The following is a 72089-nucleotide window of genomic DNA, read 5'->3' as shown; positions in this document are numbered from 1 at the left end:
AATTATGATTTCTCGTATTGCTTAAAGTGTATTATTGCATTTAGAAAAAAACATAGACCATTTGGTTATTATTTTAAAATTTTAAAATTAGAAATTAAATAGAACATGTTGGCCAAGTGACTTTACACAAAAAACTTAAATTTTTAAAACTAGACGCAACATATTTGACCCTTAACCTAACCTGCCATGAATTGTAAAGGATAATGCTGACTCAAATACATCCTCTGAAATATGTTTAACTTCATACAATCAAGCAGCGACAGTGAAATTCTTCAATTGAAACAAATAAGACGCTCGATTATATCGAACATACATAATCTGAAACGTAAGGTTATATTTTCTCATCTCAGAAAACAAATAGTTTCGAAAAAACTGCAAAAACTTTCTATTTGATATTGATGCCACCAAAGCAATCTTCCTGGATTAAACTAGATGTAGCGATATATTTAGTCTTTAGACATATCTTATTGAAGCTATTTACGAGTATTAAAAATATTGAATAATCGTTCGTGTCCGTTAACCATTGCTAGGGTTAATACCTTTTTTAATATTAAATTCTTATCAAGATCAAGAGAAACGAAAAATGGATTTAAGGGAGCACAATCATATAAAACTTATTAAAGTAGAAATTACACCAAAGAGTATTTAAAATAACACTAGGAAAATCTCATTATTATTTTCATTTTGAAAAAGAGGTTTCCATGCTTTCAGAGCTTTAAACTTTCTGTTTGCATGTTGGGGTTAATACGCGTTTGTTATTAGAAAATTTTACCTTGAACATTAGTAAGGTTTTGAGATACAAAATAAAAATTTTGTTTTAAAGAAAAAGACACTGAAACGTTTAAATTGATTTAATAAACATTCACCTTAACTTAAAGAGATATTTAACACTTCTAGTTCATCGTTTTATTAAAATCTTAAAACATTTTTATTGAATATCCGTTGTACCTACAAAACCTTGACTAAACAATGTGAAAGCAAATTTTTGTATTCTGTTTTACTTGATCTGTTTCATAAGCTTCACACAAAATCATTCAGTTTTTTTTTTTGTCTACCTTATCACTTGCCAGCATTTGTTTTTCTTGAATACAAAAATTCAACTATACTCAAAATTAAAATAAATTATAATAAAACATACAGTACTAAAAAAAAACCATATTATCACACTTTTCCAAATTACGAGCAAACCAAACGAGAAACTATGATTTTTATTATACATAAATTTAAGTTATTTCCGCCTTATAGAACTTTTGAAATCATTTTTTTACATAAGTTAATGTTTTTTTTTTTTAAATATTTTATTTAATTTTCTTTTTACTTATACCTAATTAACTGTGTATTTCTTTTTATACACATTAATTTACATGTATGTATTTTAAAAGCAATCAAACAGGAACAACAAAATAAAAAACAAAAACATTTATATATGTATGTCATAAGAGTATGTATGTAAATCAAAATCTAATGAATTAATGACAAAATATATAAGAAAAACATATATTTAAGGATCAAATCCTATACTTAAAAAAAAATATGTCAATAAAACACAATATTAAAAAACAAAAAATACATAAAATAGAGTAGACATTTATAAAAAAAAATAAAACAATTCTATATGTATCTATTTAAAACAGACAAAAAAAAAACATTGCTAATATTACACACAGTATCTACAACAAGAAAAAAAATATGTATATTTCTCTTTAAATTGTACAAGTTTTTTTATTAACACTGTAATAATATTAAAACAAAAAAAAAAAAAACAAATGAATTGCTTTACCTGTGGTGTATAAGTTCCTCAAATTCTTAAATATGTATATCTTTTTTTATTTACCTTTTTTTTATTTCTTGTAGTTTGTCATTTTTTTAAAATGTTATATACGACTATATAACCCATATATATATATACATATATTGAAAATGAAAATAAAACAATAAATTATTTTTTATTTCAAACTTTTACACAAACAATGGATATTTTTTTTTTGTGAATATTATTTTCTTAGTTTTGTGGCAGAGGTTTTTATTTTATTTTATTCTATTCTTTTTTTTACACAACAAAAAAACTATACAAGTCTACATTTTTTTATTGAGTGCTTTTTATGCCAAAAATAAGAAGAACAAACAAAATAATGAAAATCAAAGAAATGTATTAATTTTTAAATGAAATAATACATCGTCTTTCATTATATGTTTTAAAATTTTGATTTTGTAATTGCTCACGAATCTAAAGTAAGAAAAAAACATGAATGCAGGTGGATGATCAAATAAGCAACAAATTTGTCTATCCATTTTCTTTGTCTATGCTCTTTCGTCTAATTTCTTTTCTAACAACTCTCGAAAGCCATTTTTTGGTTATTATGTTATGTACATAAATACAAAACGGGCTTTATTTCTTCAGTTAAGTAGGAATTAAAAGACTTAACTATTATTGAAGCTCGTTTGTGGGAATTAATTTAACGGCTATATTCTTGATTAAAACTTGATTTTTGAATCAAAACTATCAGAAAAACAATGTCAGTATAAAAATAAGCTTATTTCACAGATCATACAACACATACAAGAAAAGTTTTTAAAATCTCCAGTTGAATTTTGTTTCCCTCGAAATTTGTTGGGCAATCGTGAATCTCCCTCGGAATTAATTTTCAGGGAACAAAAAATCGTATGAAATGACAGCTAAATTTCCCTGGAAAATTTTTTGCCGATATCAATTAATTCCGAGGGGAACTTTTCATGATCATTTTCGTTCCCATATTTAAAACATGGGAAACATTTCCAGGGACATTTTTATTCAGGACTGCCCCCATTATATATGTTCTTTTTGGTTCGTAGGTCATAGGGAAATTATCTTTAGTGAAATATTTTCAATAAAAATTATGTTTCAAAAATAAATTTCATACTAGAGTACCACGAGATAATGGTCGTAATTACGAGTGTCGTTTAACATTCGATGCTGAATCGGTTGTTTATCTCTTTCGACAATGATATTTGCTATTGTGAATAATTGATAATTATTATGATGATTTAAGTCAATAGCAAAATTGTAACGAAAAAGATCGAAGGTAAAACAAAAAATATCGTTCACAATAGAGATTCAAAATACCAAAGTTCATTTTCGAATGTCATAATGATGACACTCATAATATAGTATGAAACATTTTTTTGAACTTTGCATACAGGACAGTCTAAAACAAAAAATAAAAATTGTGTGAATCTACCTTGGAATTTTGTTTCCCTCGGAATTTTTGTGCGATTGTTAATCCCCCTCTGAATTTATTTCCAGAAGACAAAAAATCCTATGCAATGAAAGTCTTATTTCCCTGGAAAATTTAATGTCGATACCAATAAATTCCTATGGAAACTTTTGATGATCGTTTTCGTTCCCATGTTTAATACATGAGAAATATTCCGAGGAAAATTTTCATTCACATGTGTGATCTGTGAAATAGACCCCAGTTTGGGGAAAAAATGAATTTCATTCGCGTGAAACTCACATTTTTGAGCAAAAAAAAATCATGGGAAAAGTTTTTTGAGTGAGGTCTCATTGTGTTGAAATTTGAATGTAACAAGTAAAACACTTTGTTAAATTATTTGTATAATAGTTTTGTGTTTGTTATCAATTATTTTCAATAATAAATATTATTCCTATTTTCTGTTTATAACCGATAAGACGTGTTTTCGTTACAAAGGTCTTTCCTAAAACATAACTTTCAACAGGTTATGGGCCCAGAAGGACGCTAAAGGCCATAACGAAGTTATAATTAAAACACGTTTTTCTAAGAAAAAATTCGAGAAAAAATTATTTTAATTTGATTCCTCTATCAGCAATTTTTCAAGATGGCTAACAGCGGACTACCAGGAATTGAAAAATTAAAGGGTCGTGACAATTATGATTCATGGAAATTTTCTGTCCAAGCATATTTGGAGCTGGAAGATTTGTGGTCATGCGTTAAAGCTGACGGAGAGGATGCGAAAAGAATAGCTAAAGCTAGAGCTAAAATTATTTTGTTGGTTGATCCTGTGAACTACGTTCATATTCAAGCATCCAAAACAGCAAAGGAAGCATGGGATAATCTTGAGAAGGCTTTCCAGGACAATGGACTGACGCGAAGAGTTGGACTGCTCAAGAAATTGATCACGACGAGACTGGAGAATTGTTCATCCGTAGAGGATTATGTTAATACTGTAATCACTACGGCTCATAAGCTGAATGGCGTTGGATTAACGGTCAGTGAAGAATGGGTTGGAACAATTTTACTCGCAGGTTTATCCGAAGAATATAAACCTATGATCATGGGTATTGAAAGTTCCGGCGTATCCATTACTGGTGATGTTATCAAGATGAAGATCCTTCAAGACGTAAAAACAGAAGATGTTGAAGCGGTTGCTTTTTATGGACGCAGTGGTCAACAGAAACAAACGAGGTCAACAAAGAAAAACTTTAACAATAAAAGCGGAACTAAAAACAACAACAATAGTTCAGGACCTAGATGTTTCCAATGCAACAAGAATGGTCATTTCGCCAGAGACTGTCCATCTAAGATGGGGAACAACAAGACAGGTCAAGCAAGTTCGAACGTTTTGTACACATCTTTTGCTGTGTCCTCAGTACAGCCTGGTGAATGGTACATTGACTCCGGAGCATCTGCTCATATGTGTACAGATCCGAACATAATGTCAGATATTAGCGAAGCTGCTAAGAGTGAAGTTGTGGTAGCTAACAACATGCGTTTGCCTGTACAAAGCCTGGGGAATGTGTATTTGCCAGTTGCTGTACAAAAAGAAAAGGTGAAAGTTGAGAATGTGTTGTGTATTCCTAATCTGAGTGCAAATCTTCTGTCAGTAAGTCAAATTGTGAGCAAAAACAACGAAGTGATTTTCGATTCCAAGGGCTGCCGAATTTACAATTCCGAAAAACAACTGATTGCAACAGCTTCTCTGCACGGCGAGTTGTTTAAATTGGACAAGTCAAGAAAAGAAAGATGTTTTGTTGCAAACAATTTGGACTCAGATTGCAAACTATGGCACAGAAGAATGGGGCATCTCAACATGACAAGTTTACGGATGCTGAGCGATTATTTTGGAACAAGTCAAAAATTTCCAACGATCGATAAATGGAACTGTGAAATTTGCCTCAAAGGAAAGCAGTGTCGATTTCCATTCAATCACACAGGACCTAGAGGAAGTGAAGTACTCGAGGTAATTCATTCCGATTTGTGTGGTCCATTGCATATCAAAAGTATGGGAGGTGCTCGATACATTTTGGTGTTTGTTGATGATTTCACAAGAAAAACGTTTGTTTATTTTCTACAATCAAAACACGAAACCATCACCCGTTTTGCAGAATTTAAAGCACTTGTAGAAAATCAATGTAACAAACGAATAAAGACCTTACACACCGATAATGGAACAGAGTACTGCAATAAAACGTTTCAAGCTTTATTGCGAAAGAATGGGATTTATCATCGTACATCAGCACCGTATACACCTGAACACAATGGGCTTGTTGAGCGAATGAACCGAACTATAATCGAGAAGGCAAGGTGTATGTTATTAGATGCGAATTTACCGAAGAACTTCTGGGCTGAAGCAGTTTCTACAGCCATCCATATAATAAATCGATCACCTTGTTCATCCCTTGAATTGGTTCCAGAAGAAGCATGGTCAGGAAAGAGACCGGATTTGACTCATTTGCGTACGTTTGGTTGCAAGGCAATGGTTCATATTCCTAAAGCGTGCCGCAAAAAGTTAGACCCGAAATCCGAAGCATGTATCTTTCTTGGGTATTGTGAAGATTTCAAGACTTTCCGATTGTATAACCCAGACAAGAGAAGAATCATCATGAGCAGAGATGTTGTATTTTTCGAAGATGAACGCGTGTCTTTGCAGACGGAGAAGGTAATTGAAGATTATACTTTAATTAATTTTTCTCAAATACTCTCAGGCAATGATGATTCAGTGGGGGAAAATAACAGTGAAGATAGCAGTGTATCGATTCCGGATGTTTTGCCAAGAGAATTGGAACAGTCCGTTGAAACAGAAACCCAAGATGCGGATCAGAATTGTTTAAATGAAGTTGAAGATGAAATAATATGTATCTCCGAAACATCAAGTGAATCTAGTGAAAATGTCAACATTCCAAATACGACAGCAAATTCAAATGAAACTATACCAAGGAGAAGTAAGCGTACTCCGAAGCCTGTGGTAAGGGATGGTTACATTTCGTATTCCGTAACAACAGATGAAGTACATGATCCATTGACGTTGAAGGAAGCACTTGAAAGATCTGATTCTGAATTGTGGCGGCAAGCAATGAATGAAGAAATTGATGCTTTACGAGAAAATGACACTTGGAATCTTGTAGATTTGCCTGTCAGCAAAAGAGCTATCAATTGTAAATGGGTGTTTAAAACAAAGCGTGATAGTGAAGGCAAGATTTCACGGTACAAGGCCCGGTTGGTTGTCAAGGGTTGCGCTCAACGAAAAGGGATTGATTACGAAGAAACTTTCTCCCCAGTAGTGAGATATAGCACCATACGCCTTTTGTTTTCTCTGGCCGCACAATTAGATTTGGACATTGACCAAATGGATGCAGTCACTGCATTTCTCCAAGGAGATTTGAATGACACGATATATATGATGCAACCCGAAGGTTTCACCGATAACACTGGTAAAGTATGTCATTTAAAGAAATCACTTTACGGCTTGAAGCAGGCCAGTCGTTTATGGAACCAAAAGCTCAACAAAGCTTTAACTAAATATGGTTTGAAACAATCAAAAATAGATCCTTGTGTTTATTTTACTGGAAAAGATTCAAACATCATAATAATTGCAGTATATGTTGATGACCTCTTAATATTTACGAAGAATATTGATGTGAAAATTAAACTCAAGAAATATCTTAACAGCGAGTTCAAAATGAAAGATATGGGCGAAGCAAGATTTGTGCTTGGAATGCACATTCAACGAGATCGTTCCAAAGGCATTATCCAAATTGACCAGGAACGCTATATCAACGACATACTGACTCGATTCAAAATGAATGATTGTAATCCTGTTAGCTCACCCATGGATAATAACCAAAAGCTTACCAAACAAATGTGCCCACAAACGGAAGAAGAGAAAAACGAAATGATGCAGATTCCATATCAAGAAGCAGTTGGCAGTATTATGTTCGCTGCACAAGTTTCCAGACCTGATGTTAGTTTTGCTGTGAGCAGTGTTTCCCGATTTAATAACTGCTTTGGTAAAGCTCATTGGATAGCAGTCAAACGAATCTTTCGATATTTGAAGGGGACGTCCGATGCCAAATTAGAATTCTCAAAGAAGAAAAATAATGAACTAATCGGTTATTGTGACGCAGATTGGGCCAATGATAGTCTTGATAGAAGATCCGTAACAGGTTACGTCTATAAATCCTGTGGAGGAGCTGTATCATGGAATACTAAAAAACAGCCCACAGTTGCTCTCTCATCAACCGAAGCAGAGTACATGGCCGTTTCCGCAGCCACTCAAGAAGCTTTATGGCTTAAAGGACTGGAAGCCGAGCTGATTCCAAGTTCTACCAAGTCAACAACCATTCTATGCGACAACAAAGGTGCTATAAGTCTTGCGCTAACAACTGCATATCATCCTCGAACAAAGCATATCGATGTCAAACACCATTTCGTTCGTGACAAGATAGATGAAGGCTTGATTAACTTAAAATATATAAGCACAGCAGAAATGAATGCAGACTTTCTAACTAAAGCTTTAGATTCCAAAAAACATAAAATTTGTTCTGAAGCAGTAGGTCTCAAATTTAATTAAATGTTACATTCAGTGGGAGTGTTGAAATTTGAATGTAACAAGTAAAACACTTTGTTAAATTATTTGTATAATAGTTTTGTGTTTGTTATCAATTATTTTCAATAATAAATATTATTCCTATTTTCTGTTTATAACCGATAAGACGTGTTTTCGTTACAAAGGTCTTTCCTAAAACATAACTTTCAACACATTGTGACAACACTTATCACTGCAATGGTCTCATTTGTTTTAGTTAAAGTTCCTGATGGCATCCAATTGCAGAGTCAGAGTTTATAATGTAAATTAAATCCTTTCAAACAAAATGAAGAAAGATATTGCCGAATGGTTTCGTTTATATTTTGAATTGCGTGTAAAGAAGTTATTTGTTATAAAAGTTGTCAAGAATCAAAGTACGAATGTTTCAACGAGTTCCGAATTTAACAAATTATCACAGATGTGAGATGCTGTAGTGAATTTCGAAAGTCAAATAACATTTTGAGATTACCAGAATATAAAAATAAATATTGGCGTAAAATTTTAAACGATTTATAAAATTCTAAAGCCATTTTAGTGATTTACTAAGTTTAAAACTTACTAAAATGACCTAAACATTTTACTCAATCGTTCAAAATTTTGCACCATTGTCTCTTGGAAACGAAAACAAAAAGTGCGTTCCAATACGCATATTTTTACAAAAATTTCTAAATGCATGCATAAAAATCCGTGCCAAGCAGACTTTCTTTGAATTTGAAATTGTTTGAACTTAATTTTAATAATAGAAAACTACGATTGTCGGTAACCTAATCGATTACAACGAAAAGAAAAAAAAATTATGGCGTGGTTTTAGGAATTGCATGATCAATTTGGTTCATTTGAGTGATCGATCATTTTAGTTCAAATCATGCTACTGAACTAGTTCGTTCATTTTAGTTCAAACAAAAGTCCATTCTACAAAAAGTAGAAAAAACCTAAATTTAAAAGTTCAAAATTGAGAGCTCCTAGGAATATCTGTTTTTGAACTGCTTTGAAGTACTTTTTCAATATAGCAAAAGTAGTTAAAAGTAGTTTTAAGTTCAAAGCAGTAGATAAATATTCCCAAAGGAACGCAGCTGATATTGACATTATTCGTTTGATAGTCTAACTGATAATTGAAAAATCAGGGCTTAATGAAATAGAAATAACTAACTGAATTTCCATTGATAAAACTAAAAATATTTCAAGCATCAAACCTCTTTAATAACATGAATGTTTAATGTTTATCTACTTTCAAGTAAATTCCCAACAATCACTAACAATTAGAGAGATAAAAGAGCTTGAAAAAACAGGTTTGTGAACTGAAATGACTCTGGCTTCTTGTCTGATTCTGAAATTAATAATACATTTTATTTACAGGATGACATTTCAAAATATTTTCTTTTAAAAATGAACTATCGTCATACTTTACACATTTTTTTCAAAACATCAACATATCAAAACAAAAACAAAAAAATAAAAGAAAGTCAATTTTATTTGCCAAATAGATGCCCATCTCTCGCCTTTAGAAATTGCCATTTTATGTGCAAATTTTATAATAAAAAAATATGTATTCTCATTACTATTTTTATTTTGTTTCTTTTAAGTTCCAATTTATTTAAATAAAAATATAAACTGACAAAAAAACACACACTAATTTAACCCAAAGGTATAAACAAAAAAAAAAAAAACATAGAAAATATTTATTATCAAATAATTGAATAGTGCCATGAATTTTAATAATTAAAAAAAAACTATAATTAAATTAAAATCAAACATATAAACATTTATAACTAATAAGTAACATTTAATAAATAAAACAAAAAAAAAACTAATACATACATGAAGCAATTAGAATGTTTATTTTTCTAGCAATTTAATGCAACATAAACATAAAAAAAGAATATCTCTTAAGTAATCATTAATTAAAACAAAATGTCAATATACATGAATATATACATATAAATATTATATATATATTTCATGAATATATATATGTATACTAATATATATTATACAATTTAACGAACGAATTATTATTTATATTAAAACAAAAAAAAAAAAACAAAAAAAAAAGTGAATATTGAAATCATCCTCTTCCTATATTTTCTCAGTGTAAAACATTTGCAAACAAACATACTTACAACTTATATTATACATAATAATATAATCTACATAAATGTATTAATATTTTATTTTTATCATTACAAACAAAAAATATACAAAATAAAAAAAAACATTTTTATTATAATATGAACATTTTCTCTGGGTTGTTATATTATATTACATTATAGATAAAATATTTCTCTTAGTGAACTAGGATAATAAATTATACACATTAAAATGTAAAAACAAAAAAATCGTACATTGGTAGACTCAACAAATAATAAAAAAAGAAAAAAACATAAAAAAGAAAGGTAAAACACACAATAAAAAAAAATAATAATAATAAAAACAAAATCATTAAATAAAATGAAGAAATAGATAAGATCTGACCAATATTATTTTAAAGTGAATAAAATATCCAAACAAAAAATATTGTGTAAAATGAAATTTAACACACATTTATGTATATGTATGCGTGCATACACTAAACCAAACATATATACATTCATACATATATGTGTACATATATGTATGAATGGATGACGAGTAAATAATATTATTAACTATTCTAATAAGCAATATTGAACATCTTTTATGTTTTTTTTTTTTTAACAAAATTAGAACTGTAATTATATATTCATGAATTTCAAAACAAACAAAAATAATATTTTTTAAATGCATATTATACATCATATAAAAATATATTAATGGCAAAATAAATATATACATTGAAATATATACTATTATATATATAGATATATTTTCTGTATATATTTATTATACGAAATAAATTAAATAAAAAAAAAAAAAAACAAACAAAACTACTTTGAATACAAAGTAGGTTTCATCTAACCGTTCTATTAACCTTTTTTCCTTTACAAAATATGTATGTACTTTGTTAGATAAACTTTAACCGGGTCATATACTATAAAAGAGAATGAAGTGGCAATCTTTAATCGTCATCATTAAAAAAAAAAAAAAAAAAAATATTGAAATAAGACCACACACTTGAAACACACAAAACAATTTTTTTTCTAAATGTAATTTACAAAAGGTTTTGTGTATAAAAAAATTGTAAATTTAAATACTTATGTATTTTTACAAAACAAAAAATTATATATATACAATACATATATATATATATATAGATAATTAGGAACTATTCAATATTTGGCAGTAGTTACTTAAGTGTTATCAGTGATGTTTACCGTTTTTGTGATTAAAAAGTGTTTTTAATGTAAAAAATATTAAAAAAAATATAAAAAAAAAATTAATGTAGCAACAAAAAAAAATTATATATATCTTTGGAAAGTATTCTTCCCCCCTGCTTTATTGTAATTCAAAAAAAATTAAAAATACAAAAAAAAAACAATTTTATTAAATTTAACATTTACAATTAAATTGGTACTGCACAGAATGCGAATTTGTATTAAATTGTTAAACTAAACTGTAAAACGGTTCAGAAAATTTGTTTCTACTATGTATGTATGTAAATATTCATTTATGCGATTTGAGTTATCAATATACATTTGCAATGACTTGAGTCTTTTCTAGTAATGTAATGTCGTTCTCATGTAAAAAAAAAAAACTCGTAGGAACGAGATTTTAAGGGAGCATTCAGGCCTTCTCTATTTTCCTTCACATTGCTGAAGATATTTTAATGTTCTGAAATACAGATAACTGTGTGTATGCTATGAATCTGAAGCATACCACCGGGCACAAGAAAAGAGATGAAAAAACAAATACTTTTTAAACCAATTAATTAAAAATGATAGTAAAATAGCTGCCACAATATTAAGTCATTAATATGTGCTAGTAACCTTAAGAACACCAGATTTGTTTTTTTAACTTTCAGTTATCAAAAAAAAAATATTAGTCGCTAACCACCCCAGATTATTGCAAGATGTTAATTGTATTTTTTTTTCCTTATTTGCTCCGAACCTTTCGAAATCAGAATTTTCCCGCAGCAATAAAACGGTTACAATCGATTGTTTTCACTCGAAGATCATTCGACTTTCGAAATTCTGGATGCCTACCTCGGGTTAGTTTAGCAAATGATTGTTAAGATTTTTTTTGACCAAATTTTGATATTTTTTTTTTGATTAGGCTCGATAAAAAGGTCGTAACATTTCTCCTTTATAGAGACTTCAGATTCATAAGCTTTTACACATTCATCAATAAAATCTCAATTTTTTTAAAGACTGCTTATTGTGTTTCAAACTCCTTGCATATTGAAAATAAGCAAATTTCTAATAGGTTTAAATTAAAAGGAAAAAAAAAAAACAATTGCGGAGGAAAAAGCCTAAAATTGTAAATGACATTTGTAAATCGATAAAAAATTGAATAACTCAAAAAATGCACATAAATAAATTATTAAATTACCCATCTTGAAAACAATCCAATAATATAGTTTGTTATTTTTCTAGAACTTAAACATTTTTTGTTCAAACAATTACAAAGTTTTACTTTTTTATGAAATTGAAAAATAAAAAAAAAAAATAACCTAGTTCAAAATAACGTTATGTTGGCTATGTTGGTGCAATGTACAAATAAATCTGAACTGTTTTTTTTTTTTATTATTTATAATTAACAATTTAGCACAGAAATAATTAAACAAAAAATCATAAACTTAGGTTATTTATTAGTCTTTTGACTATTTACAAAAAAAAACAAAAATAACAAAAAAAAAAAAACAAACTATAATACCTATCCCAGTTTATAGATACATTATGTATTTGCAAATAATTCTATCTCATTATATAAAACAAATTAAGAAAACAAAAACAATTATTGAGATATATAATTACATATTTTGTATCATTAAGTATGGACACGAACATACTTCCAATATTCTTACAAAATATAGTGCTTTTCTAGCCTAACTGGCAGGCATGTCCTACCCATAGCACTAAAGCGGTTTTTTTTTAATAAAAAAAAAGAATTAAATCGCCAATCTCCACCCACTTAACGAAAAACTAAAAAAATATATACATACTTATTATAAAAAAAAATATATTACGTATTTCACAAAAAAATCTACTAATTATAAAAAATGCTGCCTCATATGAACAAATAAAACAAGTAAAAAATATGTCTAGACGAAGTTTGTCATTTGGAATATTTTTTAATTTTAAATTTAATAAAAATATAAAAAAAAAAGTTATTATAAACAACAACAAAAAAAAATTAAATTTAATTAAAAAGACAAAACCAATTTTAAACACCAAATTTTTACAAAAACAAAAATGAAAACTAAAAAAATACGCTATTTACAACTATAATTATTACACATCAATATTTTTTTCGTATATACGTATATCTACATGATTCCTTTCAAATATATTATTATCTATGTATACATCATACTATTTTTATACAATTAAATTTTTAACTTTTATTTAAAAGTTGTTCATTCTTTGTTTGGCTTTTAATATTTTATTTCTTTATTTTTTTTTTTTTAATTAAATATTTTTTATTTTTTAATTGGTCCCGCCTGTGATAAATAACTACTCATTTCCTCCTTTCTTCAATTTATTTAGTGAATTGTTTGTTTTAGTTGGTCAGGCTACAATTTTTTTTTATTTTTCAATTTTTTTTTATGAACAATTGAGGCTCAAAATATAAGATTTTTGTTTTCAAATTTTTAATACGTTTATTAAACACATATTTATTGAATGTGTGTACGTACCTTTATAAAAAATTTGTAAAAGAAAAAATGAAACCTATTAATAAAATAAAAAGATGAGAAAAAATACAACCAATAAATGAGTAGGAATGAGCAAAAAAATTAAATTAACATTTCTATTTTTTTGTATTCGTTTGAAATTAGTCTTTTGTTATATTAAATTTATTATTATGATAAAATTTATTAGAGTTTCAATCAAAAACAATGAAAAAGCCGAAATAAAAAAGAAAAACCAAATTTGTTTCAGATTGAATCCACCATAATTATAATAATTAACAATAAAATAATAAAAAAACAGTATAGTTTTTCTGCTGGTTAAACAAATTAAGAAAAAAAAATTATCAAACTCAAGTTTGAAATAAAAAATAAAAAAAAAAAAACAAACAAACGCTTAATTAAGTCTGCACCTAATAATCTTCATTATTGCTCATTTAGCTTGTGATCAGAGCGTTTCATTTATTCTATTTTTAATGTATTCAAATATGATTTTATATATACATATTATATATATACATAAACATATATATTTACATTTTTTTTTTTTTAATATATATACACATTATGTACATACATATTATTAATATTCTGGTATTTGTTTACATACTTGTATTTTGCATATTTTTTGTATGGTTTTAATTTTTTTAAATGCCCTCGAAGAGTTATATTTTTAACATGTTGTGTCGTTGTGAGTCATTTCAAAAATAAAATTAAACAAACAAAAAAAAAAAAGATTATTTTACTTTTAACTATTACCTTAATAATTAAATGATAATAATTTCAACTATTTTAATAAATATTTTTGTTTTAATGCTCATTATAAAGCAGCACACTTTTATTTAGTGATATACAATTTATTGATTTTTTTGCGTCATTTTTATTTAAACAAAACAAATAAAATAAACTTTCGAAGTTATACACATATACAATATTATTATACATATAAAAATTAATATACATTAATATTTTGTATTTTAGAAGTACACAAATTATATTGATAATTTATTTGATTGAAATATATATTTTTGTATTAAAAAAAAATAAGTATTTTGTTTTATTTATTTTTATTTAAATGGTTTATTTTGTTTTTTTTTTTTCTTACAGTTTTTTTTAATCGTAGTTAGTACATATACATAGTTTGGTTCTTTTTAGTTGGGCAGAATTTTAGTTCGAAATTGTTTGACTGGTACTTCTTATCGTCGCATCACTTTTACGAAGTATCAAGTTTGGTGTTCCATTCAGGTCGATTGTTTGATTCAGAAATTCGAAACGAATCTTTATTTTTGTTTGCGTCCGTAGAGCATGCGCTTACAATTTAATAAATTATAGTTCGTATAGAATATGCTGTCTAAGATGCCTAAGCATCAGACACGTTTGTGAACACGAACCAGATGGCCTTCACACTTCCCATCAGGCATGGAATTACAACAAAACAAAGCTATCGGAAAAGCTTAAGATACTTAAGTGATTGCACCTAATGAAAGGCAATCGTAATAAACACTTGGGGCATATTCATACTATTCATAGTCGTTTTTAGACGCCAGTTTATCTTAGGCTGTGGTTTACCCAATGTTATTTGAATAGGATAAACTCCAGTCTTTCTTGGATGCAGCTAAGACAGTGTCTATGAATATGGACGTTTTTGTATGTTTATTCCAAATCGCAGTTATCTATTCCTTAAGAAAATATGGTAAGACATTTTCTGCGACATTTGGCTGCAATTAATTCCGAGCGAAAGAACATTTTCTAGGAAACATTACTCTTGACTGAGATTCCAGGTAAGGAGCATTAAATCAAAACTCACATTAAATACAAAGTCTGGTTCAAAACCATGAAACTAGAATTGAATCAGTGCTGCAATTAGTAAAAATTCCGCAATTAACATGAGAATCAATTCACTAGGTGGTGACATTTTAAAAATATTAATGATGGAATTCATAGTAAGTCGTGAATCAAGTCGAGATTTTTCTCAAGTGAGTTTCTGACCTTTTCAGTCTGTTTAGAAGGTGGCCGTTATCTGTGGATTTTTTGGTCGTCCCAAAAGACAAAAAAAAAAAGGATTAAAATTTGTTATTTGTATATTTTGTTTCCCTAATTTCCCGTTATTTTTGATATTTATCCTTAGACTTTTGTTTTGTTTTCTTATTATTATTCTAGTTAAGCTTTCAATGCTAGTTACTATTAAAAAAATAAACTTTTATTGGTTGGTATCTCGTCTGCAAATTGTTTTACAATTATTTTGAATTAAAACAAAAATAAATAGGTGCTTTCATTGTTTTAAATACAAAAAAAAGAATTATTCCATCCACTTAAAAAATAAAATCCTAATATTTTACGAAAACCTTTAGTGAACAATAATAATAATAATAATAATAATAAAAATAATATAAAATTTATTAAAACAAAATTAAAAATAATAAAAAATAATATAAAACAAATATTAAGGAAATGTAGTTGATGTAAAAAACAAAACCAAAAAAATGTTTTTTTTTTTAAGTAGAATTATAAAATTAAAAAAAAAAAATCATAAATTTTAAAATTTTCAAAATGTAACAATTTCTTCTTGTATGATAGAAACTAAGAAATTATGGTGTTATAAATAAAACAATTCAATGAAATAACTTTTTCTTATGTGCTTTTGCACAAAAGTTATTTTAAGGTTTTATTACAAAACCAAAACAACAACAAATTACAATTGACATACATACATATAACCAAATTAAATTATGAATATAACTAAAATTAATCATATATATACAACTGCACATTTATTTGCAAATGTATTTATATTTAATTATTTATTGAAAATTTAAGTAATATAAAAAAAAACAAAAGTTAAACTATAGGTTTGTGAAAAAAAAAACAAAATAATTATAGAATTGTAAAAAGGGGAAAATACTGTAGAAAAACAAGTACATAGGTATAAAAAAAACCAAATTATAAGCTCACTGTTTTATGTCTTCCTAGTATTCATTCTTAATGTCTCATTGGAACAACCATACTACATTGCATCTACCCAAATGCATTAAAAGTTTCCATTTTCCTCCCAAAAAATTAATGTTAAAAAGTTTAAGTTAAAAATAACCAATTTACTTGAAATTTATTGTTTCTTATATGTGGGCAACACTAAGCATCAAGAAACCTAAAACTTCCTATTAATAAAACTATAGTCGCTTACAAAAAAAAAAAAAAAAAAAACATAAATTCATAAAAATAATAAATCATCTTTGCATTTTTAATATGTATCACACTGTTAATATTGTATTACAACAGAAGTAATGTTCTTTTAATACGTTTTTTGCGATTATCCAGAAATCTGTGTGTATATCTTAACACATCAAACCTAAGGAAAAATATGAAAACAAAAACCAAAGAAATTTAACCGCTATAAACTTAAATGAAACAATATTTTAAATGAAATGAAAACAAAAAAAAATTTAAGAAAAAAAAAAATAGAAAATAATCTCATTTACACCATAATTTTAAAGTGCGTGACTTATTTTATTAGTTAATTTTGAACCTTTTACAAAATCCCTATTTACATACAAAAAAGAAAATATATATATACATATACATATATTTATCGTGTAAGTCCATTTTACTAAATTAAATTTTGACAACAAAATTAAAAAATAAACCAAAAATTGCATATATATATACTTATATATATAAAAATTTAAAGAAAAAAAAACATTTATATTATAAACAAATAAATGTGTGTATATATACAAATTTATGTGTTATACAAAATCTGTTCAACTTTGGATGATTGTTTAGAATTATTAATAACAAAATTAAATCACAAGCTAAGGGGAGACAATACAAATGCTAAAAAATTACACCACAAAAAAAAATCATTTACGTAAAATTTAAAATTTTGAATTGAAAAAAAAATATGATAAATAAAAGTAATGTTCTAGAAGTTTGAACTGCATTTTAACAACTTAACAAATGGAAGTTAAAACAAGCGTAAATCTTTGCAGTTCTAAGTAAGTTCGAAAAATTAATTGTTTTAAAATTAATTCTAATATAAAAAAAATTACTTTTTTTTAGATGTTTTAAACACTATGTTGAGACTTAACACACACATTGTAGAAAGAATGAGTTTCAGAACAAATATAATGGAATAAGATACTTATAAAAATGAGGTGAGTTTGTTTTACTTTCTTACTAAAAATATATCTAACGAAAATATTATTATTATTATTAATCTTTATTTTTTTGTTATAAAAGATACATACTTATAATTAACTAGCCGACCTGCCCGTTGCATAGCGCTTCGCTGCTATGGTTATGAGTGCAATCAAATAGTGTTTTATGTATATAGTGTTTTATGTATATAGTTGAATGTTGGTTAGATTGTTTGTATGTTTGTTTATTTGTTTGATTGTTTGATTGTTTGTTTGATTGTTTGTTTGATTATTTGTTTGATTGTGTTTGATTGTATGTTTGATTGTTTAGTTTGTTTGATTGATTGTTTGTTTGATTGTTTGTTTGATTGTTTGTTTGATTGTTTGTTTGATTGTTTGTTTGATTGTTTGTTTGATTGTTTGTTTGATTGTTTGTTTGATTGTTTGTTTGATTGTTTGTTTGATTGTTTGTTTGATTGTTCGTTTGTTGTAAGTGTTTTGTTGTTTAGTTGTATAATGATTTAATTGTTTGGCTGCCTCTTGTTTTTTGTCTTTCGATTGTTAATTGTTGTTTATTCTCTGATGTTCATTGTTTCATGTTTATTGTTATAATCCAGTCAAATAAGGGTTTAACCTCGGAATGAATGTTAGTAGAAATTTTTTTTGCTCAATATCTTCCTTTTGCCATTCTATAACATATCTCAAAAGTCTAGAAAAATCTCATGTTCGCTTGTCGCGATTTCAAGGTCAAATCGCGAAAAGGAGATTTTCAAAATTAGCAAAAATAGGCTATGGTATTATATACACATATGATACATGATTTCAAGGTATTTTTTAATGTTGATTCCAAAAAATCTAAAATCAAGACAATCTGACGTCTCTGGAAAAAGTTATACCTGTTTTTCATCTGTCAACTCATATTATTATAACAGTTGCAAACTTACTGCCGAAAAACCCTTAAACGTTATGGTAGATGAACCAAATTTTGCATGAAGATTTTAGAATCCATCATTATTAAAAATCAAAACAATCCATTACAAAAAATATATATACCTACGAAATAATGGTATTTTTTGATAGAGGGGCAAATTTAAGGATATGCACTAAAGAAGATTCTTGTTCATCTTAGGAATAAGTGCTAATAGGCTAATTTTTTCATTTTAATCTTTGTTTGAATATTCTTTAACTACCCTCAAAAATCTAAAAAAATCTCATGTCCGCAAGTCCTAATTTTCTTGGTTTGAAAATAAGGTGCAGATTTTAAAAAATTGAAAAACTTCACTTCAGATATTTGTGTCAGATCAACATGAATAAGGTGCATTACTTTTCAGGGATGGTCAGGTTGACTTGTTTGTGAGTTTTGTTGGAATAAGTGTTAAAAAATACCTTTAAATCATGTCGCTTATGTTGGTATACATATACAAATTTAAACTTTTCTTATTAATTTTTTAAAATATGCACCTTATCTTCAAACCAAGAAAATTAGGACTTGCGGACATGAGATTTTTTTTAGATTTTTGAGGGTAGTTAAAGAATATCCAAACAAAGATTAAAATGAAAAAATTAGCCTATTAGCACTTATTCCTAAGATGAACAAGAATCTTCTTTAGTGCATATCCTTAAATTTGCCCTTCTATCAAAAAATACCATTATTTCGTAGGTATATATATTTTTTGTAATGGATTGTTTTGATTTTTAATAATGATGGATTTTAAAATCTTCATGCAAAATTTGGTTCATCTACCATAACTTTTAAGGGTTTTTCGGCAGTAAGTTTGCAACTGTTATAATAATATGAGTTGACAGATGAAAAACAGGTATAACTTTTTCCAGAGACGTCAGATTGTCTTGATTTTAGATTTTTTGGAATCAGCATTAAAAAATACCTTGAAATCATGTATCATATGTGTATATAATACCATAGCCTATTTTTGCTAATTTTGAAAATCTCCATTTCGCGATTTGACCTTGAAATCGCGACAAGCGAACATGAGATTTTTCTAGACTTTTGAGATATGTTATAGAATGGCAAAAGGAAGATATTGAGCAAAAAAAAATTCTACTAACATTCATTCCGAGATTTACCCATTTTTTCTCCTTATTTTACTGTATTATTAGGTGTTTGTTTTTTTGTTATTAAGTTGTTTGGTTGGTTATTGGGGTGTTTGGTTGTTGTTGGTCCTTGTTTGCTGTTTGGTGCTTGTTGCTTCTTTTTGTTTTTGTTGTACACATGAATACATTTAATCATTTAAAAAACTACTTCTTGGACACGTTATAGGAATAAGGGTGGGGTTAAAGTTTTAGTGGGGTTAACAGTAAAGTGGGTTTGAGTTTGTTTATATGCAAAGTTTATTATAACTTAAACAATATTATGTATTTTGATGATCAAGTATCAACTTTTGAATCTAAAAAATTTTATTATAGGTACATCTCCTGTTTCAATTATCTCTCATGCTTTCTATTGACGGAACATAATATTGATTTCTGATTGTATGATAATTATCTCAGGATATTGAATATGAAATTAATAGAAAATTAAAAGAAATTGAATGAAAATGAAATTGCACAGTCATAGTTTATTTAATTACCTATCTACAGTATAAATTTAATTTATCTATCTATTAAAACAAAAAAGTTATAATCAAATTATTTTTCGTGTCGCTTTTTCGTTTCATCTTGTTTCAAATCACTACGATACTAAAGAAGTTTTCACTTCAAAAACAAAACTGTCATAAGTACTCAAAAGTATTAAAAAACAATATAATTTTTAAAAATCTGCGTATTTTACAAAAAAAAAAAAAAAATTTAATAAAAGAAAAGAAAATATTTGCTAAATACGCTTGAAAATATTCATATTTTCATATAAGCCTACAAAAACAATTGCAATTTCTAATATTCTTTTTTATTAAAAATTCATCTAGGGTTAAGTGCGTTGCACTTTGTTGCATGAAAAAAAGTAATATTGGCAACACTTGTAACATAAAATAAGTGCCTTCTGGTATGGTCGACCATTGTATATATATTTCCATAGTACTATCAAGGAGACAAACGATCTTAGAAACTCTAGTGGGAGCTTAAAAAAGCAGAATTTGTATGAAATAAATGCACTGATCGCTACCTCAAAATAGTTGTGACTTAAAGTAATACTAAATTCGACTTCATGATAGTAGTATAGAAATATATATACAATGTGGTCAACTACGTTTGTAAGTTTGAGCAAGTTCCATTGAGACAGTAAATTTTGTGACTTTTCATCAAATGTTATCGTTCATGTTAATCGGTAGTATTTTTAGCATTTCTTTTTCTATGTAGATAGTAAATATTCAAAAAATATTTTCTGCGAAAGAAGTAAAGTCGTAAAGATAAAATTAAAAGACATATTAAAATCAGATAGGTAGCTCAAAAAAGTGAAAAAAGATGGTACTCGTTAAAGTTACCAGAAAGATAAATGACTGGAGGAAGCACTAATGAAAATATTATCATACGTGTGTTATTATTGCAAATAGATTGAATTTAAAACAAAAGAAACAATTTGTCTACCAACAAAATTTGATAGGGCGGTCTTACCCTCATGTGGGGCCAAGAAAGTTTTTTTTTATGTTTTTTCAAAACGTATTATCTTCTTTTCAGTGTTTTTTATTAATTTTGAGAGTTTCTAAAAAAATAATAAACTTAATGAAAAAAGACTATGGGCCATATTCATTGACGCTGTCTAAGTTATTACTAAAAAAGACTGGAGTTTATCCTTTTTAAATAACATTTTATAAACCCCAGTCTAAGATAAACCGGGGTCTTAAGACGACTATTAATGCCCCTTTATTTTAATTAGAAGAAGTTTTTTATTGGTTTTAAGACAGTTAAACACTGAAAGGCCAGACGGCCTTTCCCCTACTTTCCCTAATAACACTGGTCTGCAAAATTTAACTTTTTTTTTCTCCTTCAAATAATTGTTTGATATTATGACAGATTAGACTTTCTTGAATCTAAACCTGGTTTCAGAAAAATTCTATCAGGTACCATTTTTGTAAAAATGATTTTTGAAAAATGTGGGTAGTTTCTAAAAAATCAACCTTTTAGATTTATTTGAACTCGTGCAAAATTAAAACTATTTGTAGCATTGAGCTCAAATTTGGAGGACTTATTCCTCGTAATATGGCCTATCGATTCACACCAAATATGTCCTTTTACATTAATGTTTACTCATGTTTTAAAATACTGATTTATAAAAAAAGCAGAAATATCGAAACCCTTTACTTTTTAGTAAATCCAACATGAACAAAAACACCTTAATTAAGGAAAATGTAAAATATCAACGCCCATTATATTTAAAAAGTCAAATATGTAAAGAAAACCATAATAAAATACATTAAAAAATTTTTTTACGTGTTTTGTAATTTTATATACTATTTATCTATGTATTTATAAATATCTTATTTGTAATAAACCATTCGATAAACTGACTTATAAAGCTTCAAATTTGTTTCTCCTAGAAACAAAAGTATACTTTTCTTAAAATTTTTGATGTGCTGAGTTAGAATCCGAAGTCAAAAAAATTCTATCACGTGAGGATTTATTCGCATTAAAGTATCACAAAATCAAGTTTTTTCTTAGAAAATCTCAATTAAAACTACTATATCTCACAAACCAGAGCTGACCGAAATTTTGAGTTCGGATTCAAAATCAGCACACTAAAGTCCATTAGAAAAGTATATTTTTTTTTTCTAGGGAGAAAGATATAATAATTTTTAAAGATAAGTTTTTTTTTATGATAAGATATGCCAAACCTACTAAACTTACTTAAGATATCTCGGAGAAGAAAAGAGATATTGAGAAGATTGAAACTTAATTTGAAAGAAAAAAATAAGTTCTTTTAAAAACCGTAAGAATTTTAATTGAAAAATATTACATTATGCCAAAATATTTCTTCGAAAACAGCAAAAAAATGGGTTTTTGAGATTGTCTAACGGGAATATCTGAAAAACGTGACGTACTACATCAATTCTGACTTCGGATTCGGAATCAGCATACAAAAATCCTTTAGAAAAGTATACAATATACATAGTTTTATTTAAAGGAGGATTTCCTTGCAGACCAGTGTAAGCTTTGAATGTTATCTTTCATTTAAAATCGCATTTATAATGATCAAAAATTAATTTCCGAATTTATAATTAATTGTTTTTTAAGATTAATCCAGAGTTCAAAAATTAATTCATTTTATGACTAAAAGCGTTGAATTTTGCTTTACATATAAGGATAATTCAATTATTTTTCATTAAGCTTGTAATTGACGCAGAATAATGTTTGATATGGATACATTTTTAATTTATCAAGTTTGCGAAAAAAAAGTAATCATAACAGTTAAAAGTGTAATATTTAGTCAGTTTTTGGAATTGAAGACTTTCTTGCTTTAGTTTTTCAAAAATTTTCAAGGTTTTTTTTTTTTTATTTAAATTTATACATCATATTGCATTTCTATTGATATACAAATCCAGCAATTATTAAGGAAACTGTGAGCAATAATGTGCTGGTGTTTTACAATATTTCAACTTTTCATAGATTTACCTATAAAATTTTAAATTTTATGATATTTGAAAAATTAATTTGAAGCTCGTAGACATTATAAAGCAATAATTTTTATTAGTGTAGTAACTAAAGCAAATTATTAGAAAACCCGGCCGAACAGATCTGATTTTGATGATCTTTTTTTTTTTAAACGATGAAATTAAATTTTTTTTAACAAAACCATTTTTTTGCTTAAATTTCATAAGATAAATGATACTAAAGATTCTCTACGTAATTTAAGGAAAACAAATATATGGTAGTAAAAGACTACCTTTAATTTTCTCACGAACTGACTTCAAATGCAAACAAAATATTTTAAACCCAACGGCAGCACCTACAATATTTGCATACCTACACTTTTAAAAAAAAACCAGAATCTCATTTCTATGTATATAAATTTAAATTCACTATATAATCAAGACTTTTCGAAAAATTGGTCCTCAACTGAGAGTTTTGTAAAAAAAAACCTTACTAAAAATTTTTAAATGGCTTTTTTTTCAAACTTTTTCCTAGTAATATTTGAATTTATTTTATTTATCAGATGAATTCCGAAGAGGAAAAGGTAATATTTATTACAGATTTGAAAAAAAAAAAAAAATAAAAATTACTTCATTTTCATTGGATTTTTTGATAAAAACAGAATTTTTGCATTAAAATAATTGATTTTCTCAAAGACTTTGGCAAATAAGAACTTTAAACTTTTGCTATTTTACTTTCAACAATAAGGGCTATTGAATGGTGAAAAAATAACTTTATATTTAAATGTTGAACTTAAAAAAAATTAGCTAATTTACAAAAAAAAAAATAGTTAATTTTTTTTTTCAAAACTTCTATTAAAAAAGTTCTTCGAAAATGAAATACTTTTAAATTTTTTTCATAAACTGTAATACATATTGACATTTCCTTTTATAATTTCAAATTTTAAAAAATGTGGCTAAAAAAATTTGAAAAATAAATGCAATTTATATTACGAAAAAGTTTTTAAAAGGACATGTTAAAATTTTTAAATAATTTCTTATTTCAAATACTGCCACTTTTGGAGCTTTAGTTACTCTACTATATTGGACAATATTAATGAACATTCTAAGTACTATTTGAAATGAAAATAAAAACTTTTAATGCAGCTGGTCAGAATAAGTGAGAGAAAAACATTTTATTTTTCAAATAAAACCTTCAAAAATTATATTAATTTTCAGTATTATTAATTGATCAAAATACATACAGTGACCCTAAATATCATGATTTATTTGAGAACCCATTTATTGTAATTTAAAAATAAAAATACCGAAGTAATAAGTGGATTTCTGAAATCAAATCAGAGTTTTTAGAATATGAATTTTTTCCGACCAAATACCTTGAATTTTGCTTAGAATTGCGTATAAGCATATTTCAATTATTTTTCAAGACGCTTGTAATTGACATACAGTAAAGTTGATAAGTCAAATTAAGCATACGTTTGTGTAGAAAAATAGTAAATTAGATATATAACACTGGTTAACAAAATTAAACTTTTTTTTTGTTGCCGAAACAAAATTATACTTTTCTGAAGGTTTTCAGTGTGCTGAACTCGAATCCGAAGTCAAAAAAAATTAATCAGCTCCCGTTTTTGAAATATTACCGTTAGAGTATGCAGTACTTCGGACCTTATTTTTTTATATAAGGAAAATTGTTTGAGCATATTTAGTAACGGTTTTTATAAGCACTATTTATCACCTTTTTAAATCTGTTTAAATCTTTCCGATATCTTTTTTATTGCCCGAGATATCCTCAGTTGTTTGGTATTTTTATAAATTTTATGACGTCATTATCTCCTTTATGATATATGAAGAAAAACCCACTTACTTAACCCTTTCGAACCCAAGCTATGAAAATCAATATTAAAAAATGTTTTTTCAGTATTATCGTATCAAAAACATCACAACTAAGAAATATGAATAGCAAAAAGTTATTTTCCAAAATAATAAATAGCAAAACTAATGTGTTACTCTCATGTTGCATGTAAGTAACATGCACTGCCTATGACCACCAAAAAAGGTCGGACAACTGAGAAAATATTTTTTTATGGAACAATAATATATGCTACTTCTTCTAAGCCAAAACGCAAAACACTTTCTGGATTAACTTTTTTTATATCTTTTTTTCAAAATTATGACCATATATAAAAAAAAAAAATTTTGCAAAAAAAAAGAAAAAATGTGAAATTCAGTTCCTTTTTCGATAAAAAATAAATTAAAGGTATGATATTTGACTAATTTTTTTAATAATCCAGTAACTAGGCATCATTATCTTTCAATTGAGCCATCGAAACCTAAAAAAATATTTAATGTAATATTTTTTACGAATTTTTAAAAATATGTTACATGAGAGTAACGCTGGGTCCGAAAGGGTTAATTTTAAGATATCTCGGGCAATACAAAAGATATTGAAAAGATTTATACAGTTATCGAAAGATGGAAAACAGTTTTTATAGAAACCGTTACTAAATATTCTCAAACAATTTTCCTTATACAAAAGAATAAGGTCCGAAGAAATCAAAAAAACGTTTTTTTTGCATTTTCTAACGGTAATATCTCAAAAACGGGAGCTGATTAGTTGTTTATGACTTCGGATTCGAGTTCAACACACTGAAAACCTTCAGAAAAGTATATTTTTGTTTCGGCAACAAAACCTTTGTAAACCAGTGTAATTAATGCATAAGAAAAGTAATCAAAGCGGTAAAAAATGTAGTACTTAGGGCCAATTTATTGACTCTCCATTAAACTTTAAATCTCCATTAAAAAAGGGAATTTTAAATTAAAAAACAAAATTCATTTATTCAGTCTCTTTTAAGAGTTTTTTAAGTTTGACTACATTAACTAATAGAGCATTAAATTTAAAAGTCGTTTTAGTTAAAACACCAAAATCGAAACAGAAAACAAAATAGTCCACCGAAGGAATAAACATCGAAAAATTAGATAACATTTCTTTAAAGGATTGTTGAAATAAATTATTAGTCCTAATATGTTTGTGTAAATTTTGTGATGTGATTTCAATGAAGTTATATAAATGTATTGTATCGGTCTACTTCTGAATAAATATTGCTTTTATGCACCTTTATCAACTGGAAATTCTATTGTAGATTTTTTAGGTGTATTAAGGAGTCACGCGGACGATTGCTAAGAATCGAATAAGATTCATATCTACATATTTATGACAAAAATTCCCTAATACGTTGTCCTAAAACGACCCAAAAAAAAGAATCTCTCTGGACGCCAAAATTCTGGTTCTAGTAAAGCAATTATCGTGCTTTAAGGAAAAGGGGCGAAGAGCGGACAGAATTACGAAGTTATAAAGTTCAAAATTAATTCAAATTGGCGCTCCTAGAGCAAGTCGTTTTCTTGTCGTTTTAGTACAAACGACTTATAGCCTGTTTTCATTTTATTGCAACATTGCACTAAAGATAAAGATTTTGAAAGGACATAAATTCAAAAAAATTAATGGATCTACTCCACAGAACAGCACAATATACAAAATCATCTTCTCCACTTCAAAGAAACACAAGCGTTGATGGATAATATTTTCATCTCATAAAATTGCAATTGCATCAGTTTTTGGTACACACTGACATTTTGATACCCTCGCTTATGGACCAGTTTTTATATTTGTTTTATTATTCTTCATTTAAATCTTTTAATTCAAATCTATGTATCTATTTATTATACATATTTAATTTGACAAATATTAAATTTAGACAAATTAATTTTTCAAAAAAATAAAAAAATCCCTAGGATATTTTTAACAGAGTTTTAAATTTAAAGTTTCCATTAAAAGTAAGCACTTTAACTAAAGAAGGGTGAATTAAATGAATTTTTAATGATGTATACTTAAAGGCGTCAATAGTTTAACAACGCTTTTAACTAAAACGATAAATTTCAAAATTTAATGGGGGCTCAATAAACTGTTTTTTCTATATAACCCTTTATTGCTTTATTTTTTTAAGAATTTTGAAAGATTTTATTTTTTTAATTTTATATGTGATATTACCTTTCCATTGATACCTCAATCAGATAAATCAAGCAAGTATCAAAGAAACTGTGACAAATCATGTGTAGGTAGATTGTAATATTTTAAATTTTCTTATTTCTTGAAAAAAAAAAAAAACAAAAAAATATTATTATTTAATTTTTTTTACAACTTTTTTGTTTAAAAATTAATAAAATAATAGCACCATATTATAGCTTGTTACTTAAGCTAGAAATTGAGACTTAATTTATATCTGTAAGTTTTGTAGAAAAAAAGTAATAATTTTTTAAAGTCAATCAAATTTTACAAAAAAGCCAAAAAAAAACACTTTTTTTCTTTTCTTTTATCAATATATCGATTTTTTAATATGAAAAGCTTAGAAAAAAATTATACCATTAAAAAGCTTATAAAATTTCCTAAAGAATAAAGCCATACTAAAATTTTAAGAATGATCAAAAAGTATAAAAATAATTTATTGAAAACAATCATTTTCATCAAAAAAAGCAAAAAAAACCTATAAATTTATCTTCACACGTCATTTATTCAATTTTTTTTAATGACAACCTATAAAAAATTTTATACCATATAAAAGCTTATTGTCTTAGCTTAAAATATATATATATATCAGGTCTATGAGACATCTACAAAAAGAGCTAGAATTTTTTGAACTCAATGTATTTTCATCAAAAAAAGCAAAAAAAACATTTATTTTTTTCTTCTCATGCTATTAAATCAATTTTTTTCAATGACAACCTAAATAAATTTTTATACCATGTGAAAGCTTATTGTTTCACCTTTCACATGACGGTTCAATCTTATTTATAAGTTGCCTACAAGAAAAGTTAGAATTTTTTAAAGTCAACCATGTGGAATTTCCAGACTGAGATTACGGTACTTCCTACACTGGTGACTGTTCATGATCAACAGATCTCCACTGGTGTTTTGAGTGTTTTCGCAAGTTTCTTGATTTAACATTGTGTAGCTTGTAGTTAGTCTACCGTTATGTGTGATATACCAAATGAAAGGTAATTGTATCAGGATGCTCATAAAAGTTTAATAAAATTTCTATCTGCTCTAGATCAATAGTTATAACCTGTTGAATTCTCACACTTTAATTTACCGTTATCTCAAAATTGTGTATACAAAATTGATTGAAATTTTGTACACATATAGTCCTAACAACAATCTATCAACCCTGTAAATTTCATATATTTATGAGTTAAACAAAAAAAGATAAAAATAAAAAACGGTTAAAAACGGGAAAAAATGACCAAAAAACTTGGCTCCAAAAAACTTCTTCATCTCGATTTTGATGGAAAATTTCATTCAACGGTTCCAATTTTTTGCACATACACTCATACATACTTCACCTATACACCCTATAAGTTTCAGATTTTTTGAGCACTCGGAAATATGTATTTCTAAAAATAAAAACCCACCCAATTTTAACACGCAAAAAATAGGTGTTTTTCAAAACTCTCTATCTCAAAAACCAGTTACTTAAAAAAAAAATCCCAACACACGTCTCGACTATTTTTTCACCACCTATCCATTGGTATATTCAAAATTTCCCATAAAAATTCCCCTCTCTCGTAATCACCCCTTTCTCAACTTGCCCCAATTTGATAAGCTTTTCAAAACCTAACGATTTCTTACCGATTTAGATTTTTAAAAATTTTTTACCAAAAGTCCATTGACATAAAAAATGATTATCTATCTATTGCAAAAAAAATCAACTCTCTACAACATCGCATTTAGATTTTAGATAATTTTTTCATTTTGCCATTTTGCCCCGTTTTACCCTATTAAATGTGCGATTTGAGTAAAAACCTTTCTTAGTGCAAACCGCTTCACCAATACCTATCATATACCATTGAGTTTGGAGTTTTTTATTTTTTTCCCATATAGAGCCAGTGATTATGTGAATGGTGGAAAAAAAAAAATCAACGCATTTATAATATAGTAATAAATAATAATAAATATTTGTTTATAAAATAAAAATAAATAACTTTTTTTATATTTTGTATTTTCAGATTAATCACCTTTTATCCTGCTTTTTGCACTGATTGCAAATAGATTAATTTTTGTTCTTATACATAATGTATTTAGATTTTGCTTCCATAGTTTCATAATAATGGTTTGCTTATGGTTGGAAAAAAAACATAAAAATACAACAACTATACAAAAATATATAATATTGTTATGAACACATTTATGAGTGTAGGTATATAGTTCTGTTTAAAAAAAATTAATTAAAACAAAAAAAAACTTATAAAAAATCAGGTAAAATGTTAAAACGCCTGAGTTAATTATTTTTATTTACAACAGTTAATTAAATAGATTTGTTTTAATGCAATATTTGTTTTAGTCCATGAACCAAATATACTAAAAATAAAAAAAAAAGAAAACAAAATACTTATAAAATTAGTGTACCTATTCAATGAAAATTACTTCACTTTAAAAATTCGTAGTTTGTGTACACAACACACATGTGTATAAAAAAATATAATAATAATAATTACTCAAAATGTTAAAATAGTGTACATAAAGAAAAAAGTATTTTGGAGATGAACTTACAATTTTATAAAAAAAAAAAAAAACAAACAGTTATTGAATTTCTTATTCATGTATGAAACATCAAAAAAACGTATGAAACTCTTCTTGAAAATTAACAAATTTAGATGCAAAATATATTATAAACATTTGTCGTGAATGCATGTAATGTATACATGTGAAACTGTATCTTTATACCATAAGCTAACAAACAAAAAAATTTATAACTTAAATATTACGAATTTCATAAGTAAATTTTTAGTGTTTAGATAACAAAAATAAAAATAAATTAAAAAAAAAAACAAAAATAAAACAAACAACTAATTGAAAGCAATGGTCCTCTACCTAAGTATATTGAATTAAATTTAATAGTTTATAGTGAATAAACAAAAAAAAAAAAAAAACAAAACAAAAATTTAAAAAAAACTTCTATATATATGTATTTAATATAACTTATAAATGAATTATTATACAACTATGACCTAGACTTCAATTAACTTTTTTTTAGTATAACTGTATTAACTAACTTTATAAATATATACAAAGCATATATACATCTGTATATGTTTTTTGACATATATACATATTATGTTTAATTACAATGTACTATCATATTATTTTTTTTTTAAATAACAAACAAAATTAATTAATACAAATCCCTGTTTCAACGAAAGCGCAATGAAAACTACAAACAACATATATACCTACTAATTAAATTATATACTGTATACATATATTTATATATAGCCATCAAATAAGTTAAAAAATGTTCAAGAAATAAAAAAAAAACAATGCAAAACAAAAAAAAAAAATAATAAATTACTATCTAGATTAAATCAGAAATACACTTTTCAAAATTGGTAATAAAGTTTGGTAAGCTTAAAAAGAAGCAAACTTAATTAACACATATTTATCTACATATAAAAATTATTATATTATACACACTTATATTAAAAATTTAATAAAACAAACAACAAATGATAAAGCTTTGAATTTTAGAACAGAGGTCACTTATTTTTTATAAAAAAAAGTTTTTAAATTCAAAATATTTTGTTTTTGTTTATTAAATTTTCTTTTTATGAAAATAAGACGACAATTTTTACTTTTTGCATTAATTATTTATAAAAACAAAATAGATATTAACACGAAATTCATAAACAGTTAATTTTATAATACAAATAACTTTGAATGAACACAACTGTTTCAATTATTACAAAAATAAAATTAAAAAAATACAATGTTGGTGAAAGGAATACAAAAACAAAAAACAAATGAAATGGGTATAATGAATGTGTTGATGACAAAAGCAATAATATATACACATTTTTTTCTATTAATTCAAATAAATATTAGTTATTTATTATATGATTTTTTGATAATATAAAATTTACCAAAAATTGTTGTAAACATTGAAAAAAAAAATAATTAAAAAAAAGATCAAGATAAATAATGAAATAAAACAATCATTGTAGATGAAATTATTTTTAATTATGTAAATGGTTGTGAAATATTTTTTAATTTTTTTATTTTATCTATAAATGAGTTAAACTTGGTTAAAACTTAAAAAAAAAAAATACTTGTCATTTGAATAAGAATAAAAAAGAAAAGAATGTTTTTTATTTCTATTGTTTGTATTTGGGTAATATGTGAAACATGTTAAACAAATAATAGTATAGATGTTGTTTTTTTTTTTTTTAATTTCATTAATTATTTGCATGTGTGTGATTTTATGAAAAGTATAAATGTCGCGTTATTTTTATGTACCTACTACAAAATGTTTGTAGGTTTTTTAAAAGTTTTTAGTTAGATTGTAACTTTTGTCGTTAAAACTTAAGAAATGAGATTATGAATAGAAAGGATTCTTTATAACTAATCCCACTCAATAAAGGAGTGATTCCTATTTTACTTTTGAGTGAGGTTAAGTAAATTTAACAAATCGTGTTGGTACTTATTTTTTATAAACACAATTATGTATATATAATTTGTGTGTATAAGAACTTAGTTTACGTTACTGAGATTTATTTTAAATAAAATCAAATATTGATATGTAAATTAAAAAAAAAGAATTAACTCAAAATTAGTTCTTAAAATTTACAAATTCAAAAGAGGTCCGATATTTGATTTCTTCATCCAAAAATAAGACCCTGTTGCACAAATATTTAACCGAACTTTAAAAAATTGTATCTGGTTCAGCCGATTTTAAGCTAATAAAAATGTTAAAATAGCCAACTATGCCTTTCGGTCAAATATTTTAATACTAATATTTTAATGGCTATTTTTCACTAAGGGCTTTCATCAAAAAGGCTGGACGGCCGGACTTTTCACGGTCATGTACTCCCCACGGTCCTTTTATAGGCTGATGACAACGACGTTTTAAACGACTTAAATCAGAAATTTTTTAAATAAATTTTTTTACACGAAACATTTTAAAAATTTTTCAAAAAAATTCATCATCGATAACTACTTAATAAAGTCGAAGAGACTTTTAAAAAATCAGTTTTCCGAATTTTTTATACGAGCGGTGCCATTGGTATTTACAACTGTAATTATTCAATGGCGGTACCTAACTACCTAGTATTAATATGTTTAAAAAAATCCTTTGGAGAGAAAATGGCTAGGTTCAAGTTTGAAGTGAAAGCCACTTACATGGAGACAGAAAAAAGAATTGTCCTTCGGCAAAAGTGTATAATGCATTCTAACGTCACGTACAGACAAAATTACCGTCACGTATAGACAAATCTTATTATATTCATAATGTTTCGTATTTCTAATTTTTTGAAGACATCATTCAACTTCAACAAAGACGTCATGCAAATCCAAATACTGTTACTTCAGTATTTTGAAAGAAAAATTGCACTTGATAAAGGTTAGGGTCTTAAGGTTTAATTCTGTAGAGGTATAGATATCTTTAATTTATCAGAAATTTAAAGCTTTCTCTTAATCTTTGATATCTTAAACTTTGTTCTGTTAAATAATTTATTTATTTTATCCAGAAACAGTTAAAAATAAATTTCACAAGCTTTGAAATTAGACAAAAAAAATTGTATCAACACGTTTTGTAATGCATAACTTAACACACATTAAAGCTTTTTTAAAAAAAATATTTTTGAAAAAACGTAACACATCTTTATAAATATATATATTATATTATAATTATGCATATGTAGGTACCTATGATTTTTGTAGGTATAAAACAAAATAAAACAAGAAAAAATTATAAAAAAAAATTTATATATTTAATATTTGCATTTATTGAATATTGAATATTTATGTATATTCATGCGTGTGCCCTCCTATATATTTTGCTCATATATTTGTATACCTTTAATAAATAAATATATATATATTTATATATATATATATATAAAAAATAAAACATTTCTAAACGTTGCCTATATATATTTAATCGTAGAACAAAAAAAAAAAACAAAATTGTAAGTTATTTTTTTTTCTTTTGATTTTTGATTAATGAATTGAAAAGGGAATGAAATTAAACCAAACAAAAATAATATTTATATATACAATCAGGTATAATTAAATCAAAATTTTCATATTGTTTTATCAAAAAAAAAAAAAAAAGAAAATTTAATTAAATAAAATGTTTACAATATCGTGTATACATGTGTTTTCATTTTTAACAACATAGCTTTGAAATAAATTTGTTTCATGCATCATTTCGTAAGTTTTAAACTTAAAATTATATATGTGTATATCGCTTCTGACAATAAGCTTTGCCACTTATTTTATTATTTTTTAATATATTTGTAATTTATGTTTGAAATTTATAAAAATTATTTCAGGCGAAATAATTATTTATATATATATTTTTTTCAGAACATTTTAGGCTGTATACAAAATGAACCAATAATATAAAAAAAATAACAACACAAGCAACTATCTTACCGCCACATATAGCGAATATTTGTTTATATACATATATATATTTTTTAATTGTGTGAACAAAAATTACTTAAAGTATTAGATACTTTTTCCAATGCTGCAACCAAACTTGTTTCATTTTATATAAATTAAAAATTAAAAAAAAAAAAAAATAAACAAAATATTATATATATACAAATTATGTGAAGCATTTTTTGGTGAGCAACAATGTACGATAAACTGCGTTGAATATAAAAAACAAAAAAAAATTAAATAAAAATATTTATTATGTCTTTAGTTTACAAATAACAGGATTAACGCGTTTTTAACATATCAATACTAATAGTAGTATTCTGAGTATTTTTAGCCCCTGATCAAAACTAAAAATATATATAAAAAAAAAAAATTCAAAAAAAAATTAGGTATTTTATTCTATATTTTTAAGAAAATTTTAATGCTTGACGTTTTCGAGGCATTAACAAAAGTTTTAACTGAACAAGAAAACCAACTGATAAATAAAAAAAAAAATGTATTGATTATATATAATATACAATAAAAAATTGCATATATATATATACTTACATTAAGAAAGACATATGTATATTTACATGTACATGTATATTTAAGTATTGATCAATATTATATACATATAAAACTATACAAAAGACGTTCTTGAGCTGTTACATATAAATGTAGTTGTTTATTATATTGTATGTAAAAAAATACACAACACTTAAAAATTAACAACATCCAAACTATATATTAAAACAAAAAAACACTTGCTAGAATTAATAAATAACAACAAGTAAAATTTATAATTGTCTTAATGAATAAAAAAATTAAAAAAAAAAAACAAAAAAAAAAATCGAAATAAAAATTTTACTGTGTCTTAGTCCATGTTGTAACGAATTTAATAAGCAGAAAATTAAAAAAAATTATTTAAGTAAAAATTTATTAACCAACCATTTTTAATGCTTTTTTATTTCAAAATTACATAGAAAAAATGACAAATATTTTACAAAAGAAACAACATCCTATGGTTTCCAGTCAAATAAATGAATTTACAGAAGCAAAAAGTAAAAAAAAAACATAAAGCAATTCAAAATAATTTATTTAATTTTTTTTTATTTAAAAAACTTCTATATTATAAATATCCAAAACATCATAAAACAAAAGAAAGCAAAATTTATTCAAGATAATGAATGTACCAAAATGTTCTTTCTGTTTTAAAGTTATTTATTTTATATGTTTATTGAGATTTATTCTTTTGTTAGCTTAGAATTAATGTTGGTATAAAATAAAACCGATGTAAAAGTAATGTATATTGTTCCATATGATGATAATAAAAAGGCATTAATCAAATAAAAATATATTGCGTTGTTGTTTTATTTGTGATCTTATGATTATGATCGATTATTTTTTTAGTTCCAACACTGCAGCTCTATAACATACCTAATATGAGCTCTTAATATTAATTGGAACGTCCTCCTCATCAAGTACGTTTTACGTTCTAAATTCCAATGTATTATTTTTTTTTTTAATTTGGCACAAAACGAAAAGAATAAACTAGTGGGAAAAAATAAGTAATACAAAATATACAAGTTTTTTGAGGTTTTTCAAGTGACTGGACTTCCCTTAAAAATGGTCGTAGTGAAATTTCCGCTCGATCCTATTGAATATCGAATTTTTTTTCCCAAAATTTTTCCGGCTCTTTTTTATACTAAAAACTTGGAAACAAAATTTCCAACTTACCACTAAGTGGAACGGATAACTTGTTTATTCAGTTTAAATTTTCTTTTTTACTTGCGATATAGGTACTATATTATCAAGTTATGTATTCGTTCAAAAAAACAGTTGAGATAACATTTTTCCATGACATAACGATGGTAGAGAATGCCAAAAAAGTAGGTCCCGGAAGTCCGTCTGTCAGTCTGTCTGTATAAGGAGCTACAGCCTAAACGGATCGACTGATTAATGTTAAACATGGTATGTAGCGTTATTTGGCGACTGTCCAGAGTGGTTTTTGGAATTAATTTTTTTTTGACAAAAAATAACGGTACTTGTCATGTAAACTTAGTAAACTTTTTTGAAAGTCCTTATAAACGGTACCTGCCATAGAACCGTTTTTTTAATCCGCTTACCTCTGAAACTGCTTATTCGATTTCAACGAAACTTTTTGTGACGAAGCATTTCTATAATTTAAATATAAAACAAAATTTCCAAAAAAATTATTTTTGGATTAAAAAAAAAAATTTTAATTTAATTTTAATTTTATTTTTAATTTTATAATTAATTTTATAATTAATTTTAATTTTTTTTTTAAATCAAATTTTCGAAAACGGGACATTGATTTTTTTGAAATTTTGTTTTTAGATGTTGATTAGTGATTTCTACAAAATGGCATAGGTACCAATTTTATTTTAAAACTTTTTTTTTCCAAAAAATTATTTATAAAAAATAGTTTTTTTTTTTTTAAAAACGGCTCTAACGATATTGAATTTTTTTTTCTTAAAATGCATCTTAATGTATCAATCAAAACTGCAAACTTGTTTTGGAGGGCAATTTGATTTCAGATTTTATTTTATCCTATGTAGTAGGTACCTACATTTTCCAAATTTCTATATAAAAAGTCTTAAAAATTTAAGCAACTTGAACTCTAAGAGCAAGTTCGTGCGACCCAGTCGTGCATTTTATTTTTTGATTCAGTCGCTGATTGAAAATTTGAAAATTAAGGATTGTTTTTGTAATAAAATATTTTTTTTTAAATTTTTTGCATTAATTTGAAAAATCAAGAAATAAAACGCTAAATTGTAAATATCGAGAAAAGCAGTAAGTTGATTGTGCCGTTTACAGTTGAACATGTCCACAAAAAACCTACCTACGAATTTTGGATTCAATCCATCGAGTCGTTTTTGTCTTATCGAATTTTTACAAAGTAAAGGATCACAATTTTGACATTAAATGGTGATTGATAATCTTCAACAAAAAATAAATGTTTTTTTTTCAAATATTTGTGTGTTTAAATTTTTTTTCTATTGATAAAAATGTCATCAATTCAAACATTTTATCTGATATATTCATATATTTCATGGTTTGGATCAGATTTTAAATTGCAACGGTAAGGTACCCCAAAAGTAATCACTAAAACTGAAATTGGTCAAAGACCATGTTAAGGTTTTTGATTAAATGCCAGTTCTTGTGAAATTTCTAAAAAAAATTTACTTTCAACTAGTATCTACATATTATGTATGTAGGGGAACCTATCTCAAATACAAATGCTAAAAAACTGAATGTGTTTAATTCTTACTTACAATAGAAATAATGTGAATTTTTTTAACAGTTTCTTTGGTATAAGAGTTATAGGTTTGAAGAAAATTTCCTGAGTTACAGAAACTGAAGTTGCGCCATTTTAAAATTCAAAGAAACAATTTGTTATAAAAATATATATTTCAAATGCAATTAAAGATGATATAAAACATAAATTGATTAAATTCTTTGGATTTTTACAAACTAAACTTTGTAAACACATTCTCCATCTATCCATGTAGAGAGAACCCGTAACTCGTCATCCAACATAATAAAATCAGCATCAGATTCAAAGTCGAGTGTACCTTTTGACTTTTCAATATCTAGGCACTTGGCTGGATGTAGAGTTGCTGATTCCAAGGCATAAACAGTTGAGCATTCTAAAAAAATATGCTTTTTAGTATTATAATTATTTAAAAAAAAATGTATTTAAATACCTGTAGATCTTTTAAATATTCGTACACACTCGTCCAGCGGTGCTATGCTCCCACAAAGAGTATTTGTTCCGGCAATAAATGCTTTTCCGTCGCTAACTTGCAAATCCAACTGACCAATATGATGTAGTCCTTCTTCTAAACCCAAAGCCGAGATAGCATCAGTTACTAATATCAAACCTTCTGGATGAGTTCTGTGCGCAATACGTAATGCTGCCGGATGTGTGTGTACTCCGTCAGCTATGATACCAAAGTACATTGTTCGATTAGGTGGTAAGTTCTTAGATGCTAGTAGACCTACAAGACCAGGATCTCTATGATGGAACTAGAAAAAATTAACCATACATTGAAGTAACTGAAATATAATTGGTCCTTTCAATACTCACTGGCAGCATTGCATTGAAAAGATGCGTTATGAGAGTGGCTCCATTTTGGGCAGCTTTTTCTCCTTCCGACAGACTTGCCATAGAATGACCAAGAGCTACCGTAATACCCATCAAAGTTAATTTTTTCGTGACTTCTCCTGTTATATCCAATTCGGGAGCCAAAGTTAATATTTTGACATTGTCTAGAGTTCCATAAGTGGCAAGTAGAGTTTCAAAGTTCTGTAGGAGGACAAAAAATAAATAAATTTTAATTAAGAGGCAAGGCAATAATTGCTGTGATTAGAGATAAGATTAGATTAATTCTTTATTTTTTCGATTCAAAATCGGTACAGTATTAAACTTAAGAATACGGACTTGGCAATCTGGCGTTTCACTATGGAGTAAATGCTTCCAATAACTAGTTAAAAGTTAATTTTTCATATTGTAAAATTAAGAATTAGGTAGGTACCAAACGGTAGTAATATTCTCAGATCAATAAGTTTTCAAATTAAATGAAAAATTACTAGACTAAGCACCACACACAAATACAATTAAGGAGTCTGATGATCGGATTGGCATCCGTGAAACAGTACTGTAACTCTAGCCATAAACACTTGGTGGTAGCACCTTCAAGATGTTGTTGTTGTTCAAAGGTTATAATGAAATTGACGGTATAAAATAGCAGCCAAACTGCAAGTATGGAAACATACGAAACTTAAACAATAAGCTATGTATTTTTATTTTTTACTCCAACTATTTTCGCTAAAGCACAAGTTCAAAGTCAGTGGAAAAATAGTAGGTATTCATTTTTGTTCATCATCAAAAATAAATTTGTGTTGATAATTATTAAGACTATATTTTGCATTATTGTTTAATTTTTTTTTAAATGAATACTTCAGTTGCAGGTGTGTTTTTTTAAATTTATAATATTTTTTGGAATTCAATTAAAAGAATACGTTTTAAAGTCTTTTTTTCTGTTTTTTCTGCATTATTTGTTATTCCTTTTGCTGATGTTTTCCGTCAAATTCCGCTATTTTTTTAATGTAGAATAATAAATGGTTTTTATAGAGAAAAATTGGCTGCAGGTTTCAGCTTTTTCGCCTTTAAAAAAAATTGATTGATCATTTTTTCCCTGCTTTTGACTAAAAGGCGTTTGTTTGAAGTAATTAAAATGTGCCTAGCAAGTGCATTTTAAACTAGGCTGGATTATTTAGACACTATATTTGATCAATAAGGCTTGTTGTGAGGAGGGTCAACTAGAAGAATTTAAAATACAAATATGGCGTTTAAGGTTTGAATTTGATTAAATAAAGTGAAGAATTTTTGTGCTTAAAACAATGATCAAATACACTTTTAATGCTATAAAACATCTTTTCAGGTCGATTTGCATGTAATCATAAAGTTTGTATGAAACAATAAATTTTTACTTGCTCTATTGGGCAAGTATTGTTTTCGTGCAGAAAAAAATTCAATCAAATAAAACCAACATTACGACGATGGAGAGCTAGGGCCTTAACGGATGGATGGATTTGTTTGAAACTTGGTACAGATGATTTTTGCGTAATTTCCTAGACCCGTTTTTTTATTTTTCGTAATATCTCCATTTTAACACTTATCTCCAATATACCGTTTTCGAGGTATTGCAATTTTTTCAATTAAAGTACCCCGCAGTATTTGTTTGAAAAAGTGGTTTCAGTCAAACTCTCTAATTTTTTGCTTCTTTTTTCAGAATTACAAGAAATAATATTTTTTCTAAAAATAAAGACCTCTATCAAGTTTGTACCGTAAGTATTAAAAGAGAAATAATCGCTAACATGATTAAAGGTATACCAAAATAAGTGTACGACGGGGTACACTTTTACTGACCCATAACTCAAAATCTGGTCATACGATTTTATTTGTGACCTATCAGACATTTTTTGGGGATGTCAAAAGCAAGCTCTGTGCAAAAAATTGGAGAGTTTGACTGAAACCACTTTTTCATACAAATACGTAGTATAGTCTTGTTTATTCTAACAAAAATGCGTTTTCACGAATCTGCAGAATTGTAGTTTTGAGAAAAACGGCTTCAAAGTTTTGGAAACACATGTAATATGGAAACTCGTACAACGAAAATTGTTAGTTTAGGCTTTTAAGCAACATATGGAGGATCGCGGTCGACGCAGTAAATAGAGTGACCTATAACAAGGTAAATGACGCGTTAATGTGAAAATGCCAAAAAATACAGATTCGAGGTTTTGGCTTTGTGCCGACAATATGGAGTTGCAGTTTTTTTTTTTTGCAAAAATTGACATTTTTTCATGTTCATAGGTATTTCATCAAATCATAAGCCAATTTTATTCAAAATTTACATACAGGTATTTCTAATCATTTTAAAGTGTAAAATGTAAAAAAAAAATTAAAAAAAAAAGATTCTGAAAAATAAATTTGAAAAATTACATTTTTTTTTAATTTAATTTTTTTTTCTCGAAACTTAACAAAATTTTAAATTTCCAATAGATATTTAAGATGAAGATACTTTGAAGTACAAGAGCAAGTACGTGCGACCTAGTCGTGCATTTTATTTTTTTTAGAATTAGCAAAAAATTTGAAATATAAAATTTAGAAATATAAAAGATAAAACAATGCACAGTGGGTACCCTCCCATACAAAGTGCGGTCAAAAATATAATGACCACTTTTTTTTAATAAAACGCCTATATTATCATTTTATATGATTTATTATTGCAAAAAAATGCATCAAGTCAGTTTTTTAAAATTTTTGTTATTTTGAAGAAAAATAAAAAAAGGAAAAAAAAATTTTTTTAAATAAAAAAAAAAAAAATGGTTAATATCGGAAATGGAACCTAACTGTTAGTCGAGCACCTTACCCTTACCCAAAAAGGAATTTTTTCTTCGTGTATCGTCATTTAAACTCGTATTACTCGAAAAGGGGAAAAAACTGCGCTATTATTTCGAAAGGTAGGACAGTATTCTTGATTTGAGAACTTAAATTGTAGAGGGCACTCGAAGGCAAACCAACTAAATCTCCAATTTTTTGAAAATAAGGCTTAATAAAAATGATTAAAATTGCTTCGCTAACGAGCCCCATTCCAATTAGCCTTAATGTTATTTAACAATATAATTTATGTTTTTAGTTCACACCTTATAATTGCAGGGATAAGAAAACTGTACCTTTTTTGTATACCGACTTTGAATGGCTATTAAGAAATAAAAAAAGGGATAACCGTCAAACTTTTTTTGGTTTTGGTTCGATGGGAGATTGTAGAAGTAGAACGTTGTTTAATCATTGGATTTTAAAAAAACTGACATTTACTTTTTTTTATTTTTGACCTATGGCGGTACCTACTTATCCTTAGTTTTTTGCAATTTGAATGATTTGCAACCAGTGGCGTATCCAGAAAAAAATTTGGGGGGGCTGAAAATTTTTTCAAAAATTTTTGATAAGGTAAATGTACTACAAATTTGTCTCTTTTTTTTATTCATCTTTGATCGAGAGAAAAGCGCTGTGCTGCGGTACTGAAAGTCGTATAGTAGCATTTTACTGCTCCCGACAACTTCGTACTACTGTTTCCTTTCACATTCAAAGTAGCTATTTTTCCAAGTTCTTGTATCCCAAACATTTTACACAAACAGCAAGGTGTTTAGTAACCTTTTTAAAAAAAAAAAACACTTTTCCGTTCGAACTTTTTCATGTGCTGAATTCAAAACTGTTTACAGATTTATTCATATCACGTCTAGTTTTTGAGCTATACTCATCACTTTTTTCGGTATAAATGCCCATATTTCCGCAATTCGACCGAAAGTGAACTGGCATCACTTTTCAATTTCAAGTGAAATTGATCTTCGATCGATTTTGAAAACTTCGAAAATGCTTCGAACTGTCAAAACTGAAGGATCATCCATTTTTATTTTGTTTCTAAAGTTAAATTACTGCTACTTTGAACATGGATGCAATTTTATTGGCAACTTTCTTGGAAAAAACCAGAGTTTAAAAGAAAAAATAAGAAGTCACATTTTGCGAGACATATGAAATATGTAATGTCGTTTTCTATTGACGAATCTCAGAATGAGATTTGTGAATTTGACAGCTGAAAGGGGGGTTGAAGAGGGGAAATAGTGGACAAATCTCAGATTTCATGATCTATTTGCGTCTTGAGATTCAAAAAAATGAATCTGAGATTCAAGAATCTGATTCTGGATTTTTATCAAGATTCACGCATACAAACACACGCACTTTCACACACACTCCTCTGTTTGACATTTGTCTGAACATTTGTTGTTGTTTTATTTTTTTTATACGCACAGATTTCGCACACAATTACAAAACTAGATTTCATATTCTATTTGCAGTGGAAAATCTGAGAATTTTACACAAAAATCTCAAAAGTCAATAGAAAACGACATTAGATAAAGTGTAAATCGAATGAGGTTGCAAACACAGAGGCATGATATTTCATGCCTCATGTGTTTTATGTATTTTGTATTAAATTAACAACAAATAAACATTACAAAACAATAAAAATATAAGTTTTGATAATATTTTGTCCAAAAATTGGAGATTCATTGAAAAAGATACCAAGTTCACGAGCAGAAACAAAGCGAATTGAATTCGATCAGAAAATCGAAATGAGCGAAAAAATGTAGAACACCTAATTTCACTATCGCCAACGCAAGTGAATGCTCAAAAAGTGAAATGCAGAACGTAAAAGTCTCAAAAACTAATTTTCAATAAAATTCTTTTGATGCTTAATCCGAAATATATATTTTTTAATAATAATGTTCCTTTTTTAATACAAATCAGAAGCACAAACTGGAAGTTGCTTAAATAAACCATTAGTTATGTTGACCACTAAGATATTGAGATATAAAAAATTTGTATTTCCAATATTTTTGAGAAAAATATTATTTTTGAAAAAAGTAATATACTCAAGACAATAAAATACGACGTGATTGCATAAGAAGCTTTGCAAAATTTAACGGTGATGTAATTCGACGTCAAAACAACAAACAAATTATTTGAAGAATTCTGAATTGGACTAAAATCCTGAAAATCCCAAACCTCAACGTCAACTAAGGCACTTACTCAAACAAACACAAACAATCTTGAGGCCCCTGACCCCCCCTCAATACGCCAATGTTTGCAACATAAAAAGTAAATCATTTAAATTTGCTATGTTTTGGCTCAAATTTTTCTCTTAAAAAAGTAAAAACTAAAACAAAATTGCGAAATTTCGAGGCCACGCAAAAAAGTATAGTAAATACATAGGTATTTATGCAAATAGGCTTTTTTAAGGTTAAACGCATACTTTACTACCTTTCTGTTACTCTCTATTATTTATTATCAACTAATTAAGATTATAGGTAATCATTTTTATATTCACGTACCAACCTTGTCTAGTTTTTTCAAACAAACTTCTGGATGAGCGCCCTTTTTCTGAGGATTAATAAATGGCCCTTCAAGATGTACTCCTAAGATACCAGCGCCTTTTGAAACATGCGTTGGTATCTGTGGCAAGACTTTACGATATATCTCACTCGGAGAACTAACTAAAGTAGGACAAAACGAAGTGACACCATTTGTTATCAGACCTTTTGCAACTTTGATGACCCCTTCCGCAACAGTGTCGATGTCGTATGAAAAATCAACACCATATCCACCTGAAAAAGTATGTCAATTATGTTTTTTTTTTTGTGTTGTAATAAACATAATTTAAGCTAACCATTTATTTGCAAGTCTATAAATCCTGGAGCAATAATTGCATTTTTACAATCAATTACTTTTTCTGGTATTTTCTTTTCATCGAAGAACACTGGTTCTGGATTAATAATTTTTCCATTTCGAATCAAGAGATCCTCTTTGATAATGGAATGATTGCGGAGAAGGCGACAATTGGTAAATTGGATTATTTCAAAATTGTTTTTGGTCATTTTTTTTTACAAAAAGTAGAGAGTACACTAAAAACAAGCTTGTTAATGAATGAATTGAACTAAATAAATAAATTGAAGACAAAATTTATTTATGTAAGTGAGCGGAGGAGCTTTTACTTATTAATTTTATATCATATCACAGTCATTATTAATTTATTTCTCTTTGGTTTGTCTTTTGTTATTGATAAGAAAAAATGACCTTCGCTTTCTATCCAGCAAAAAAAAAAAAAAAACAAAAAATTGGAGCAGAAATGTCAAAGTGAAGGCGAAAAACAGCTGAGTTGACTTTGTTTTTAGACCATTCAATTAGATGTGTTCAACGAGTCGATTTAAGGCCTGATTATACTTTGAATTTTATTTGTGGGGCAAAGAAAAATGTCTTAAGTTATCGATATATTTTATAAAGTATCGATACTATCGATTGATTGTATGAAAAAGAGAAAATTGCTTTGGGATATAGAAAAATTAAAATAAACTATTCACTTGCTTTTAAACTACCCATACAATTAATATGATTTATTCACAATATTTGAGTTTGTTGCTTGAAGCCTGGTACGCTGCTCGCGCTAAATTTTAGCTGAGATAAAATTCCCATACAAGTTATCGATAACTTGTATGGGATCCATTTTATCTCGGCTAAAAATTTTCGATAATTTGTATGGGAGCTAAAATTTAGCGCGAGCAGCGTACCAGGCTTCAAGGTATAAGATATTCAAGAGAGAGAGGATCGAAAAGAGTCAAAATGATATTGGACAAGACTGGTACGCAGATCGAGATTATCGAAAAAATATAACCGAGCTAAAATTTATCTGAGCATCTTATCGATTATTTGTATGAGAGCTAAAATTTAGCTCTGAAGCCTGGTACCAAAGATTATAGAATACATTCTATAATCTTTGCTGGTACGCTGCTCGCGGTAAATTTTAGCTCCCATACAAATTATCGAAATTTTTTAGCAGATATAAAATGAGTCCCATACAAATTATCGATAACTTGGATGGGAATTTTATCTCGGCTAAAATTTAGCTCGAACAGCGTACCAGGCTTTACTGAAAAAATAAATAAATTGTTTGGTTTAAGTACTAAAATGTATGGATAACAAAAGTTAAAAATGCATTTTTCTCGAAATGAGTTGGTTTGGACTTGTGCTGTTTTGTCCCCTGGACCTTTCAATTATCTACGTTTTTTATGTAACAAACTTTTACCTAGGATGAACAGAAGTCGAGATTTTTAATAAAAACTAAAATCCAAGATGGCGGCGGAAAAGTGAATTTCACGATTGCGAAAAATCAGGGTTATGACATTTACATAATTCTCTATCAAATGAGCAAACAAATTTGGGGATGGTATAACTGCTGGGTCAAATTACAAATTCACTGGGCTACCCAACTAACAAATTTGCTTCTATAAAGCTTTACAGGTGGTAATGTAGCTCCTGTAAAGCTTTATAGAAGGGATAATGTTTGTTGGGTACCTATAAAACGATTTTTGAATTTTGAATTACAATCGGTCTGTCTGGTAAGTTGGTGAATGTGAACCCCCCTAATAGAGTAACAAAAGGGGCCAATAACGGCAGTTGTGAAAAGACCTACAAATAAGGCAAAGGCTCAACCCACCCACTTCCTGAACTCGGCTTGCCCGTAATTTATTTTTCCTTTAATTTTCATCATATTCACCTAATTTTCCATTGGGTTTCATTCTACTATGATTTTTTTTGATTTCAAAAATTATCGACCCTGGTGTATACAGTCTAAATGAGCTAATTTCTCAAATTATCTCATTTCAAATGTCAAATCTAATAATTTTCTATACGATTTGACAATTGAATTGGATAATTTGGTGTAGTGAAAACGGCCATACAGATTGATTTTTATTTTCATTGGGACAAAATCATAGTTGTTGTTTAACTGAAGCTGGAGTTTATATACAGAGTTTTTAGCACTGAGAGAAATCGGGCTGATTTTTATTTTTTAAATATTTTTAATGTTCTAGATCGAACAAAATTTAAGGAGAGCTAAAATGAATCTTAACAAATTATAGATATAATTTGTTTGGGATAAATTTTAGCTCGGCAAACTTTTTTTCGATAATTTGTATGGAAGCTGAAATTAAGCTCGATCTACGTACCCACCTTCTAGATTGCATGTGATTGCGATGTGTTGCATAACGCAAGTAGCATAATTCATTTATTATGACAAGTTCCATGTTGCATGTAGCAGATAGCAAGTTGCAAGTGGCATGGTTGCAAGTGACATGTTGCATGTAGCAAGTAGCATGTGGCAAGTGAAATTTAAAATGTGGCTTGTTGCATGTGCTCAAGCTCTACGTATACATATATTATTGGAAGTGCAAAAGGAATCTAATCAAAGAACACCAAACTGTTACTTGCTTTTTGATGGAACTGCATTGCAAAATTAAAACTCTCCAAAAGGTTTTTATTGTTTTTCTCAGTGATAAGTCGCCACCTGTTAAACAAAACCTGAAATAACAAAAAATAAAAGTATCCCTATACGAAATCTCAGAAATACAATGTACCAGACCGAAAATTCATTTGTTAATGATAAATTAATTAACAACAATGCCTTATCATTTAATAATAAAATTCCATATCTGGAGACTGATGAGGTTAACTCTTTCCTGGACAGTGGTATGAAAATCGTACCACCTATTTTTTTACCCTTTTTTAAAGCCCAGTACGCAGATCGCGCTAAACTAAATTTTATCTCGACAATTTTTATCTCTACACGCGTTCGCTAAAAGCCAAGATAAATTTAAATTTAAAAATAACGGCTGAATCACAGTTTCATTAACTTATACCAGCTTACATTCAATATTACATTACATATTTTTTTTACCTGCAGAATACCTTTTTTACGCTCTCATTTTGTTTTATTCCTCTTCTTTTATATATTCCAAGGTTTTTTTTGCCTCTTATTCCTTGCAGCAACAACAACAACCACAAAAAAGTCAAAATTTATCTGTGAAAAAATGCGCTGAGCATTATTTCGCGAGCTAAATTGAGTGGAGACTTTTTGCAAAAGTAGTAGATGAGAATTCGAATTTAGCGCGTGAACTGCTTACTACCTGGCTAAAAATCCTCGCTAAAATTTATCTTTGGAGGAAATTTGTATGAAAGATAAATTTTAGCGCGATCTGCGTACTAGGCTTAAAGCTTTAATGTGCAATGGCATAAAATTAATACCACATTTCTACACGGAGAAAAAAGTGTCACCTCAAAATAAGATGATGCGCACATTAAATTTCACCACCTTAAAATAAGGTAATAATCCGCTTAAAATAAGGTAATTCCACTTAAATTCAGTTAAATTTAATGTGAATGTTCATCTTAAAAAAAAACCGACCAAAAATAAAAAATTTTAAATTGTAGTCACACTTTAGCTTTACTTGCAGTTTGTCATACTCATTTTTTTTGCTATGGAAAGCAGCCAAGCGCCTGAAAAGACCGCAGTTACTAAACTCCCCCTTGAAATCTCAAGATGGGAAATGGATCGGTAACCCAAAAGAAAAAGCTAACCTTTTCGTGGAGCATCTTGCGAATGTTTTTAAGCCATACCCAACAAACGCGGCTGAAAATAGCTTACAGCTTCTTGATAAGATAGATGAAAGTGAAATACCAATTGTAAGATTAAAAGAAATAAAAAGCATGTGTTTACATCAACTATCAAATAAAAAATCACCAGGTTACGATCTTATTACTGCTCAGGTTATGAAAGAAATGCCTTTGAAAGCCTTCATAAAACTCCAATATATAATAAATGCATGCCTTAAGCAACGGTATGACCCACACCATTGGAAAATTGCTGAAGTTATTGTCATACCCAAGCAAGGTAAGCCACCTACAGAAGTGACGTCTTACAGACCAATATCGCTTATACCAATTATGGCAAAAGTTTTTGAAAAACTGCTTCTGAAGAGACTTAGCAAAATTATAGCAGAAAGAAGGTTATTCCCGAATCATCAGTTTGGCTTTAGAAATAAACATTCCACGATAGACCAAGTTCATAGAATAACGGATGTAATAGAAAAAGCATTAGAAGAAAAACAAGTATGTTCAGCTATTTTATTAGATGTTGCTCAAGCCTTTGACAAGGTTTGGCATGAGGGACTTGAGTACAAACTGCAAAGGGATCTTCCCAGACAGTACTATGAAATATTAAAATCGTACATCTCAGACCGATTGTTTAGAGTAAGGTACGATCAAGAATATTCGGAATTGAAGAAAATAGAAGCCGGTGTACCACAAGGAAGGAAGGAAGTGTCCTAGGTCCTACCCTGTATTTACTATACACAAGGGATATCCCAGTTGGGAATCACACCATAATGGCTACTTTTGCAGATGATACCGCAACTTTGGTACCCGACAAATGTGTCTCTAGGGGAGCAGTAAAGCTGCAATATGCCGTCGACACAGAGAGATTGGACCGAAAAATGGCGTATCAAACTCAATGAAACAAAATCTTCACATATAAACTTTACAAATAAAAAGATAAACAATATTCCAATATTCATTAATAATCAAGCTGTACCTTACGCCAATACGGCCAAATACCTTGGAATGACTTTGGATGCAAAGCTAAAGTGGAAAGAGCACATCAAAAAGAAAAGAGAAGAACTAAACTTGAAATATATAGAAAAATGTACTGGTTACTTGGTAACAACTCTGATTTATCAACCCAAAACAAAATAATGCTGTATAATCAAGTACTAAAGCCTGTTTGGACCTATGGTATCCAATTATGGGGCTGTACAAAGAAAACAAATACCGAAATCATCCAAAAATTCCAAAACAAAGTCCTTCGTGGAATAGTTAATGCACCTTGGTACATAAGAAATAGCGATCTACATCGTGACTTACAAATAGAAACGGTTACAGAAGTTGTTAAGAAATACGCTGTATCCCAAAATCAGAGACTGCAATGTCATAACAATTCTGAAATGGTGTCCGTCTTGAATACTAGAAACCATGTTCGGAGATTAAGAAGAACCAAGCCTCATGAGCTTATGGTCTAAAAAAACATGGGAAAGTATTAAAAGTTTAAACTTCCCCCAAAGTGATTTTACAAAGTTAAGAAAGAAAAATCTGATGTCGATCTCTCAAGATTGGTCCTGATAAAGAGGTGGTTTTAGTGGTTAAGAGTCCCACACTACTTGGTGTCGAATACTGCTAAGTGTCTTTTGAAGATTTCCTCCCGTCAAAAAAAAAAAATACTCATTTCCTACAGTGAAATAGCACAGTGGCAAGGCACTGGTTTATTAGTATTAGTTGATGCGTTTAAAGAACAAATACATATTACTCCCAAGCTCAAATAACTTTTTGAATCTCTGGAATTTAAAATTAATTAAATATACAGGGTGTCCCAAAAGTAATGGATCAAACAAAATATGCTGATAGGCCAACGTTGGGGCTCTCAGAATTTGGTAACTTGTTCATCCCAAATCCTTACGGTTTTCGATTTAATGCAGTTTTTGTGAAATTTCAAAAAATCCCGACTTTGCAACAGTATTTTGCCTCCTCCGCTCATAATTGATTTTTGTTTTTTACAATTCTTTCAGTAAAACATGGCCTAATAATAAGAAATAATTAATTAATCAAAATATTTTTTATTTCATATGCCATTTTGCTGCAAATAAATTAACAGTTCCATGTTTTATAAAAACTCAATTTCTTACTTTTATTTCAGAGCAACATACTGAAAAAAATTTGTATAGTGTAACAATGGTTTATTATTTTGAAAACTTGCCGTGTTATTGCAGTTTTCAAAAATGCATAAAAGTTTCCAAAGTTGTAATTAGAACGAAAGATATTAGGATTTTAATGCAAAAAACAGAGGTTTTCAGAGCAAAATAACAAACAAAAATCGGGGCTTTTATTCAAAAAGAAATAAACAAACAACAGTCGAGAAAATGTTTTTATTTTTCTTTGTTATTTTTCTCTAAAAAGCCCTGTTTTGTTGCTTTTGAATTGTAATATCTTTAGTTCTAATTTTAACTTTGGAAACTTTTATGCATTTTTGAAAACTGCAATAACACGGCAAGTTTTCAAAATAATAAACCATTGTCACACCATACAAATTTTTTTCACTATGTTGCTCTGAAATAAAAGTAAGAAATTAAGTTTTTATAAAACATGGAACTGTTTATTAATTTGCAGCAAAATGGCGTATGAAATAAATAATTTTTTGATCAATTAATTATTTCTTATTATTAGGCAATGTTTTAGTGAAAGAATTGTAAAAAACAAAAAACAATTATGAGCGGAGGAGGCAAAATACTGTTGCAAAGTCGGGATTTTTCGAAATTTCACAAAAACTGCATTAAATCGAAAACCGTAAGGATTTGGGATGAACAAGTTACCAAATTCTGAGAGCCCTAAAGTTGGCCTATCAGCATATTTCGTTTGATCCATTACTTTTGGGACACCCTGTATAAGGGAAAATCGAAAACTACTAAAAACGCATGCAAAAATCTAATGCACTATTGTCATCTCATATAATTGTCAACTGAACTAATCTCATATGAAACACTTTTAGAAAAAGGCAAAAAAAAAGAAAGAATTAGAGTATATGTATAACAGGAAAAAACCTTTATCATTCGATAAATCGAGCACTTTTATCCTTTTAGTTTACAACAACACCTCCCATCCAAAGAGAGTGAAATGACCTCCTCCGTTTTACTCTAAACGTTGTCAATGTCATTTCACTAGCATTAGATTATACATGTGCACATGAAATTTCTTGATGAACCAGGAACGGGTGCCTTCATTTAGCCACTATAATAGTCACATACTTTGCCACTACTCGCCTGATCCGACACGTGACATCCATTAACGTACCTACACTATACGCCCTGTCAATCGGTTTTTTGCTACTCTCACTTTAAAGCAATGCATATGCATAGGCTAACAGATGGATATCAACTCAAGTGCACTCGTTCAAAAATTTCACTTAAGTTTTTACTTGGTTTTTTTTTTGTGAATATGTATGTAGGTAAGAGTATTATAAAAAAAAATTTCATCATCATCTACAAAAGAGTATTGAACTTTCAGTTTTACAATGTGAATACCGTTATTAAGGTACCAAACTTAAAACCTTAATATTAAAAGGAGAATAACAAAAAAAAAGAGCATGTTTATAAACATTCTATTTTTCGTGGAGACAAACATCTGAAAACCTATGAGTTTATTATTTCATGCGTTCAAATTTAAAAGTCAAGCAGGTTATATTGACGTTGCGGTTTAGGGAAATATATGCATTGATATAAAAAAGTACGTATACATACTCACGGTTTTTGAAACATGTGATTTGTATAATAATTTTACTTGCGATATTATGCATACGTACGTACGAGCAGGTAATATAGGGGAATCTTTGGATTCGTAATAAAAATCGAACTCGAGATAACAATCAGACATGACATTGTGATGCGTTTGTCTGTCTGTCTATGTACTTGCCTCAAACTCAAACTCCTGTTAAACCCGTTAAAGCGATTAGCTTCAAACTTGTAAGTTTTGGGTTTTGGGGTTTCTCTTGAGGGAAAATCGATTTTTTTTCTCAAAAATGGCTCTAAAAATTCTAATTAAGGAGTAGGTATGTATGATATGGATATCTCAAATAAGTTCCTACTTTTTAAATACAAGAAATATTTTATATTATTATTATCAGTAACTGCCATGCAACCGTTTTTTTAATTTTTAACTTCTTCGTAAGCGACTCAGGCAATTTAAACGACAATGTTTTGAACAGAAGCATTTGAATTAATTTAATGTTAAAATTAGTTAAATATTTTTTTAAATTTAAAAAAAAAAAAGATTTTTGGATCTAAAAATATTAATTTTTTTTTTGAAAAATCATATTTTTTAGTGTGTTGATTAATATTTCTTTTAAACGGCATTCAACTTGTTTTTAATTATTTTTTTGTCAAATAATAGTCAAAACCGAATATCCTGAAAAGCCAACATAAGGGCTCTTTGAAATCAGTGTGAGACTGATAAACTTTATGCAGATTTCTATTTTGTTGAATAGGTACATGTTTAATTTTTAATAATAATGTAATGTTCGTAAGGTAGTTCTAGTTTGTCGGCAACAGGAGCGAAAACTTCATGATAGTCACATTTAGGACTATACTACCGGAAATTCAGACTTACGAGTATGTACGAAGTAATAGATATTATAATAATAATAATACTACACATTACACAAAATAATATAGCATACTTTTTCTTTGATTTAGGATACCAAACGTTACATTGAACTTAAGAGGCTATTCTCCTTTATTAAAAATGTAGGTAAATATATTGAATGAAAAATAGTACGTATACACCATAGTGTCCATGTGTGTTTTCTTCCTTTTGGTACTGATACTGACTGTTTTCGAAGTAATGTATATGTGTTGTAGATTTTCGATTTGTATGATATTTTTATAGCCAAACAATATGTAGTTAGTTTTGGTAAAAATATATTGTAAAAAAAAAAAAAATAAAAAAAAAATAAAGTTTTTAAGTTTTTATTAAGATTTTTTTTAAATTAAATATAAAGTATCAAACTTTTATGTGTGCATGTACAATTATGAAGGAAAATTTGTTATATAAGTAAAACACTTATACATTTTATTTAGTAGGTCTTTTTTTATGATAAACCGAACTTGAAAAAATTAAGTTCAAGGGAAAAATACATTAAAATAGAATGCATGACTAAGTCCACGTACCTCCTTTTATGGTAAAAATTGGTATGCCATTAAAAAAATAATTAATCTTTTTACGAACTTTAGTGAATAAAAAAAAAAAATTGGCGTTCCGTCCCGGTAAGGTTCACTTGGACTCATCAGTTGACTTATTTTAAGACACCTTGTCAACTCATCTTAACTTACATCTATTTTTTGACAAAACTCTTATATGAACTATATCCAACAAGATAAAATTCAAAAGTCTTAACTAACAAGTTTGAGGCAAATAGCTTCAGTGGTTGGATTTAAAGCCTGATAGGGACATTTATGCATATATGTATGTAGATGACGAAACACACACAAACAGACAGATTGAATTGCGAGACCTATTTTTTTGCATTCTTTATCTCTATCATAGAAGTGTCATTTCTGATTGTTATCTCGAGTTTGATTTCATTTACGAACCCTAAAGTATGACCTTTTTACAAAAGTAAAAAAATTTGAAAAAAGATCAACAAATTCAAATTGTTATAATTTGTAAACAGTAAATTGAAATGTTTTTAAACCAATTTCAAGCAAACTCTCAGTTTTTTACTAAAAGCAAATATTTCATACATTTAGGTCCCAATTTAAAGACTCTCCTTTTTATTTAAAATATTCATCAGGAATTTTAAATTTTAAATTGCGACTTTAAATTTAACGAACTTTGAACAGATTGGGATTAAGTGTCTACTTTCTAAAAAAAGGTCAAACCCCTAATAATTAAATGTTTTGAAAAACAAGATTTGTATCGTGTAGATTGGTTTTCATATACATTTCCCTCAGTAGCCTAACCATCCATATAATAATTAACAATATCATGGAATCCTTTAACTCAATAAAAAACTCAACAACTTTCGATTTTAACTTCCGACAAAAAGAATTGTTGCGATTTACTTCAAATTCCAACTTGTATTTCAAATAGAAGACATTATTAGAAAATTCAAAGAAAATATTGTTAGAAAAAAAAAAAATCCAAACAAAAAACATAAAGCAAGTAAAACTCATTTATTTGCAAAATACAAATAACATTATTCCCCGTGATATCAAAATCAGGGCTCTGACAGCTCCTACATCGCCTCAAGACATTACCAACAATTTCTATTCCAATCTCTTGACTGTGTCCCCTGAGGCAAGGGGTAGCACTTAAAAGCATTATACACCCTACAATTGTATGCAAATAAAATAACAGATTTCTGGTCCAGGCGGGGACGACAACGTTTGTTTTTTTTTTTTTTTTTTTCTATCTATTTTTCGTTGCTCGTTATTGCAAGGACTAAGTAAAGTATAAGTATCCTCCCGATTCACGAAAATGGAATGGCAGCAAGTTGATTAAATGCTTGTCTTGTATGGATGTTAGTCTCGTTCTTGGTGCCCTTTGTGCTCTTCCTCATCTCTGTCCCATTTGTGATATAGGAAATAGAAGTGCTCCTGTAGTTCGGTGACACACGTGTCCCGATCCTTAAAATGTTCAGCTTTAAACTTCAACAAACGAACGAGTGTAGTTGTCGTTGTCGTAGTCTTATTGCAGCCGGGTTCTTTGCTTTGCCTTTTTGTTGTTATCCTTTTTTTTCAGTCAGTCCTGTTGCTAGATTTTTTTTGCTTGTTTCCTTCAGAACTATAGAAATGCTTGATATGGCTGGCTGAGCGCTGAGACCGAGGAGAAAAAAAAGGATATAGCTGGAGCTGCCAAAGAAAGCAGCCAAGAAGCGAAAGCTTATTTTTTGCTCCACATAACTCAGTCATCTCTTATTGTTCATGACAGATGATCAGGAAAATAGAATTTAGGAGATGAGCATGCATGCGATGTGTGCTTGTATCTAGGTGACGCCCAGATCCAGGAGCGATTCCGAGTAGGTACTTTTCACATAAGTGGATATTTGGATTTTGTTTTTCTTTCTTTTTTTTTTTTTTTCTTACCAAAGAGGAATAATTCAAAATCACTTAATTTTCTGTCAGACAGACTACTTGCCATTTTAAACAAATGGAAATGTTTGTTTGAAGAACATTTTGTGTGTGTGTTTGAAGGAGCAACTTCACTATCCTTAGTATCTAAGTTATTTTTTTTTCTTAGAAAAAGAGTAAAGCTGACTCGGAAATGTGCAAAAAGAGTTCACATCATTAACAAACAAGTAGTAAAGGAACAGAAAAAGGCAAAAAAAAAAAAGTGAAAAGAAAATGATTACGCGAAAACATTTATCTCACACATCCAACACATCCTTGAAGATACAATAAAGAAACTGAGAAGTTATAGGCATCAAGGCCTGCCAGGGCAAAGGCTGAATGTTCCTAGAGATTTTGGAAGCCAACCAAGCATAATGAGAGAAAAGTTTTCACTTTAATTGGGATTTAACTTTATTTTTTGGTGTTAATTCTGGTAAGATGAATTTATTTTGTTGTGTAAATTTTTAATTCGGTAAAAGTTTTGAGAGGCTCAATGTAGATTAAAGTTGAATTTGTTTTAAACTTATGTAGAATACTGACTTACATACATACATAAAAATATATAACTTTGATGTATGAATATATAGAAGAGAAATGCAAAAGCATATATTCCAAGAGTTACATAAATGTGTTTAACACCAGGGATTATGTGTAAGATTATAGAAAGATTCAGAGGAACTCAATCCTCCGAAAGTTAGAATCCAGAAAAAGTTCATTAATTTATGAAGGGATAGATAAGAAAGATATTTAAAATAGAAAAAGTTTAACAATGGTCCTATTAAAAAAAAACCTAACTTAAACTAATTTTGGAGTCTTTTATTCGGTGGTTTTATTATCACATGTTTTAACTCCTTTTTTGGAGATTGTGTTTTGTCTCGTTATACCTAAAAATAGGTATAGTTAATAGTTAAATTACACTCGAATAAAAAAGCAAAACACTCGTTAGCCCAATCACTTTTGGTAATTTTCTTACGAGTTGTTTAGATAAATAAGTTATAAATAGGTTTTCATTAACAGAATCTTGTTGAACATTAGTAATTGGACAGAATTTTTTTCTTAGCAGTGCATAGTGGGTACCGCCATAGGTACGGTGACCATATTTTTGGAAGCCAAATCCGGGACAGATACAAAATTCATTGGATCGTTTTGAAAATATTGATTTTTCAAAATGATTTTTCATAATTTTTCCTTATTTTGATATCAAGAAAGATTTTTTTGAAGAGTTTTTGTTGAAATCATTTAATCGTTTACGAAATCAGAAATCAAGAAAATGGTTTTATAATAATGTCTGCTAATAACTTCTAAAAAAATATTTTTTAATCAAAATCGGGAGGGCTGCTTTTTAACATTTTAATTTTATTTTAAATGATTTTGAAATTGTATGATCTTTAACACAACTTTTAACATGTCCTTGAAAGCCTTGAAACTTTTCTGGGTTATTTACTCTTCCATAAATGTTGTTCTTTATTCGAATACATTTTTCCTGGTGTAGCAACCAGAACAGAAGCTGGAACTAAATAATTGACGAACATTTAAAAAAAACTATAGCCTAGTCTAGAGGCGAAACGAAAATTTTCATACAAAACCAGTACAAACATTTTAATTTCCAACCACTGGTTTCCTTGTTTTCCGTACAAAGTATTTAAAATATTGAATACAAAAATCAGAGAATGTGCAAATACGGGACAATCACGGGACAAATTACAAAATACGGGACACTTATACGTCCAGGGTTTCTTAAATAAAAACCCGGGACAAGCTGTAGAAATACGGGACAGTCCCGGGTAAACCGGGACCGATGGTCACCGTAGCTATAGGTCAAAAATAAAAAAAGTAAATGTCAGTTTTTTTAAATCCAATGATTAAACAACGTTCTACAATCTCCCATCGAACACCAAAACCAAAAAAGGTTTGACGATTACCCCTTTTTTTCATTTCTTAATAGCCATTCAAAGTCGGTATATAAAAAAAGGTACAGTTTTCTTATCCCTGCAGTTATAAGGTGTGAACTTGCGATAGTGATAGCGGGTGTTGTTGGTTTGCCTTCGAGTGCCCTCTACAACTTTAGTTCTCAAATGAAGAATACTGTCCTACCTTTCGAAATAATAGCGCCGTTTTTTCCCCTTTTTTCCCCTTTTCGAGTAATACAAGTTTAAATGACTTTACACGGAGAAAAAAAAATTACAACGTAAAACTAAAAAAATTCCTTTTGCACTATTATTTTTATTAAAGACTGAACTAGAGGGTAGGGGTAAGGTGCTCGACTGACAGTCAGGTTCCATTTCGGACATTAACAATTTTTTTTTTAAATTAAAAAAAAAATTTTTTTAACTTTTTTTATTTTTCTTCAAAATAACGAAAAATTTTAAAAACTGACTTGATGCATTTTTTTGCAATAATAAATCATATAAAATGATAATACAGGCGTTTCATTAAAAAAAAAATGGTCATTATATTTTTGACCGCAGTTTGTATGTAAGGGTACCCACTGTGCAGTGTCCCCAACGTATCCCAAGCAAGTCCCAAACTTGTTCCCAACGTGTAATAAACGTGTTCCGAACGTGTCCCGAATATGTCCCGAACGTATCCCGAATGTGTCCCGTGTCCCGAACGTGTCCCAACCGTGTCCCAAACATGTCCAGAACGTGTCCCGAACGTGTCCCGAACGTGTCCCGAATGTCTCCCGAACATGTCTCGAATGTGTCCGGAACGTGTCCCGAACTCTTCCCCAATTTGTCCCAAATTTGTCCAAAACGTGTAAAAACCCCGTATCTTGATATGTTCAAATACAGGAACAGTGGGTAGATTATTTATATTTCATATGTGAATACAATTAAAACTGCCCCTCCCACGCAGATTAGAAGGATGGTTTATTTTGAAAACCTCGTAATTAAAGCCAACGCCAGTATAATCGTTCCATATTTTTGAACTTGGAGTCATGAACATAATAAATCTGCGCTAACAAAGTTCAGTTTATACTTTCAAACCAAAAATTAGCAGCCAGCTCTTAGATCAAACACATTAATAGACACTAATATTTCCGCAAATAATTCTACAAAGTCCTACTGAAATTCCACATTATCTAAATCTTTAATACCTAACGGTATATAAAATGTGGTTTTACAAAAAATAGACCTACGAACTCACCTTTACTTGACTATTTGACCTTGAACTTATATTTAAACCATTCTATTACAAATCAAATCAAATATACATTCATACATACCTTAAAAAAAACGTTTCGAACCTATTTTTCGATCTTTAGCGCCCTATAGCAATCTAATTTATCAAAAACAAATAATCTGCAAGAACGTTGTCAAATTAATTAATAACATACATACATAAAACGGGACATTTTCTTCAAAGATATCATAGAAAAATTCCTTAAATCAAACAGGAAATAAGAAAAATGACTTGTTATATCATTGATAGCTGTGCTGAATGAAGATTTATGGCAGCCACATTTATATCCCGGAAAAGGAACAAAAACTTTTATTCGCATTCACATACACCATACACTAAACACAAACACAAACACACGTCCATAAAGTGACACACACCGGCATACACTGACATACACCTGACTTCCTACTTTGTTACATAAATTAATGTACGCTTATTTGTCTTGGCTAACAATTGTTTTGTAGCTGCTAACTCTACTGTTGCAGCTGTTTAGTTCCATTCCACCAATAGCAATAGCAACATACTCACCACACCACTACCACCACCGGCAGCATAGCTACATTTTTATAAGAGTTAAAGGCAAACCGGAATCCTCAAGTGAACAACAAACCGAGGACTAACCGAACATAACGAGTGTCAGAATGGTGTTTTGACGTAATAGTAAATCTTGCAGTGTGGCGAGCCATGTTTTGCTGCAGAAATGAGCATTTCAACAGTATTGCAGCAATTTATTAACAAACCGGCCACACTGACGTTTATGCACATTTGAAAGGAGATGTTACTTTACCCCCGGGCTTCGGTCGTTTGGGTCATCCTTTAGACGGAGCATGTCCTTCCGTATTCCTTTACGTTGGGAAATATATTATAGTGAGCAAGTGCACAAGGTCAATAAGAAAACCGGCAGAAACAAGAAAGCAAACAGTTATATAAAACGTCAACATCGTTCAAACGAAGTGAACACTCAACAGCATGCTGCGGAGTTATAATGATTATTACCGTTATTATAGAAGGACCTCCACAACAGCGTGGTAGTTGCGTCTTCTATGGTTTGGGTTCTGCTGGTTTTTATGTTTGAGTATACATATGCTCTGACAGTTCGTTTACACCCAAAATGCATATGCGTTCAAAATGTTCCAAAAAATATGTATTTGCATATAATTCGGCTGCAAGTTGGGTTGGAAGTGAAACGAAACGGTGTGTGCTGCTTGAGGGAAAATTGTAGTTGAGTCTGTTCTCCTTTTCAGGGACGGACTAACCTCTTGAATTGGCCAAATAAGAAAAAAAAAAAAAATATTAAACAATTTGTTTGAAGTTTGAACATAATGGCGGTGTTCATATTTGACTTATTCTTCCGACACATTTTGACATTCTATCTATGTTGTTTTTTAAATGCTTAAATTCTACTTGACAGTCCCTTTTTTTGAGTCCAATGTTAACACCGCCAAATAAAGATGCTTGAACACAGCAATTCTTAAATGTCAAATTGAATTTGACAGCTCTACGATTTTTTAAGAAGGATGATCACTTCGTCAAATATGATTGTGATCCTGGTGTACAGAATACGTAATTTTTTTGTTTGTTAAAATTTACTTTTTGAATCATACAATTTTTTAAAACTTTAATTTTTATACTGACGAAAATCAGACCCATTTTTTTTACATTTAAATTTAGGTTAAACAAAATGTGAGCTTTAACTCTTTTTTAGGCCAGAACCAAAATAGGTAAATTTTTGTTACTATAGTTCGCTCCTGATTCTCGAGTGTCCTTTGTAAGCCATGTGGTCATTGAATGGAATATCTACCATTAATAATAATTTACACTCGGTCATTTGGTTTGCGGAGCTGAATGAACAGATACAGAATACATATACATACATATATCTACGTCCACATATGTATGTGGCCAAATGAGTAATTATTTTTGACATATACAAGTGAACACGATCTCCTAGGTCGTCACCGGACGCGACGATCGCACATGTCGTCGGTCGTCGTCATCACGTCGTAAATATCATCGTCGACACATAGCATGATATGCTGACACGACGACTTCTATAAACGAAGTCGTTCACACCGTCGTCAGCTACAAGCAACAGGTAGGCAATGAAATATCTTGCACACGCTGCAAAATATTATCATAGCAATAGCAGGGTAAAATAGCATTAAGTTAGAATGTAAGTCTTCAGTCTTTAAAGAGATTCGAATAAAATATCATATACCAAATACAAACGTATTATTATAACTGGCGCCCAACTTATAAAGAAGCTGAACCCACCAAGAAGCTGAACCAAGATTATTTGGAAATAATTAAATATTTTATTGAAGCTGCATCATATTTTATTAAATAAATTCGGAAATGTAAGAAAAAATTATTATTTTATCAAATTAAGTATTACATCATCAAATTAATTTATTATCTTAACATAACAGTGTAAGCAAGTGTTATTTTGTGCTTATGAAATTTCATGGGAGATTCTAGTAAAAGCTTAGATGAAGCTTTAGAAAGACTAGGATATTTAAGAATTAGTGGTCATATAGTAACTAAAGAACAGAAAGAAGCAATGAACGCGGCAGAATTAAAAATTGTGATTGAGGCTGCCGTTCGTGGTGCTTTAACTACACAAAAGGAGGAGTTCGAAAAAAAACTTAATGAAACTATTGAGTTTTTAAGTGTTAGTAATAATAGTGAAAATAAAATAGAAGTTTTTAAGGATATTGAAATTAGAGAGGGTGTTAAATGTGAGGAAACCCTAGACATAGTCAAATCGTTGCCCGAATTCGAGGGAAAACAGGGCACTTATGTTTCTTGGCGTCAAGCCGTACACGCCGCCTATAAAGTATTTGAGAAATACGATGGTAGTTCCAGGCACTATCAAGCGGTTGGGATAATTAGAAACAAAATAAGAGGTCCGGCCGATGCCGCTCTAGCTTCATTCAATACAGTTTTAAATTTTAAAGCTATTATAGCTAGGCTAGATTTTACGTACGCCGATGTTCGTCCGATTTATTTAATTGAGCAAGAACTCAGTACATTGCGGCAAGGGAACTTTACCGTTCTAGAATATTATGACGAGATTGAAAAAAAGCTTACCCTCCTTACAAACAAAACTAATATGTCATATGACAGTGCATTAGCCACTGCTTTCAACGAAAAATATAGATCTGACGCTCTGCGAGTGTTTATATCAGGTTTGAGGAAACCATTGAGTGACGTTTTATTTTCGGCTCGTCCAACTGACTTGCCCAAAGCACTAGCATTGGCTCAAGAAATAGAGTCGAACAACGAAAGGTACTTATTTGCAACAAATTTTGCACGTAATTTTGAAGAAAAACGCTCACAGAATAAATATCAAAATAAAAATTACTACGGTAATAACTTTGACAATCAGGCTAATAACTCTAAAAAGAATCCTTATTTCAGTCAAGATAGATCGAAGAACAGTCAATTTCTTTCAAATAATAATAATAATAATCATCAATATAAAATTAGTAATGAGCCTGTTGAGGAAATGGATGTTGACCCAACATCTTCGCGATTTAGACAGCCTACAAGCTTTGAACAAAACAAAAGTGGTATCAATTCATACAACAAAAGCCAAGTGTTCAAAAGACCAAATAGTGTTCAGAGACAATCTGGACAAAGACGTCAGAGGTTAAATCACATCTGGCAGGATAATCCTTCTCAGAGGGAAGAGTTTGACTATCAGTCCTTGGCAGAATCACAATCAAATGAATTTGAAAGTGAAATACCAAATTCTGACTACGTCCATTTTTTAGGGGAAGATCCCTCCTTCCATTCATCCAGCGAAAAGTAGGAGGGATATTAATGAAGTTTTTAATTGACACTGGAGCTTCGAAAAACTATATTAAGCCGCTACGCCAAATAAAAAATGTTGTTCCAGTAGATACTCCGTTCCTAGTTAAGTCCATACATGGATTCAATAGTGTTGAATCCAAATGTTTTTTTGAAATTTTCGGGGTAACAAGTACTTTCTTTATACTACCACACCTCGAAAAATTTGATGGGATAATTGGCTTCGATCTGCTAACGCAAATCAATGCCACAATTTCTTTAAAGGAAAGCTTAATCATTTTCGATTCTGGTTCTGAAAAAATTAGTTTTCATAGTTGTCAGAATGTTAACTTTACAAGAGTAGAGGATATAGATGTGCCAAAATCTATAGAAAACGACTTTAAAAAAATGATTAACAATAGAATTAAAACATTTGCAGATCCAAATGAGGCATTGCCTTACAACACAAATATAGTTGCCACAATTCGTACTGAATGTGAAGATCCTATTTACTCCAAATTTTACCCCTATCCTATGGGTGTAACAGATTTTGTTAACAATGAAATAAAAGATCTTCTACGGAATGGCATAATTAGACCATCAAGGTCACCTTACAACAATCCTATTTGGGTTGTTGATAAAAAGGGCACTGACGAAATAGGAAATAAAAAGAAACGTCTAGTAATAGACTTTCGAAAGCTAAATCAGAGAACCATAGATGATAAGTATCCCATCCCAAATGTCACAACAATTCTGTCAAATTTAGGCAAGGCACGATTTTTTACAACCTTGGACTTAAAATCAGGGTTTCATCAAATCGAATTAGCCGAGCGAGATCGGGAAAAGACAGCCTTTTCCGTTAATGGAGGGAAATATGAATTTTGTCGCCTCCCGTTCGGGTTAAAAAATGGCCCCAGCATGTTCCAAAGGGCCATAGATGATGTTCTACGTGAACATATTGGGAAAATTTGCTATGTTTACGTCGATGACGTAATAGTTTTTTCTGAAACTGAAGAAGAACATGTAGAGGATATCAGTATTGTTTTAAAAAAATTGTATGATGCAAATATGAGGGTTTCACGTGAAAAATCAAATTTTTTCAAAACAAACGTTGAATACTTAGGATTTATGGTATCTAAAGATGGTATAAAAACATGTCCCAATAAAGTGGAAGCAATAAAAAATTTCACTCAACCTTCAACACTTTTTGGACTCAGATCTTTTTTGGGACTAGCGAGTTATTATAGATGTTTTATAAAAGACTTTTCCTCAATAGCTAGACCACTGACTGATATATTAGGAGGTGAAAATGGTAAAATAAGTGCTAATCAGTCAAAAAAAGTTAAGATAGAATTGAGTCCCAAACAATTTGATGCATTTAATAAACTAAGAGACATTTTGGCTTCAGAAGACGTAACATTATTATACCCAGACTTCACGAAGCCTTTCGATCTAACGACGGATGCTTCATCGTACGGTCTCGGAGCGGTTTTGTCGCAAAACGGGAAACCGATAACAATGATTTCAAGAACTCTCAAGGGCAAAGAGTTAGAATTTGCAACCAACGAGAGAGAGCTTTTGGCCATAGTATGGTCATTAAAAAACCTACGTAATTATCTTTACGGAGTAAAGAGTCTAAATATCTTTACAGATCATCAGCCTCTTTCATTTTCAGTTTCAGACAAAAACACAAACGCAAAAATTAAGCGCTGGAAAGCTTTTGTAGACGAGCATAATCCTCGAATATTTTACAAACCAGGAAAAGAGAATTATGTCGCGGATGCGCTTTCAAGACAAAACATTCATGCATTGGATAATGAATCATCTTCTAATGCCGCTACAATGCATAGTGAAATATCTCTAACTTATACAATCGAAACAACAGATAAGCCATTAAACTGCTTCAGAAATCAAATTATTATAGAGGAAGCTCCAAGCGCTTCAACTCGTACATTTATAATATTTGGTAAGAAAACTAGACATTTCATAAACTTTTCCGATAGAAATACTTTAATTGACACTTTAAAAAACGTAATTAAAACAGATGTAGTCAACGTTATTCATTGTGAGTTACCAATTCTGGCTTTTATTCAAAACAATTTAGTCGAGTTATTTCCATCAACTAAGTTTTGGCATACTAATAAATTTGTATTAGATATATTTGACCCCAATGAGCAAAAAGAAATTGTAATTACGGAACATAACCGAGCTCATAGAGCAGCTCAAGAGAACGTTAAGCAAATTCTATGTGACTACTTCTTTCCAAAAATGACCAAACAAGCAAATGAGGTTGTGACAAATTGTAAAATATGCTCAAAGTCAAAGTACGATAGACATCCTAAAAAACAGTAATCTCAAATAGATGATTTATTAAAATTTTTTTACATTTTACAATCAAAACTTAAAAAAAACGATTTTATTAAAGAAACCGACATCTTTCAGGATTATCCTATTTTTATTGATGACGACTGCGACAGGAAAATTAATAAATTATTCCAATTCGAACTATATACCAATAGTTGACGGTGATGTAATTCTCTGGCAAGTCTACGGCTATTTAAGCCACTCAGCGAATCTAACAGCCTACAGACAAGTAGTAGATGAGTCAAAGAACATGACTAATCTTTTTCCGCAGTCGCCTATGCGTAAAATCCTGGAAATAGATATAAGCCATTTAGAAACACTTATCGAAAGTATAAACATTCATCATAGAAACGCTAGGAGTCTTAATTTTTTGGGAACTGGTCTCAAAATTGTGGCCGGTACTCCTGATTTTGATGATTTCGAGAAAATTAAATTTAACCAGGATCAATTAGTTAATTCGAATAATAGACAGGTTATTATCAACACAAGGTACCGGGAACAAATTAACAGGCTTTCAGACACAGTCAATAGTATTTTAGCAAACTCAAAAAAACAACAAATTGACACCTTCCATCTTTATGAAACCTTGTTAGCAAGGAACAGAATTATAATTAACGAAATACAAAATCTTATAACCTCAATAACACTTGCAAAGCAAAAAATTGTAAACCCAGTAATTTTGAAAGATGTTGATTTAAATTCAATAAACGAAAAATTTGTAAACATAAGCATTGTAGAACTAATGGAAGCCTCTAGTGTTAAGATTTTGCAAAATGAAAATGTATTGCATTTTATAATTAAGTATCCTAAACCTAAGATAGTTTGTAAGAAGGTTATTATCTTCCCTGTTGCGCATAAAGGTAAAATTATATACTTCAACGGCAATAATGTGGTTGCAGAATGCGGAAAACATGTACTGGCAGTAGAAAATTGTGTAGAAACAACAGCATCTACATTCTGTAAGGAAGTTTCTATCAAGACATGTGCTCAACAACTGCACTTTGGTGGAACAGCGCATTGCAATACAGAACCAGATCATAGGGATGCAGTGTTTGTAATCGATGAGGGTATTATTGTTATAAATAACAACCATGTTATTATAAAGGAGGCCAACAATACTGAAATAGCTATCAACGGGACATACTTGCTCACTTTTGATGATGAAGTTTCAATAAATGGAACAAAATTTGTTAATTACAACAGCATTCAGAAGAAACATCCGATTGGTGCAACATCATCGATTGTTAATATTACCGGTCATATGGAAATACTGAGCTTACCGTTTTTGCATAAATTAAATGAAGAAAACTTACGGTACATTGGTGAAATGAAAACCAAGTTGACGACTCACCCATTTATAGCCTCCTGCGTTACTCTCTCAATCATTGGAGTAATTTACATTTGTGCTAAACTGAAACAATGTCAAAACGAACGACGTCGAAAAGTCGACCTACAAAACATGATCAAGGCTTTGAAGAAGACCGAGGACGGCCTTCATTTAAGTGAGGGAGGAGTGAACACGATCTCCTAGGTCGTCACCGGACGCGACGATCGCACATGTCGTCGGTCGTCGTCATCACGTCGTAAATATCATCGTCGACACATAGCATGATATGCTGACACGACGACTTCTATAAACGAAGTCGTTCACACCGTCGTCAGCTACAAGCAACAGGTAGGCAATGAAATATCTTGCACACGCTGCAAAATATTATCATTGCAATAGCAGGGTAAAATAGCATTAAGTTAGAATGTAAGTCTTCAGTCTTTAAAGAGATTCGAATAAAATATCATATACCAAATACAAACGTATTATTATAACTTACATACACATACACACATATCGTATAATATATTGGCTACTCAACTCTGCATAAGAGTCCTTAAGAATTGGACTTGGCTGGAGCTCATATTAATTTTGGGTCAAGAAGCACACAGAAGCATTTTTGTTTGAAAATGCGTACTTTTGCCAGTAAAATTTTGTAGACAAAAAGGAATTTACTATTTAATGACCCACCGCTCAAAGAAAGAAAAAACAAAAATAGGTAAAAATGTTTGTTAAAAATGTTGTGTAATATTTTAGATAAAAGTGTGTTAAGAAACATTGCTATGAAAATGATACTTTCTGCTCATTTTGTGTTTGTTTCTTTTTACAATTCTAATTGAAGGTATTATTGTTTTTTTTTTACTATGCATTTACCTTATTTCTCAAAAAAAAAGTCCAATTTTCAATTTTTTCAAATTTTTCCAGTTAATATTTAAATGTCCTAGATATGCACACTAATGGCGTTTTTTATTGGCAATCCGGAATTGTTCTTCGATTCGGAATCCCAATTGAACAGTTTTTTTTATTCCGAAGAATCTGAAGTTTGGTGTGAATGTATTGTTTGAGTTTAACATGTTTCACATATATGTGTATTCGCGCCAAATTTCATTTGTATTTGTGCTGCTGACATTTTGTACAGCTGACATTTAAATCTATGAATATGTGAGTGATTCTGCTTCTGATTCTGTTTTTATAACCAGAAGAGAAATTCTCTTTTTTTCAGAATCAGAACTGTCAGTTTTGCCCAATTGAACGCATTCAGATTGCTTTTTTTTGCTTCCAGACTGCCAATTAAAAACGCCATAAGCTGAGGACATTTAGGAAAATCTCACACAGACTCGCTGGCAATAACGCTCTCATAACATTTATATGCAGTGTCAAAGCATACATAATGTATGAGTTTGTTTCAACACTTTCGCATTAAGTTAAAATCAAGTTGGAACGCATAAGAGAACAACTTCTGTCATTATTTATGGTCACCGCATAGTTAAGACACCACTTCTCACGAACTGTCTTTATAGCAATAAACATTTAAATTTAAAAATAAATTTGGTGTAAATGCAAGAATCAGATGACATGACTTATAAGTTTAAGGGTACGGAATAACTTGTAGATAGGGTACACGTAGAAAAAAGAGTCACCTTAAAATAAGAAGATGCCCACTTTAAATCCCACCCTCTTAAAACAACAGTTTAGAATCAATCCCAGTAGCTGCCATTTTTTTTTAAATTAAAATGTCTTCACATAAAAAAGGAGATTTTCATGTTAAATTAACTAGATTTCTTTTAAAATAGCACATTCAAGAAATTAGGAAGATTTGTTCGCTTAATTTAAGACAAAAGTCATCTTGGCAAAAAAACTATCATCCATGTACGATGAGTATTCTTTAGAGTCCTAGCTCCTAGGTTCTATTCTATCGGTGCAGTTTTCTTTGTCACCACTTGTTGTACTTATTGCAATTATAATTATTATTTTTATACAATAGAGTAATCAATTATGTCTTTGAGTTCCGAGTTTACTTTATTTTTAGTTTTTCCTGGGGCAACTAACACTAACGTAAATTGTGAGAAATAATAGGTATCTGTGAGTTTCTAGTTAACTCGAACTTAGTATTAATTTCGATATTTCAGAATTGTTTGTTTGAATTTGAATTTGTTTGAGTCTAGGATGTTTTTTTTGCTTAGTTTTTGTAGGTGAACAAATATTTCGATGTTGTTGATAGAAAAAAAAACCTCTTAGGGCCGGTTTGTTCACACTCGATTATCTTTTAATCAAGGAATTTTGTATGGAATAATCCTTGATTAAAAGATAATCGACTGTGAACAAACTAGGGCTTAGTCTAAGAGCCGGCAGCATATTTTGGCAGTTTTGGTATAACCGAAATTCGAGTGTGTACATATCTAGATATGGCCCCCCGTAATTCAACGGAAAAAGTCTGGCAGTGATCTTTTTCAGCTTTCCCTTGCCAGACGCATCCAAAGTGCAGTAAAAAATCAACTTTTGGCGTTTTGGTATAACCGAATAAATGATACACCAAAAAATCATAAAAAAATCCCCTAATTCAGTGATTGTACAAAATGTGGTTTTAGACTCGTGTCTTTATGCTCTTTCGAGCCCTGCAGTCAAAATGCATTTCGGATTTTTTCCCAGACCCCCATATAACAAAATCTAACTTTCCCGTACTATTGATATAGGTACCTTTAAGGGCGTCTGGCAGAGGGAAGGCTAAAAAAAACTGGCTTAAACTTACATTTTCTAAATCAGGAAAAGGCAGATAAAGTTAATATTTGGCCAATATGGTTACTCTAAACAAAAAAATAAATTTTTGATTGAACAAAAAGGATTATGTATTAACACATAAAAAGAAAAAATTAAAAAGAAAAAAGAAAAAAAAAATTAAAATTAAAAGAACATACGAATAATAACAATAACAGTCAAAATAGTTTTTTTTTTACTTCTTAACTTTACATTTAAGATATTTCCGAAATCGAAATCCCGAATTTTATATAATTTATCAGGATGTTGGGATCTCATTCGACATATTTGGTCTCGTTATATGGGTTTTCGAAATTGTTGGTTTTTCTGGATTTTGGACTTTCGGGATTTTGGATTTTCGGAAAATAACCTTTTTATAAAAAAAAATGAATATTTTTTCAGATTATCAAGAATAAGAGAAGAACTTTTTAAAATAATGGCACCCTACTAAAATAAGTACCTACTGTGGTTTTATGTGTCCTACAAATAAAGAATCAAGAAAGTTATTTTTTTTTAATTTTTCCCCCTGAGATGGTGTATATGTCTCTTTTAATTATAAAATACGTTTTTTTAGTAGGCCACCACTGCGTTAAAATTTGCTGCCGTTATTATTTGTACATCTAGGAAATTACTGTCCAACCCGCATTTTATTTTTCCATTCTCATATTCTTTTAAAAATAAATAGATATGATATGATATAAACTGTGTTTTCATATCCTTATGTCACAATTGTCTTTAAATTTGGTTAATTAGTTTTGGATTTAGATTTCTAACACTACCCCTACCCCCCATTTCAATGTTAAACCAAATTGACAAAATGTGAATTAAATTATTCCAAAGCATAAAATATATTTATCTGGTTAAGCCTTTCAACCAATTAATGCTTGTAAAATATTTGAAGTGATGCATGTCATTTCATACTTAAGATACCAGCATGTGATGAAGAAGTTAGTTTGTATTTTAACTGACAGAGCATTGCAAAATCGCATTCATTAAAATTTAAATTTCAATTACAATGTCCAGTTCATCCCCTCATTTCAAAATTCAACTAAAAATTGCATACATTAAAAAATATATAATAGAATTCGTTAACAAAGTATTCATTTTCTATTTACTATAATCTGAATTGCATTAGAAAAAATAAAAAAAAAAATATTTATTTAAGTTCACAATTTCCGTCACATGAATTTAATATCCTTCAAACAACAAAATATATAAATACACTGTGCATATATACATGCGAACAAAGGTAGATAGATATATATAAATATTTTCTTAAGTAAAGTTTTAAGTTTCTTCAATGTTCTCATTCTGCTCTATGCTCTTACTTTACATAATCCCTTTACCTTTTATAATACTGTATGTTTTATATTTAAACTATATCATTTATGCAAATATAAATATATGTGTATGTATATTCTATTTTGTATATTTTTGTATTTATATACATATTTAAATAGATAAAAGGAAAGAGAATGAAATGACGCAAAAATCCCTTCCTTTTAAGGTTCTTAATAATGTTCATACTGAATTTCACAAACATATACAAACATAAAAGCAGCAGAGAGTTAAAACAATTGGCCAAATCAGATAGAATATTGCGCCCGACATCTTGTCCTTTGCAGAGGAAATGCAGGCACATTTAATACATATATCTCTACACTTGCATACGTATTTACACATGACTACCGATTTCTTCGTCTTATCGTTTCGTTCTTGTTTTATCCTGGGCTAAAATGTGCATCTTTGTGTTGTATAGGTGATGACATTTTTAATTAAAATGGAGTAGATTTTACATACGAACTTTTATCAATGTTACATGAAATCTTACGTTTTTTGAGTAATTAAAGTGTAAATTTGAATAAATAGGCCAAAATTGTAAAAAATGATAATAAAAAATTTTCGAATTCAAGCTTTTTTCATTTTTTGCATTTTTCGAGAACATGTTCTATAGTACACTATTGTAAATTTTTTTTTACAATATCAAAAAATAGACATTTTAAGGAACGAAATACCCACCGACTTTTTGAAAAAAGCTGATATTTTGACACGTGAATTTTCGATTGAAAATTAGGGTGTTTCTTTGGTTTAAAGTCAAAATAAGGTGAAACTATTAATATTTTAAATCAAATAAATTACAGTGTATTTGGGACATAATAAGAAAAGTTTTCACCAAATTTCGTAGAAACATTTTTGTTTTTGAAAAAGATAAAAAAAAACCAAAAATTCGGGTTTTTGAATTTTTCACATAAATTTTGAGGTTATGTGAAAAAATTGTTGGTTGTAGATCTTTTTATTACCTACAACTTTGCCATACAACTTTTTTCTATAAGACTTATAGTTTTGCCGGAAATCGAGGTATACCATTTTTTACCATTAAGAACTCAACCCACCCACGTCTCGAACTCGGCTCGCCCGTAATTTATTTTTCCTTTAATTTTCATCATATTCACCTCCTTTTCCAATGGGTTTCATCCTACTATGATTTTTTTTGTACTTTTTAATGTTTTTGAAGGCATCGGCACTGGTCTATGTTGCGTATGTGTAACTTTTTTTCACAAAAAACATTTTAACAGTTGATGCCAATTGTTCTCTTCTAGAGCAACCAATCGGAATAGTTTTCCTTTCCAATAGTTTCTCATTATGTATGTTTCTAGCTGTACACACAATATGGCTCCCGTAAATTACGCCAGATTTTTTTTTTGGAAATAAAGTCAACAAAATTTTCATACAAAACTGGCTTTTTTTCCTAGGCATAGAGTGCAAAACTTTTCTGGGAATTTCTAGCATTTTTTTTCCAAAAAAATTTTTGTTGCTTTTTCCATTTTATAAAATAAAAAAAAAAAAAACAGACAAAAAATTGTTAAAAACGCCAGAAACCATCTGGCTTTTTTTTCAAAAAAAAAAAAAATCTGGCGTAATTTCCTATGGCGTAATTTCCGAGAGCCAAAAATATGTATATTCAAAAATATTAAGTAAAAAAATTTAATACAATTAAGAAATCCACTTAGTTTCAGTAAAAATACAACCAAAATTTAATGAAATATGCAGAAGCCGTGAAATAACGCCGAATTCCAAAATTCAGCCTTATTGCACTTTTTCATATTCCCAACTGAGAAATAAGGCCGCATGTTAGAAAAGTGAGGATAAAATCAGACCTTTTCAATCTTTTTTTTTATTTGCAAAGGGATAAAAGGTCCAAATTTATTAAGGAACAATGGCACCAACAACAATTTCGGACTTATGTTCATCCCATCGAGGTATAGGTTCCAAAAAAGTTTTGGGTCTTATGTGCCTCTAAATTTTTCATTTAAATGTGGCGCAGGGACAAAAAGTCCAGAGACATAATGCCCACTTTTTATTTATGCTACTTATGTTCCAATTGAGTGGGCCGACATTTAATTTTCGTATTATATCCAACTTGTTTGGGACATAAGCCCCACTTATTTTTTAATAAACTGGGACATACGTCGCACACTTTTCGAAATATACAGGGTGTCCCAAAAGTAATGGATCAAACGAAATATGGGGATAGGCCTCCTTAAGGGCTCTCAGAATTTGGTAACTTGTTCATCCCAAATCCTTACGGTTTTCGATTTAATGCAATTCTTGTGAAATTTCGAAAAATCCCTACTTGGCAACAGTATTTTGCTTCCTGCTCCCATTATTGATTTTTGTTTTCTAAAATTCTTTTACAAAAACATTGCCAAATAATAAGGAACAATTAATTAATCAAAATATTTTTTATTCCATACGCCATTTCGCTGCAAATTAACTAACAGTTTCAAGTTTGATAAAAAATCAATTTTTAACTTTTATTTGAGAGCAACACGGCGACAAAAATTTCTACGGTGTGAGAATGGTTTATTATTTTAAAAAGTTGCCCTGCTATTGTAGTTTTCAAAAATGTATAAAAGTTTCTAAAGTTGCAGTTAGATCAGAAAATATTACAATTTGAATTCAACAAAACAGGGTTTTTCAGAACAAAAAACAACCAAAAATAAATACATTTCTCGAACTGTTATTTGTTTATTTTTCTTTGAACAAAAGCGTCTATTTTTGTTTGTATTTTTGCTGTGAAAAACCCTGTTTTGTTGAATTCAAATTGTAATATTTTCTGATCTAACTGCAACTTTGGAAACTTTTATACATTTTTGAAAACTACAATAGCAGGGCAACTTTTTAAAATAATAAACCATTCTCACACCGTAGAAATTTTTGTCGCCGTGTTGCTCTCAAATAAAAGTTAAAAATT

The 72089-nt window shown here is 28.9% G+C and overlaps 1 protein-coding gene and 1 long non-coding RNA gene across 2 annotated transcripts; one reads left to right on the top strand and one right to left on the bottom strand.

The window, feature by feature from the left end:
• Positions 1-16212: 16212 nt before the first annotated feature.
• LOC129910645 (uncharacterized) lies at positions 16213-31794 on the top strand. Its single transcript, XR_008771537.1, has 3 exons — positions 16213-17577; positions 17642-17736; positions 29316-31794. It is a non-coding gene; the product is annotated as an uncharacterized LOC129910645 (long non-coding RNA).
• A 5348-nt stretch (positions 31795-37142) lies between these two features.
• LOC129910644 (N-acetylglucosamine-6-phosphate deacetylase) lies at positions 37143-43958 on the bottom strand. The gene is made up of 5 exons (XM_055988102.1): positions 43542-43958; positions 43211-43479; positions 37841-38059; positions 37458-37779; positions 37143-37400 (listed from the first exon to the last, which is right to left on the bottom strand). Exons 1-5 carry the CDS (start codon positions 43747-43749, stop codon positions 37225-37227), a joined length of 1194 nt encoding a protein of 397 aa, XP_055844077.1. The 5' UTR covers positions 43750-43958; the 3' UTR covers positions 37143-37224.
• Between the last annotated feature and the right edge of the window lie 28131 nt (positions 43959-72089).

Source organism: Episyrphus balteatus, chromosome 2 (genome assembly GCF_945859705.1).
Source record: "Episyrphus balteatus chromosome 2, idEpiBalt1.1, whole genome shotgun sequence".
NCBI lineage: Eukaryota > Metazoa > Arthropoda > Insecta > Diptera > Syrphidae > Episyrphus > Episyrphus balteatus.
This window is presented reverse-complemented; position numbering and strand designations above follow the sequence as displayed.

What these genes read in the sequence shown, in the direction of transcription:
- LOC129910644 (XM_055988102.1), bottom strand. Translation starts at nt 43,749, where the DNA reads ATGACCAAAAACAATTTTGAAATAATCCAATTTACCAATTGTCGCCTT. An exon ending in TATAGACTTGCAAATAAATG is followed by an intron (nt 43,480 to 43,541) that starts GTTAGCTTAAAT and finishes ATACTTTTTCAG; the next exon opens with GTGGATATGGTGTTGATTTT. An exon ending in GTTTGAAAAAACTAGACAAG is followed by an intron (nt 38,060 to 43,210) that starts GTTGGTACGTGA and finishes GTCCTCCTACAG; the next exon opens with AACTTTGAAACTCTACTTGC.